We start from the raw sequence: 72,089 nt of genomic DNA on the forward strand, positions 1-72,089 counted from the left end.
CGGTAACAGTAGTTGGACGAGCCCAGTTGGTGACTACTTCTACATTGGTAGGATCAACTAACACCTCTTCCGTGGATATCACATGCCCTAGGAAAGAGACTTCACGTAACCAAAACTCACACTTTGAGAACTTGACATACAATTTATTTTCTTTTAGAACTGTCATAGCATTCCTCAGGTGCATTTGGTGTTCCTGATCCGTCTTTTAGTATACCAAGATATCGTCTGTGAATACAATGACAAAGGTATCCAGATATTCCTTGAACACCCTATTCATCAGCTCCATGAACACTACAGGGGCATTCGTGAGTCCAAAATACCACAAACTCGTAATGACCATACCTTGTTCTAAAAGCTATTTTTGATACGTCCTCATCTTTTATCTTGATTTGATGGTCACCTGAACGAAGATCCATCTTTGAAAACACTGTGGCCTCTCTGAGCTGGTCGAACAAGTCCTCGGTGTGTAGGAGGGGATACCTATTCTTCACCGTTCTCTTATTAAGCTCCTTGTAATCGATGCACAGGCGCATGGAACCATCCTTTTTCTTGACGAATATACCAGTGCACCGCAAGGCGACATGCTAGGTCTAATAAATCCTTTGTCCAACAGCTCTTGTAGTTGCGTCTTGAGTTCTTTCAGCTCAGCTGGTGCCATACGGTACAGGGCCTTGGATATAAGACCAGTACCTGGTTCCAGCTCTATTGCAAAATCGACATCTCGGGATGGAGGAATTTCTGGCAAGTCCTCTGGGAACACGTCCGGGAACTCATCACTACAGGCAACGTTGTTAGGGAGACTCCTTTTTTCTTGTTTTTCGCCACACTAGCTAGTATCACCGAAGCTCTGTGCTAGACCAGCTTCTTTCCCTTCATCATCGATATCACCTTGGGCATGGTAACCAGACTCATGCCCTTGAATTTGAATCTGGGCTTGAACGGTGGCGTAAAAATAACCTCTTTCTTGTGACAGTCTATGCTAACATGGTTTTCCGCTAACCAATCCATGCCCAGAATTATATCATACACGGTCATATCAACTACCATTAAGTCTACGTCTAAACTAACCCCTGATACTACTATGTGACCATTCCTTACCCTATAAGCAGCAACCATATCCACCCCTGTCGAGGTGCCCACTAAGAAATCATGTAACAAGGGTTCTAACACAATCTTTGCTTGACTAACAAAAGTAGTGGAAATAAAGGAGTGCGTAGACCCCGCAAACAATGTCAAAGCAAAGTGGCCAAGAACGGATAATGTACCTGTCACCGCCGCATCAGGGTTTTCAGTGTCCTTGCTGGTGGAGACATAAGCTCTCGCTGGAGAGCGGTTCTGGGTGGGGGCATCTGCTATGCGTAATGGTCTCTACTGACCCCCGACATTATTGGAGCGTCCTTCGTGACAGTCCCTAGCCAAGTAACCTTCCTTCCCACATCGAAAGTAGGCCCTAGAGCGAGCCAAGCGCTGACCCCAATGGTTCTTCCACACTCGTTGCACTTGGGTCTATCGTCTCATCTACTTTCCCTTCCTGCTGGCCCCGCCTGGAATTGCAACGCCATTTATCTGGTCGTCTCGGTGGCGGTGATGGTGATGAATCACAACGATGATCCCGATAACGACAATGTTTCTATCTCTCTATCGACAAACGGGATTCTCAGTGGTCCTCTCGATCACGACGTCGTTTCTGTTTCTCTGTCTATGAGTGAGATTTGTTCGATCCATCGATTCCCTCCATGGCCCTTGCTACCCTCAGGGCATCAGCATTAGGCGTTATTGCCTTAATAACGTTACAAATCTTCCTGTCCAACCCCAACACAAACCGGCGAGCCGTCCTGTAATCAGTGTCTACCAAATCAGGGGCGAAGCATTTCAACTTGGCAAACTCCCTAGCGTAAGCAGTAACCGAACGCCCTCTCTGCCTCAGGTGGGTGAACTCTTGATGTTTGCAGATCTGGACGTCCTCTGGGTAGTACGCCTCCGCAAAGGCCTCTTTAAATTCTATTCACGAGACTCCCCCCCTAGGTCTGATAATTTCTCGGGTGGATCGCCAACACACTTGAGCATCGGCATGCAGCATGAACACTGCGCACTCCACCTTTTAATCTTTAGGACAATTTGTCAGCCTGAACATGGTCTCTATGGAACTCAGCCACAACTGTGCCTCCGTCAGTCATCAAAAGTTCTGTTAAGATACGATATTTTAAAGATATATTTTAATAATTAGTTAGGAGTATATCTGAGATATTTTGGGAGTTGTTAGGATATTTTATATTAGATTTGATTAACCGTATATTTTATTTATTTACCAGATTTAGTTAGTTATATATTTTTTCTATTTTTAGGTATTATTTGATAGTTTGTATCCTATTTAAACGTGATAAACATGAATGAAGATCATACTTTCGATCCCAATTCTATTTCTATTTCTCATTCTTAACATGGTATCAGAGCACCGATCTTGGTGTTCTTAAATATCAAAATTTCCTTTATGGCGGAATCAGCCAAATCCACCTTCAAAATTTCGGATGTTGATTTAACACACCCTTACTATATTCATCACTCTGATGAGCCAGGATATTCACTTGTTCCAATCAAATTAAATGGAGCAAATTACCAATCCTGGAGTAAATCAGTTATGCATGCTCTTATTGCCAAGAAGAAAATTGGCTTCATTGATGGCACAATTGAAGAACCGTCCCAAGATGCAAATTCAACCGAATTTGAACTCTGGAATCAGTGCAACAGTATGATAATATCTTGGTTAACTCATTCCGTTGAAGCAGATATCGCTAAAGGCATTATTCACGCCAAGACAGCTCATCAAGTGTGGGTTGATCTTCACGATCAATTCTCACAAAAGAATGCTCTAGCAATTTTTCAGATACAAAACTCGATAGCAACGATGTCACAAGGAACCATGACACTGTCAACATATTTCACCAAGCTCAAAGCACTCTGGGATGAATTGGAAGCGTACCGCACACCATTTACCTGTAATCAACGTCAAATACATATTGATCAACGCAAAGAAGACAAGTTGATGCAATTGCTCATGGGGCTCAATGAGTCTTATAAAACGGTGAGATCTAACATATTGATGATGTCTCCATTACCTAATGTGAGGCAAGCCTATTCATTACTTGTACAAGAAGAGATGCAACGTCAGGTAACTTCTGAACCTACTGAGAATTTCTTGATTGCATCAACAGTGCAGAAGAAAACAACATATTCAAAATTCGCCAAGGACAAATCGTGTGAACACTACAATAAAAGTGGTCATATAATCAATGAGTGTCGAATTCTCAAGTTTCACTGTAAGTTTTGTGATAGAAGGGGACATACAGAAGATCGGTGTCGACAGAAAAATAATTCTGGAAGGACAAGACAAGTCAATCAACACAATAATCATGGATATCGATCATCTGCAAATATGGCCGATGTTTCTCAGTTGAATACAGAAGAACAGTCACCTAATTTCATTCCAAATTTTTCTTCTGAGCAATTACGACAGATAGCACAAGCCTTATCTGCAATCAATCATCACCCTTCTGGTAATTCTGACATCACATAAATGTTGCAGGTTTGTTTCTCATATCTACATTATCTATTAACTCTGCGAGTTCTAATTCATGGATTCTCGATAGTGGAGCTACGGATCATATAGTATCAAAATCTTCTAATATGACTGAACCAAAGGCTACCACCATGTCTACAATAAATTTGCCTAACGGAGAGACAGCACGTGTGTCACATACTGGCAATATTTCCCTTGGCCCTAACCTTAAATTAAACAACGTTTTATATGTGCCTTCATTCAATTTAAACCTAATGTCCATCAGCAAACTTACCAATAACTTGAAATGTTATGTCACCTTCTATCCTGATTCTTGTGTTATGCAGGACTTGGCTACGGGGAAGATGATTGGCTCGGGTAAACAATTTGGAGGTCTCTATCATATTTCTTCATCTCCAATCAAATCTTTAACTCATCAAGTATCTCAGTCATCTGATTTGTGGCATTTACGCCTAGGTCATCCTTCTTTTTCTCGTTTTAAATTTCTAGCTGATCAATTGCATCTTAATAATGCGAGTTATTCTCATAATTGTAGTATCTGTCCGTTAGCAAAAGAAACAAGGTTGTCTTTTCCAAGAAGTTCAATAACAACCCATTCTGCCTTTGATCTGATACATTGTGATGTTTGGGGACCACATAAAATTCCTACCCATTCTGGTTTGCATTTTTTTCTCACTATTGTTGATGATTTTACTCGATGTACTTGGGTTTTTTTGGTGCAACATAAGTCAGAAGTACATCATTTGTTAATGAACTTTGTTAAATTCGTTCAAACTCAATTTCATAGTACTATCAAGATAGTTCGATCAGACAATGGGACTGAGTTCCTATCTTTGCAACCATTCTTTACTTCTTGTGGCATTGAATTTTAGCGCACTTGTGTCTATACTCTACAACAAAATGAAGTTGTAGAACGTAAGCATCGCCATATCCTAAATGTAGCTAGGTCTCTTATTTTTCAGTCACAGGTTCCACTTAATTTTTGGGGAGAGTGCATTTTAACGGCTGTTTATCTTATAAATAGAACGTCATTACCATTGTTATCTAACAAGACACCCTTTGAAGCACTCTACAAATGACCACCTACATTTCATCATCTTAAAGTTTTTGGTTGTAAATGTTATGCAACTATAGTACATCCTAAGAAAAAATTTGAACCTCGGGCAATTCCTTGTGTTTTCGTAGGATATCCTTGTGGTCATAAAGGTTACAAGTTGTATGACATGCAATCTCACAAATTCTTTATCAGCCGTGATGTTAAATTTTGTGAAGATGATTTTCCTTTTTCATCAACTTCACAAACTTTGACATTAGCTCCTTCGACTTCTGTTGTACCACTTCATGATCCATCCTACTCAAGCATCCATCCTCCACCTTCTATTCCTTCACCTCCTATTCCTCCTTCACCTCCTATCCCTTCGCCTACTGCTTCTTCGTCTCATCCACCTTCTCCAACTTCGACCACTAATTCTAATCCTATCCCACCTAATACATCAGCTCCACTCCGACGTTCTACTCGTATTAAACAGCCTCCAGCTTGGCATAAGGATTATGATTTGTCTTTTGGAGCCAATCATTTAACCTCTAGCTCAAGTCCCGGCACTGGCACCAGGTATCCCCTTCATCATTACCTTTCATTCTCTCGTTTTTCTCCTACTCAACGTGCTTTTCTAGCTCTTATTACATCCCATACATAACCTAAAACCTATGACGAGGCAGTTGGCGACCCGTTATGGCAGCAGGCTATGAATTATGAAATTGCAGCTTTGGAACGTAATCATACATGATCTCTCGTTCCTCTACCACCTGGTCATAAAGCTATTGGTTGTCGTTGGGTGTATAAAATTAAATACAACTTTGATTGTTCTGTTGAAGGTTATAAAGCTCGACTTGTAGCAAAGGGATACACTCAAGTTGAAGGTATTGATTACACAGAAACATTTTCCCCTACAGCGAAACTTATTACACTTCGTTGCTTACTCATTGTTGCTGCTGCTCGAAAATGGTTCACCCATCAATTGGATGTTCAAAATGCCTTTCTCCATGGTAATCTAGACGAGAAAGTTTATATGTCTTTACCACCAGGTCTTCGCCGACAGGGGGAGAATATAGTATGCCGGCTCCATAAATCTCTTTATGGATTAAAACAAGCTTCTCGCAATTGGTTCTCCATATTTTCTACAACTATACAAAATGCAGGCTACACTCAGTCCAAAGCAGATTACTCTTTATTTACTAAGAGTAAAGGTACTTCTTTCACTGCAGTTCTAATCTATGTTGATGATATTCTATTGATAGGCAATGATCTCAAAGAAATTCAATATCTCAAGACTAGTTTACTCCAGAAATTTCTTATCAAAGATTTAGGAAATTTGAAATATTTTCTAGGCATTGAATTTTCTCAGTCTAGAAAAGGAATTTTTATGTCTCAAAGGAAGTATGCTCTAGACATTCTTCAAGACACAGGTCTTACAGAAGCACGTCCAGACAAATTTCCTATGGAGCAAAATCTGAAACTTTCTTTAACTGAAAGAGAGAAGTTGAATGATCCAAGTAAATACAGACGGTTGATTGGCAGATTAATATATTTGACCGTCACTAGGCCTGACATAGCTTATTTAGTTCGTATGCTTAGCCAATTTATGCATGAACCAAGAAAACCACATTGGGAGGCAGCTCTTCGAGTTCTGAGGTACATCAAAGGCACTCCTGGTCAAGGACTCCTACTGCCATCTGAAAACAATTTAAAATTACAAGCATATTGCGATTCTGATTGGGGCGGTTTTCGAACTTCCAGACGGTCTATTTCTAGGTTCTGCATTTTTCTCGAAAATTCAATTATTTCTTGGAAGTCTAAAAAGCAGACTAATGTGTCCAGATCATCAGCAGAAGCCGAGTATCGAGCTATGGCAAATACTTGTTTAGAGTTAACTTGATTAAGATACATTCTTCAAGACTTGAATGTTCCACTGTCCGAACCAGCATTATTATATTGTGATAATCAAGCAGCATTACATATAGCAGCCAATTCAGTTTTTCACGAACGTACAAAACACATTGAAATAGATTGTCATATAGTTCGAGAAAAATTACAAGCTGGAATCATCAAACCGTGTTCTGTTTCGACCAAAATGCAATTGGCAGATGTTTTTACTAAAGCTTTGGGAAGACATCAGTTTGACTTTTTGAAGGACAAGTTAGGTGTGATTGACATACCCTCTCCAACTTGAGGGGGAGTGTTAAGATACGATATTTTGAAGATATATTTTAATAATTAGTTAGGAGTATATCTAAGATATTTTGGGAGTTGTTAGGATATTTTATATTAGATTTGATTAACCGTATATTTTATTTATTTACCAGATTTAGTTAGTTATATATTTTTTTCTATTTTTAGGTATTAGTTGATAGTCTGTATCCTATTTAAACGTGGTAAACATGAATGAAGATCATACTTTCGATCCCAATTCTATTTCTATTTCTCATTCTTAACAAGTTCCTTTGAAGGTTTGTGGGTTGCTCATCTTGAAATCCTGCAAGCACCTAGCTTCCCTAGTAGAGGCTGAGTCATTAGCTTGTTGATTACCGGATAGGTTTCACATGACGATTTGCAATGCGTCCAGCAATGCAGCCGTCAAGTCTTGGGCGGGTTGAGGTATCGCTGGTGGCGGGAACGTCATAGCTACGTCAAGCTCTTCCATGGAGTCCTCGTGGTCTAGACCTCGTCCTCTTCCACCTCTCCCTCTACCCTAAGAGGGGGTCGTCCCCTAATACCCCCTCCTTGTGTCCTGGGTGGCATATCTAAACATAGCAGTAGCTAATTAGTTACATACTAATGTATCAGATTCCATAAACAATTACAATGACACAAGTCGCACACACATACAACCATACATCAATCATAGTCATCATATATATCATATCACAACCAATCTTGTCACATAATGGAACATACTAACATTTAAGACATGAAAGCATGCAAACCATATCATTCATTACAAAATACACATATACCTTACGGTGCATTTGCTGGAGAACCATTGAAGTACCTTAAGCGTATATCGTAGGCCAGTCTATCAGATCTATGACCTAGCGCTCTGATACCAACTGTAACGCCCTTAATTTTCTTCAACCTAATTAGCAAAGTTACCTTGCATTCATAAGGCAAAAATGCAAAAGTTCATATAAACAAACTTAATAACAAGGACATGTCCGTTGTAAGTAGTTCATAACACTAAGGATCGACCTAACTCGGGAATCAACAACTAACTAAGGGAAACAAATGCAAATAATTATTATTCGAAAGAAATCTTGAATAGAACATCTACTACCCTACAAGCTCTCCCTAAGACTTCCATGGTCTTCGCAGCGTTTATCGTCAACTGTACATGGGAGCCGTGCCTTTACCTGAAAATATAGGTAACATGTGGTTTGATTATTTTATAAAATACCTAGTAAGTTGCCCCACTATTAGAGTTAGGCATATAATACACATTCAGAACACATGTAATTTACCTGAAAACATAGGTAGCACGTGGCTTCAGTATTTTATAAAATACCCAGTAAGTTGCCCCACTATTAGAGTTAGGCATACAATACACATTCAGAACACATGTAATCACGTGCAGCACACATGGACAAACACAAGCATAAAAATGTGAGGGGGACCTGTCTTCCATTCCCTTTACATGGTCTTATGCCCTTGCTTTATCGGGCCAGGGTAGATGTGTGGTACTTCCCCACACACGGCCCACGTACGTAAACGTGGGCCCACCAGATGGATTCGTATACAAATTCCCTGGGCCTGACTTGGTCAGGTACACGTGATACACGTTACCGGACGCCACGGAAAAGGAAAGGCCTGCATGATATCATAGCAGGCATAATATCGAATGTACGCGTCCTTATCATCATAACATAACGGGGAAGTAACCCTATGCACATGACATACAACATGCATGAGGTCCCTAAAGCTTACCTTCATGGCATTATACATACAGCGTTCCATTCCCTTGTCGTGTTACATAGAATGGCTTAGTTAAGCATTATGTACGTGTATCGTGGTTCTCCAGTCACAACATCCATGACATGCAAAGCCCTCAACACATCCATGACATATCAACAAATTTCATGCATGGCAAAACAAAATCACATAAGCGCGACATACATCGACATTTCACAACGAAAACACATGGCATAGTATACATTGATAGCACACAGGGTACATGCGAAGGCCACAAGGCACGCACCATCATACATACAGTAGCTAACTCCAACTCCAAAAGTAAGGTTACTTACCTCTCTGGTCTTGGCTGAAGTCACTCGCGATAAGTCAACTCTAACGCCTAACTACTCCCTATAAAACCACATTATACACTTACAGTCTTTTCATAATGAAACCCAACTAAACCTTATGCCTAACTATCAAGGTACGTTCCTATCTAACCTGTTTTTAGCAAAGTAGAGTTACACTGTTACGTATCATAACCTGTTTTTAGCAAAGTAGAGTTACACTGTTAGATAAATCCCTACCGAGTGAATGTGATCCCTAACTTTTAGTTAACCGTTTTTGTTAGGTAACTATTTTTACGTTAAACCCACACAATTGAAGTAAGTGGAAAGTACACGTTGAGTGGAAGAGCATTAGTTAAGTTGCCATTTACTTTCCCATTTTAGGATAATTTGTTATTTAAATATCACAACTGAATGACAAATGACATCATCAAGTCTTCAGCAAATCTCTCTCTCTCTCCTTTTACTTTCCGTTATTTTTTCTTCGAAGAAATTTTCCTTTAGCCGATTTTTTTTCGTCGACGTTTTCCTCCCAATTGTCAGAAGTCAACAAGATGAGGTACTCCACCGTGAATTGATTTGGGTTTTGATCTGCTTCGGTTACCTTGTTCCACTGCCAAAAGGTGGTCTCGTCAAAGATGACGTCGCGCGACACGTGAGCTCGCCCCTCTGCAGAATCATAGAACCTGTACGCCTTGCTTCCGGGTTCGTAGCCGATGAAGACGACCTTCAGTGTTACAATATCTCACGCTCAAAGGTGTGAATAAATATGAAATTATTATTACTCAAAGAAGATAATACAGGGACAACAGAAATAATGAACTGTTTCTTGTGGCTTGTGTTTTATTAAGCGGAGGGCTCCTATTTAAACAAAAATAAATCCTATAAATAGCTCCTATCAAAACTCTACTGAAATAAACTATTCCTCCTAATAAGGATGAATGGCTTAACAACTTGACTAATTCCATCTAAAATAAGTTGCACTAATTTTGACAGCCTCCCTTAGTGCAAGCTTATTTCTTAATAACTCCGAGAGCGAAAAACTTCAAACTTCACTTTGGCAAGTGCCTTAGTGAATATGTCTGCAACTTGCTCATTAGTATGTATTTTCTGCAATTCAACATCCTGCGGTAATACTCTCTCAAACAAAATGATAATGAGTTTTAATATGTTTCGAACGAGCATGAAACATCGGATTTCCAGCGAGTTTTATTGCACTTTCATTATCACAATTGATTTGAATTGGCTGATTGAGAGTAGTCATCATTTCTTGAATAAGCCTTCTGAGCCACAAACATTCTTGAGAAGCCATTGTAGCAGCTACATATTCTGCTTCACAACTTGACAAAGCAACGGTACTTTGCTTTTTACTGCACCATGAAACTGCGACAGAGTCTGCTGTAAAACAAAAACCTGTTGTGGAGCGTCTGTCGTTCACGTCACCAGCCAAATCAGCATCCACAAAACCACTCAATGAAGATGACTTTGACTTTTCATACATTAATCCATAATTTAGAGTGCCCTTGATGCAACAAAGAATCCTTTTTGCTGCAATTAAATGAGTCTCACGTGGTTGATCCATAAATTGAGACACAACTCCTACTGAAAAGGCAATGTCTGGCCTTGTGATAGTTAAATAGAATAAACTACCAACAAGTTGACGAAAGAATATCGCATCTGCTAATGACTTCCCTTCATTTCTAGCTAATTTTAGATTTGGTTCCATAGGAGTAGTTTTTCTCTTGAATTCTCCATACCAAACCTCTGCAATAAACTTGATGCATATCCTTTTTTAGAAAGAAAATAACCATCATCACATCTCTTAATTTCTAAACTCAGAAAACAATCAGCTTCACCTAATCTTTTCATTTCAAAACGAACAGACAAGGCATCTTGAAGACTACTGATTTCAATACTATCATCACCAGTAATAATCATGTCATCAACCTAAAGTAACAACAAGGTGCATCCAGTTGTTGTTTTCTTAACAAATAAGCTCGGATCAACACAAGAAGACTTAAAACCACGAAAATTAAGATATTGAGCAATCTTACCAAACCAAGCACGAATAATAAATATGAAATTATTATTACTCAAAGAAGATAATACAGGGACAACTGAAATAATGAACTGTTTATTGTGGCTTGTGTTTTACTAAGCGGAGGGCTCCTATTCAAACAAAAATAAATCCTATAAGTAGCTCCTACAAAACTCTACTGAAACAAACTATTCCTCCTAATAAGATGAATGGCTTAACAACTTGACTAATTTCATCTAAAATAAGTTGCACTACTTTTGACACTTCAGCCCCCTGGGATCGAGCTTGTCAAGGTGGGGACACGAGTCCTTCATGTATGCAACGCAGCCGAACACTCGGAGATGACGTACCGCTGGCTTCTTGTTGTACCAGGCCTCGTGTGGCGTCTTCCCGTCGAGGCTTCGCATTGGCGAATGATTGAGGACATAGACTGTCGTCATTACCGCCTCTCCCCAAAATCTCCCAGGCATCCCATCCGTCATCAGCAATGACCTTGCTGTCCCAACGATGATCTGATTTTGGCGTTCTACCACCCCGTTCTGCTGGGGGGAGTAGGGCATCGTTAATTGTCCTGCATGCCGAGCTCGTCACAGTAATTACCGAAGCTCGCTGAGGTGAATTCTTCGCCTTGGTCCTTGCGCAGCACTCGCATCTTCTTCCCGCATTCGACCTCCGCTCGCGCCAAGATGCGCTTAATCGACTCTGCTGCCTCACTTTTCGCTTGTAGCAGGATTAGCCACATGAAGCAGCTTTTGTCATCGACCAACAGGAGGAAGAGGGTCTTGCCGCCTAGGGTCGTCGACTTGATGGGCCCGTAGATATCGTCGTGTACCAGCTCTGACAGCTCACTGGCGTGGAAGGATGTCCGAGACGGAAAGGGGGTGCGCCTCTGTTTGCTGATGAGGCACCCGTTGCATAGCTTGTTCACGCCTTTGATTGTCGGCAAACCGTGCACCATCTCCTCCTTATGTAATTTTTGTAGGGTAGGAAAGTTTAGGTGTTTGTACCTTGCGTGCCACTTCCAAGATACTTCTTCGGTCTTGGCTGAGAGACTGACTGGTTGCTCTATCTCCAACTCTAGGATGTAAAGGCGATTTTTCGTGCACCAAACTTGTGTGAGCAGCCGTCGTCGATCATCGTGGATCTTGAGTAGCCCGCGCTTGATGGAAATGTGGCAGCTGGCCTCATCGAGTTGACCCAAGCTCACAAGGTTAACCTTGAGCCTCGAGATGAAGTAGACGCCAGTCAACTTGTGGTGCTCGCCTCCCTTGCCAATGAACAGGATGGTGTCGCACCCTTCGATCTTGACGACGGAGCCATCACCGAACTTAACCGTCCCGCGAATCCCTGAGTCGAGCTCGAAGAACGCAGACTTGGCCCCAGTCATATGGTTTGTCGCCCTTGTGTCGAGGATCCATTGTCGGTTCTCCTGCTGCTCCTACTGCTCGTCGCTTTTACTTTCCGTTATTTTTTCTTCGAAGAAATTTTCCTTCGGCCGATTTTTTTTCGTCGACGTTTTCCTCCTAATTTCCAGAAGTCAACAAGACGAGGTACTCCACCGTGAATTGATTTGGGTTTTGTTCTGCAGCAGAACGTCATCTCCGAGTGTTCGGTTGCGTCGCATACATGAAGGCACCTCGACAAGCTTAATCCCAGAGGGCTGAAGGTTGTCTTCATCGGCTACGAACCTGAAAGCAAGGCGTACAGGTTCTATGATCCTGTAGACGGGCGAGCTCACGTGTCACGTGACGTCATCTTTGACAAGACCATCTTTTGGCAGTGGAATGACGTAACCGAGACAGATCAAAACTCAAATCAATTCACGGTGGAGTACCTCGTTTTGTTGACTTCTGGCAATTGGGAGGAAAACGTCGATGGAAAAAAAAACCGACCGAAGGAAAATTTCTTTTAAGAAAAAATAACGGAAAGTAAAAGGAGGGAGAGAAAGATTTGCTGAAGACTCGATGATGTCATTTGTCATTCAATTGGGATATTTAAATAACAAATATAATCCTAAAAATGGAAAGTAGTGGGCAAAAACTTGCGCCTAAAGTTGGCCAAAATGACCCGCAAAAATTACGCTCTTCCATTGAACGGGGAGCGTTAATTCAAATTTTTCAAAAGTAAAAAACAATTAACGATATCTAAGGAAACCATAGCTTTTATTTAACATACACTGACCTCAGATGGTTAAAACAACGGCGGAAACAGCTCTAGAAGGGTCGAAAACATAGGAATCGGTATATTATTTGTATACCGAGCCGCTAAGCCGAGCCGTGAGATACAACGAAGCCGAAGTACTGAGCTGGCAAGTCAAGAGGGTCACTGGCGGCGCACAACTTCTGAACGCGGGCTGGTGTCGTTGGTCTTGGGCCGAAATGGGTACGCGGCCCAGAGTCGGTGTCCGAACGCAGACTACAAGGCACAGGCTGTACGTTGGCTGAAGCGAGCTCGCGTGATACCCGAAGAACCTAACCCGCGATCTGCTGCCCTATCTTCCTCACCTGAGAGTCCCGACGAACCCTAATTGCAAAACCCGACTACTATTGCTGATGAGACCACCGTCGTCCGTTCGTCCTTGACGGTGCATCTGTCCCTCTTGTTACGAAGTACCCCGGCATTGGTTCGCTCCTACCTGAGAACTCACAAAGGTCCGAAGCCTCGCGGCGTTATCGATTCCTCACCTCAATCTTTCTGCTCCTCTCTCACGGGTACAACAACTACTCAAATGGAGGATGGCTACTTAGATGCCTTAGGGTTTAATGTGGGGAGTCAAGAAAATAATACGTCCTATTAGCAACCTCGCCGAAAATTGTGAGATTTCACGCGTTTTTTTTTTTTTTTTTTTTTGGAACTCGTATCAATACAACCCATTTCTGGAGTCGCGAGTCTACTGGGCAACGAATCTTATCTTTAGGGTGAACTACTTTTTTATTTTTAGACTTAGGTAACTAGTTTTGCTTACGCAATGGTAAATTGGTGTTAAGGCACTATCTCATAAAACTTTTTCTCTGATGGAGACAATATGGTTTGTGCTAGCCTACTCGTCATTCATTGGAGGTTAGCTAGTGAACCCTTCCAGAGGACCATATAGTCACCTAAGCCTGGGGAGTGACGTCGTATACTTACCAGCTACTAAGACTACCCATGTGATTTCATGCTGCCTCTGTCAGAATTGATCTTTTATGTAGGGTAATATATTAAACTATCTGGTCAAACAATACTAACCAGTCTATGCCTGGCTTGATAGTACGACATTGGGGCGAGATCTCGACGGTATGAGTATCGAAGTGAAAAGGGTAGTGGAGGCTCTATTGACACTGGATTCTTAAAGCATTTAGGATGTTTAAGTCTCATCTCTCGTTTCTTAAAGCATTTAGGCGGTTTAAGTCTCATCTCTCGTTTCTAGGATGTCTAAGACTAATTCCTAAAGTTAATCCATTCTTGGATGCACACGGGTTTAAACCATTGATAGCCCCTCACAATCCTAGGGTGCTCGGTCTACTAAAAACATATTGATCTAGGTTAATTCGAGACTTCTCTAGCTCCCTAGTTTTAACTTGGTTCTCTAGTATGTTTTGCTAGGGAGATAAATCTATCGATCACCTGGAGCATGATGTACATAAACGAAATACTCATGCAAGTTTATTAAGGAAATATCATTCACCTAAATCACTAAAAATATAAACTAAAACATTCATTTAGTGTTCTTGACTTGAGATATTCAATCAACATGACTAATTTAATGATATACCAAAAGTACAAAAAAATTATTATGCGTATTCATATGACTCGATTACTTGACCAACATAACCCAAACCTAAAAGTTGGATTGGGTTGACAAAAAATTCGGGTAGATTCACGGGTTGACATTTTTTTAGTCAAATCAACTCGACCAACCCGAAAATAACGTTACAATCCAACTCAACCCTACCATACTTTTAAGATTATTATGAACATTAAGAATACCTGACGTTTTTTTTTATCGATATTAGTGATATGTCATGATTTATAAATGTTTGATATTTGAGGTTTATGACATTTTTATTTATTAACGTAACATATACTGTGAATAAGTATGATTCTATAAAAAACTAATTAAAAAAAAACCCGACAACTCAACCGAAGAAATAAACCAACTCTATTCCGCTAATTTAAGCAATTTTTTATTATTATTATTATTATTTTTTTTTTTTTTGGGAGGAATAATGTCTCCCATCTTTTCAAGCAAGGCATATTTAGAGAGCATATACCTTCTCCCTCTCTCAAGCAAAATATCTCTTTTTAATATATTTCAACTACTAAATAATTTTATTTTTGATAAAAAAAATATTTTAGCCCTTCGAGATTTTTTTAGGGTTGAATTGATGACGTTTTTTTTCGTCGAGACAACCCAACCAACTCGAAACCGATCCAATCCAACTTAACTCAACTCTTCCCTACTTTTAAGACGATTACGAGATTAAGAATATTTAACATTTATAATCAATGTTAGTGATATGTTGTGACTCGTAATGATATTGTCCAGTTTGCTTAGAATTTTACTTTTGATTTCCGTAAAAGACAGTAGATAGTATCTCTTATTTATATGTTCATGAACTGCCTCTTCATTAGCCAATTTGGAGCTCCAACCATCCTCGACAAAAATTAGGTTAAATTATACAAGATACTGATGAATTTTGTGATGAGTTTTAATTATGCTCTTATACTTAATTATTGTTTATACAGATGAGGGTGTTCGTGAGGTGCATGACACTATGGTATTCCGTTGACCTTAGGGCGATGCTACAGATTAGCTTGACCAGAGGGTCCAGGAAGTGTGCGAGTACCCTGGGATTCACACTCACACGTGTGAGTCGTGTGTAGGGAAGTACTACACATCCAATTTGTCTGAGACTGGAGATCATCCTTATGATGTTTAGAGATAGGTCCCTAATTCATGATTGCATGTGTTTGCATTAGTATGACCCCTACAGTGGAGTCACTTACTGAATATTTCTTCAAAATACTCAGGCTCACCCTTATGATGTTTAGAGCTAGGTCCCTAATTCATGATTACATGTGTTTGCATTAGCATGACTCCTATAGTGGGGTCACTTACTGAGTATTTCTTCAAAATACTCAGGTCGTGTGTCATATTGTTGTTTAGGCAAAGGTAAGGCGTCCATATACGGTTGACAACAACATCGTAATTAGAGACTGGCACGTGTATAAGATAGTTTCATATTTAAAATTTCAATTCATGATTACATGTGTTTGCATTAGCACGACCCCTATAGTGGGGTTACTTACCGAGTATTTCTTCAAAATACTCAAGCCGTGTGCCATATTGTTTTTCAGATAAAGGCAAGACGCCCATGTACGGTTGACAATAGCATCGTAATCAGAGACTGTAGCCTGTGCGTAGGATAATTTCATATTTAAAATTCCTAGTCTTGGGTTAGAACACGATGTTTGCATTTCATTTATTTAAATTATTTAATTTGTAATCGTTTTTATCTTATTTTGAACTCCAGCATGATGTTTTGAAACACGTAAGTCCCTCATTGTTTTCTAGTGGTTTAATTATTGTGAAGTTTGAACACGATCTATTTTTTTTTTAAAGATATTTTTATTAATTTAAGATCAAAATTATTACCAATTTTAAAATTAGAAAAAAAAAATTATACGATCCGTAATTTTAGCTGCGTCGTATTTTTTTAATTTAAAAAAAATTAAAAAAGAAAATTCAAGATGCAGTCTCTTCGGGCCTCCGTGTCTCCGAAAAACACTTCTCCGTCTTCTTCCCCGCGATTTACAGCCTCTCTTTCTCTGTGTATTTTTAACTCAGCTTCTTCTGTTGGGCTCTCAAATGTGCAGATTAATTCTCCTTTAGGTCTTCTTTCAGGCAAGTTTCTCTCTCTCTCTCTCTCTCTCTCTCGCTCGCTCTGTAAGTTCCCTGTTTCTGCATTGAAAAAATGGTTCAAAATGCGGAAAAGGGTGGAGGATGCTGTGATTCTTTTGAAATCCGAATGTAAATAGGTTGAAGTTGCTAGAGAATTTAATGGGTCGATTGCGGTTTCTTTCCACTGTAATCCCTTTTTTCAATCTGATGCAGCTGTGCTTAATTTGGAAAATTTTGAGTATGAGCGATTAAGTGGTTTCCGTTGTTTGATTTTGTGTTTTCTTGATTTTTTTTGTGATGAAGGATTGGGTTTCTCTATTTGGAGATTTGGGGAGGGATTGGACATGGCGGGGGTTGGGAGTGTTCTTGGCCAAATGGATTTGCTTACAAGGTGTTTGTGAAAATGCCTGAATGAGTTCATGAAAGAATTTCTAATTTCTTTGTCTTCACGTAATTGTATTTGTTCTTCTAAGATCATTTGGGGCTTTGAACTCTGTTATTTCGTTCCTTATTTGATAATCAATCCGGTCTTTTACCTTCTTTGTTACCCGATTATCTACAGGTTGAAGACAACTGCTTCCAATGCTGGGGTTTTCTGTGTAGTTTTCCTCTTGTTGTGTTGTGATTTCAAATGATAACAGCTCCGATGTGCTTCTCAATCTTGCGAGTTCCCAAATTTGGAGTCCCCACTTTAGCTAATTTATGGAGGGAAAACTTCCATCCCTTGAACAGGAATTATGGTCATAGTTCTTGGTATGATCAGCTTGGTTTTAGGACCTATAACCTTGAAGGAGGGCAGGACAAGAGATGGACCAGAAAATCTATGTCCACAAAAGCAGGGAGGAAAGCAAAAACCGACCCGAGCAGTAAACCGAGCAATATCAGGAATGAAATCTTAGAGGAATCGGTTTCAACAAGCTGTACAGTTAGCATCAATAAGTCTGAGAAAAATGGAACTCAGAAGCTTCAATGTTGTAATATTCAAGAAACGATTGTTAAGGACAAGGAATTGGCTCGCCCGGTGACGGTTATAACCTTCGACATCGAAACAACAGGTTTTAGTCGAGAGCTCGACAGAATAGTGGAAATTGCACTTCAAGATCTCTCAGGAGGAGAAAATAGCACCTTCCAAACATTAATAAACCCAGAATGCTATATTCCAAATGCAGTTGTACATGGCATTACAAGCCGTATGGTCAGTCGACCCGACGTTCCAAGGTATCGACACGTTTGTTGTAATCTCATTTCTCAAACATTACCATTCAGCTCAGTGCTAGTTAAATATATAGACATATCTAAACATTTCTTGTTTATGTTCATATAGGATGAAGGAACTTATTCCAATCTTATTACAGTTTATCAAAAGCCGTCAGAAACCTGATGGATATGTATTATTGGTAGCTCATAATGCTCGTACATTCGACGTGCCCTTTTTACTCAAGGAGTTCAGCCGTTGCTCGGTCGACATTCCTCTAAATTGGCTATTTTTCGATAACATTCTTTTAGCCCGTCAGTTGATGAAATCCACAGGTTAGTTTTCGCTTTGCACATGTTATCTTGCTTTAGTTTCTCTATGGATAAAACGAACAATGTGACGTAATGTAATATCGTGATCAGATTCGAAGATTACGAAAATTTCGTTGCAAGCTCTTCGTGAGTATTACAATATTCCATTGGTGGGTTCAGCTCACCGTGCAATGTCGGACGTGAGGACATTGTCGCTGATTCTTCAGCGGCTTACTTTCGACCTCAAGCTAGGTATTCCTGATCTCATTGAAAGATCTTTCACTACTTCTGATCTGATTAATAAGAAGAAGAACTAGTGGGTTAAGTTATATGCAGAAATGAATCATAAGTTAGTGATGAAGCTGTGCTTTTGTTGTAATGTTATTTACTAATTGTAACTTCAGTTCATTCTTATTACCAAAATGTTGGGCCATTTTTATTTATGGTCAACAGATTTGTCTTGATCTCCATGTTCTTCAAGAACTAATGCCTGAATTGGATTATCATGACAAATAAAATCTAGTTTTGTTTTAGGAGTTGTCTATGATGAACAGATGAAAAGAGGATCCTTGTTTTGTCTTGATGTTGTTGGGAATGGCTGAATTGAACTACTTTTTAAGGTTGTTGTGTCCCGGAATTATCTTAGGCCGTGTTTTTTTATAACGACCCAGATCCACCGCTAGTAGATATTGTTCTCTTTGGGCTTTTCCTTTTGGGCTTCCCCTCAAGGCTTTAAAACGAGTCACCTTTAGAAAGGGTGTTTTATTCTCCTCTCCAACCAACGTGGGACCCCCCTTCAGGGCCCACCGCTAGCAGATATTGTTCTCTTTGGGCTTTTCCTTTCGAGCTTCCTCTAAAGGCTTTAAAACGTGTCACCCTTATAAAGGATATTTTGTTCTCCTCTCCAACCAATATGGGACCCCCCTTCAGGGCCCAGCGTCCTTGCTGGCACTCTTTCCTTCCTTCAATCGATGTGGAACTCCCGCCAAATCCACCATCTTTCGGGCCCAGCGTCCTCACTGGCATATTGCCTCGTGTCTACCCCTTTCGGGGATAGCCTCTTCGCTAGCACATGGTCCGGTGTCTAGCTCTGATATCATTAGTAATGACCCAGATCCACCGCTAGCAGATATTGTCCTCTTTGAGGTTTCCCTTTCGGGCTTCCCCTTAAGGCTAATGATCAATTTAATTACTTCTTCATGTGGTTGTTGAATCAATAAAGCTTATAAATTGTACAATGACAAAGTGCGTAGATGATGGAAAAATCTTTTGAACCACGTGACTCGAGCAATTTGGATAGAATTTCTATAAATTGGTATAAATTGGGTTAATGTCAAACATTCACAAGTTACCATGTATCCTCCACATTGATTATAAACGTTAAATATTCTTAATTTTTATAATAATATTAAAAGTATGATATAGTTGAGTTAGGTTGTAATCCTATTTTCGAGTTAGTTGGCTTGACTCAGTCTTAAAAATGTCAACTTACGAACTGACCCAAATTTTTCAACTAATTTTCAAGTCATATAAACGCCCCTGATAATGATTTTAATTGGTTAGAGTTGGGCATTTGAAGCTCTGAGTTGTTCAAATCATTTATTCAAATCTTTATTGTTCGTTTATTTATTTTCAAATATTGAATTAAAATTTACAACTTAATTTTAATAAATATTGGAAAAAAAATCGTCTTTATTAAAAATTATTTTTAAAAATGGTCGGAAATTAATATAATTATAAAATAAATAAATAAATAAATAAATAAATAAATATATATATATATATATATATATATATATATATATATATATATAATTGTATAAGAAGAAAAATGTATTATCTTTTAATAGTTTTATGCTTGAAAATGAAAAAATTGATTTATTTTCCAAAAAAAAAAAGGACAGTTGAAATTAGGAGAAAAATCAATTTAAAACCAATAAAAAAATGCTTTCATTGAGAGTCGAACTCAAGACCTCCCGCTTACTAAACGGGTGCTCTAACCAACTGAGCTACGAAAGCTTCCATGAGATTTTTATTATTTATTTTAAATTATTATATTGATGTGTACAAATATGTCCTTCATTATTTAATATATATATCTATTTGAATTTTAATAATTTTATTTTTATTTAAATTATAATAAAATTAGTTTTTATCTTATAATTAATGAATTGAAATTTTTCCAACAATTTAGAAGAGGGTAAAAGATTTTTAAAAGGTCACAAAAAAATAATTACAAAAATAAATAGTTATTAATAGTTTATTTTAAATTATTGTCAAAGTAAAAATCACTTTATAATTAATAAATTACAAATTTTAAACTATGTTAGATAGATTTTAGAAAAGTCACAAAATTTTAATTATTTAAAATAAAATAAAAATTGAAAATATAATTATAAATAACTAATTACCCTTTTAAATAAAAATTTAGGATTAAAATACATTTTCAATACAATTTAAAATCAAGAATTGAGACATTTAAGAGTCAAATTTAGTTTGCTACAATAATTTGTGCCCAATGTTTTGTCTATGTCATGTCCCACATTGGGTTGGGAGGAGAATAAAACGGGGGCGGAAACCTTTCCCTAGTAGACACGTTTTAAAGCTTTAAGGGGAAGCTCGAAAGGGAAAGTTCAAAGAAGACAATATCTGCTAGCAGTGGGCTTGGGCCGTTACAAATGGTGTCAGAGCTAGACATCGGACAATGTGTCAGCCTTCTCGCTGTTTCCCAAAGGGAGTTGACACGAGGTGGTTTGCCAATAAGGACATTGCTTGGACCATTACAAAATGGTATCATGAGCTAGACACCGGATGATGTGTCAGCCTTCTTGCTGTTTCCCGAAGGGGATAGACACGAGACGGTGTGCCAGTAAAGATGCTGCTTGGGTCGTTACAAAATGGTATCAGAGCTAGAAACCAGACGATGTGTATATCAGCCTTATTGCTGTTCCCCAAAGGGGGTTGACACAAGGCGGTGCGCCAGTAAGAGCGCTGTTTGGGCCGTTACAAAATGGTATCAAAGCTAAACACTAGACGATGTGTCAACTTTCTCGCTGTTCCCTAAAGGGGGTAGACATGAGGCGGTGTGCCAGTAAAGATGCTATTTGGGCCATTACAAAATGGTATCAGAGCTAGACACTGGACGATGTGTTAGCCTTCTCGTTGTTCCCCGAAGGGGGTAGACACAAGGCGGTGTGCCAGTAAGGACGCTACTTGGGCCGTTAGAGAGCTAGAAATCGGACGATGTGTCAGCCTTCTTGTTGTTCCCCGAAGGGGGTTGACACAAGGTGGTGTGCCAGTAAAAGCGCTGTTTGGACCGTTACAAAATGGTATCAAAGCTAAACACTAGACGATGTGTCAACTTTCTCGCTGTTCCCTAAAGGGGGTAGACATGAGGCGGTGTGCCAGTAAAGATGCTATTTGGGCCATTACAAAATGGTATCAGAGCTAGACACTGGACGATGTGTTAGCCTTCTCGTTGTTCCCCGAAGGGGGTAGACACAAGGCGGTGTGCCAGTAAGGACGCTACTTGGGCCGTTAGAGAGCTAGAAATCGGACGATGTGTCAGCCTTCTTGTTGTTCCCCGAAGGGGGTTGACACAAGGTGGTGTGCCAGTAAAAGCGCTGTTTGGGCCGTTACAAAATGGTATCAAAGCTAAACACTAGACGATGTGTCAACTTTCTCGCTGTTCCCTAAAGGGGGTAGACATGAGGCGGTGTGCCAGTAAAGATGCTATTTGGGCCATTACAAAATGGTATCAGAGCTAGACACTGGACGATGTGTTAGCCTTCTCGTTGTTCCCCGAAGGGGGTAGACACAAGGCGGTGTGCCAGTAAGGACGCTACTTGGGCCGTTAGAGAGCTAGAAATCGGACGATGTGTCAGCCTTCTTGTTGTTCCCCGAAGGGGGTTGACACAAGGTGGTGTGCCAGTAAAAGCGCTGTTTGGGCCGTTACAAAATGGTATCAAAGCTAAACACTAGACGATGTGTCAACTTTCTCGCTGTTCCCTAAAGGGGGTAGACATGAGGCGGTGTGCCAGTAAAGATGCTATTTGGGCCATTACAAAATGGTATCAGAGCTAGACACTGGACGATGTGTTAGCCTTCTCGTTGTTCCCCGAAGGGGGTAGACACAAGGCGGTGTGCCAGTAAGGACGCTACTTGGGCCGTTAGAGAGCTAGAAATCGGACGATGTGTCAGCCTTCTTGTTGTTCCCCGAAGGGGGTTGACACAAGGTGGTGTGCCAGTAAAAGCGCTGTTTGGACCGTTACAAAATGGTATCAAAGCTAAACACTAGACGATGTGTCAACTTTCTCGCTGTTCCCTAAAGGGGGTAGACATGAGGCGGTGTGCCAGTAAAGATGCTATTTGGGCCGTTACAAAATGGTATCAAAGCTAAACACTAGACGATGTGTCAACTTTCTCGCTGTTCCCTAAAGGGGGTAGACATGAGGCGGTGTGCCAGTAAAGATGCTATTTGGGCCGTTACAAAATGGTATCAAAGCTAAACACTAGACGATGTGTCAACTTTCTCGCTGTTCCCTAAAGGGGGTAGACATGAGGCGGTGTGCCAGTAAAGATGCTATTTGGGCCGTTACAAAATGGTATCAAAGCTAAACACTAGACGATGTGTCAACTTTCTCGCTGTTCCCTAAAGGGGGTAGACATGAGGCGGTGTGCCAGTAAAGATGCTATTTGGGCCGTTACAAAATGGTATCAAAGCTAAACACTAGACGATGTGTCAACTTTCTCGCTGTTCCCTAAAGGGGGTAGACATGAGGCGGTGTGCCAGTAAAGATGCTATTTGGGCCGTTACAAAATGGTATCAAAGCTAAACACTAGACGATGTGTCAACTTTCTCGCTGTTCCCTAAAGGGGGTAGACATGAGGCGGTGTGCCAGTAAAGATGCTATTTGGGCCGTTACAAAATGGTATCAAAGCTAAACACTAGACGATGTGTCAACTTTCTCGCTGTTCCCTAAAGGGGGTAGACATGAGGCGGTGTGCCAGTAAAGATGCTATTTGGGCCGTTACAAAATGGTATCAAAGCTAAACACTAGACGATGTGTCAACTTTCTCGCTGTTCCCTAAAGGGGGTAGACATGAGGCGGTGTGCCAGTAAAGATGCTATTTGGGCCGTTACAAAATGGTATCAAAGCTAAACACTAGACGATGTGTCAACTTTCTCGCTGTTCCCTAAAGGGGGTAGACATGAGGCGGTGTGCCAGTAAAGATGCTATTTGGGCCGTTACAAAATGGTATCAAAGCTAAACACTAGACGATGTGTCAACTTTCTCGCTGTTCCCTAAAGGGGGTAGACATGAGGCGGTGTGCCAGTAAAGATGCTATTTGGGCCGTTACAAAATGGTATCAAAGCTAAACACTAGACGATGTGTCAACTTTCTCGCTGTTCCCTAAAGGGGGTAGACATGAGGCGGTGTGCCAGTAAAGATGCTATTTGGGCCGTTACAAAATGGTATCAAAGCTAAACACTAGACGATGTGTCAACTTTCTCGCTGTTCCCTAAAGGGGGTAGACATGAGGCGGTGTGCCAGTAAAGATGCTATTTGGGCCGTTACAAAATGGTATCAAAGCTAAACACTAGACGATGTGTCAACTTTCTCGCTGTTCCCTAAAGGGGGTAGACATGAGGCGGTGTGCCAGTAAAGATGCTATTTGGGCCGTTACAAAATGGTATCAAAGCTAAACACTAGACGATGTGTCAACTTTCTCGCTGTTCCCTAAAGGGGGTAGACATGAGGCGGTGTGCCAGTAAAGATGCTATTTGGGCCGTTACAAAATGGTATCAAAGCTAAACACTAGACGATGTGTCAACTTTCTCGCTGTTCCCTAAAGGGGGTAGACATGAGGCGGTGTGCCAGTAAAGATGCTATTTGGGCCGTTACAAAATGGTATCAAAGCTAAACACTAGACGATGTGTCAACTTTCTCGCTGTTCCCTAAAGGGGGTAGACATGAGGCGGTGTGCCAGTAAAGATGCTATTTGGGCCGTTACAAAATGGTATCAAAGCTAAACACTAGACGATGTGTCAACTTTCTCGCTGTTCCCTAAAGGGGGTAGACATGAGGCGGTGTGCCAGTAAAGATGCTATTTGGGCCGTTACAAAATGGTATCAAAGCTAAACACTAGACGATGTGTCAACTTTCTCGCTGTTCCCTAAAGGGGGTAGACATGAGGCGGTGTGCCAGTAAAGATGCTATTTGGGCCGTTACAAAATGGTATCAAAGCTAAACACTAGACGATGTGTCAACTTTCTCGCTGTTCCCTAAAGGGGGTAGACATGAGGCGGTGTGCCAGTAAAGATGCTATTTGGGCCGTTACAAAATGGTATCAAAGCTAAACACTAGACGATGTGTCAACTTTCTCGCTGTTCCCTAAAGGGGGTAGACATGAGGCGGTGTGCCAGTAAAGATGCTATTTGGGCCGTTACAAAATGGTATCAAAGCTAAACACTAGACGATGTGTCAACTTTCTCGCTGTTCCCTAAAGGGGGTAGACATGAGGCGGTGTGCCAGTAAAGATGCTATTTGGGCCGTTACAAAATGGTATCAAAGCTAAACACTAGACGATGTGTCAACTTTCTCGCTGTTCCCTAAAGGGGGTAGACATGAGGCGGTGTGCCAGTAAAGATGCTATTTGGGCCGTTACAAAATGGTATCAAAGCTAAACACTAGACGATGTGTCAACTTTCTCGCTGTTCCCTAAAGGGGGTAGACATGAGGCGGTGTGCCAGTAAAGATGCTATTTGGGCCGTTACAAAATGGTATCAAAGCTAAACACTAGACGATGTGTCAACTTTCTCGCTGTTCCCTAAAGGGGGTAGACATGAGGCGGTGTGCCAGTAAAGATGCTATTTGGGCCGTTACAAAATGGTATCAAAGCTAAACACTAGACGATGTGTCAACTTTCTCGCTGTTCCCTAAAGGGGGTAGACATGAGGCGGTGTGCCAGTAAAGATGCTATTTGGGCCGTTACAAAATGGTATCAAAGCTAAACACTAGACGATGTGTCAACTTTCTCGCTGTTCCCTAAAGGGGGTAGACATGAGGCGGTGTGCCAGTAAAGATGCTATTTGGGCCGTTACAAAATGGTATCAAAGCTAAACACTAGACGATGTGTCAACTTTCTCGCTGTTCCCTAAAGGGGGTAGACATGAGGCGGTGTGCCAGTAAAGATGCTATTTGGGCCGTTACAAAATGGTATCAAAGCTAAACACTAGACGATGTGTCAACTTTCTCGCTGTTCCCTAAAGGGGGTAGACATGAGGCGGTGTGCCAGTAAAGATGCTATTTGGGCCGTTACAAAATGGTATCAAAGCTAAACACTAGACGATGTGTCAACTTTCTCGCTGTTCCCTAAAGGGGGTAGACATGAGGCGGTGTGCCAGTAAAGATGCTATTTGGGCCGTTACAAAATGGTATCAAAGCTAAACACTAGACGATGTGTCAACTTTCTCGCTGTTCCCTAAAGGGGGTAGACATGAGGCGGTGTGCCAGTAAAGATGCTATTTGGGCCGTTACAAAATGGTATCAAAGCTAAACACTAGACGATGTGTCAACTTTCTCGCTGTTCCCTAAAGGGGGTAGACATGAGGCGGTGTGCCAGTAAAGATGCTATTTGGGCCGTTACAAAATGGTATCAAAGCTAAACACTAGACGATGTGTCAACTTTCTCGCTGTTCCCTAAAGGGGGTAGACATGAGGCGGTGTGCCAGTAAAGATGCTATTTGGGCCGTTACAAAATGGTATCAAAGCTAAACACTAGACGATGTGTCAACTTTCTCGCTGTTCCCTAAAGGGGGTAGACATGAGGCGGTGTGCCAGTAAAGATGCTATTTGGGCCGTTACAAAATGGTATCAAAGCTAAACACTAGACGATGTGTCAACTTTCTCGCTGTTCCCTAAAGGGGGTAGACATGAGGCGGTGTGCCAGTAAAGATGCTATTTGGGCCGTTACAAAATGGTATCAAAGCTAGACACTGGACGATGTGTTAGCCTTCTCGTTGTTCCCCGAAGGGGGTAGACACAAGGCGGTGTGCCAGTAAGGACGCTACTTGGGCCGTTAGAGAGCTAGAAATCGGACGATGTGTCAGCCTTCTTGTTGTTCCCCGAAGGGGGTTGACACAAGGTGGTGTGCCAGTAAAAGCGCTGTTTGGACCGTTACAAAATGGTATCAAAGCTAAACACTAGACGATGTGTCAACTTTCTCGCTGTTCCCTAAAGGGGGTAGACATGAGGCGGTGTGCCAGTAAAGATGCTATTTGGGCCATTACAAAATGGTATCCTAAAGGGGGTAGACATGAGGCGGTGTGCCAGTAAAGATGCTATTTGGGCCATTACAAAATGGTATCAGAGCTAGACACTGGACGATGTGTTAGCCTTCTCGTTGTTCCCCGAAGGGGGTAGACACAAGGCGGTGTGCCAGTAAGGACGCTACTTGGGCCGTTAGAGAGCTAGAAATCGGACGATGTGTCAGCCTTCTTGTTGTTCCCCGAAGGGGGTTGACACAAGGTGGTGTGCCAGTAAAAGCGCTGTTTGGTCAGCCTTCTTGTTGTTCCCCGAAGGGGGTTGACACAAGGTGGTGTGCCAGTAAAAGCGCTGTTTGGGCCGTTACAAAATGGTATCAAAGCTAAACACTAGACGATGTGTCAACTTTCTCGAAGCGCTGTTTGGGCCGTTACAAAATGGTATCAAAGCTAAACACTAGACGATGTGTCAACTTTCTCGTTGTTCCCTAAAGGGGGTAGACATGAGGCGGTGTGCCAGTAAAGATGCTATTTGGGCCGTTACAAAATGGTATCAGAGCTAGACACTGGACGATGTGTTAGCCTTCTCGTTGTTCCCCGAAGGGGGTAGACACAAGGCGGTGTGCCAGTAAGGACGCTACTTGGGCCGTTACAAAATGGTATCAGAGCTAGAAACCGGACGATGTGTCAGCCTTCTTGCTGTTCCCCGAAGGGGGTTGACACAAGGTGGTGTGCCAGTAAGAGCGCTGTTTGGGCCGTTACAAAATGGTATCAGAGCTAGACACTTGATGGTGTGTCAGCCTTCTTGCTATTCCCCGAAGGGGGTACACACAAGACAGTGTGCCAGTAAAAACGTTGCTTGGGCCATTACAAAATGGTATCAGAGCTAGACACCAGAAGATGTGTCAGCCTTCTTGCTGTTCCCGGAAGGGGATAGACACGAGGCGGTGTGCCAGTAAAGACGCTGCTTGAGCTGTTACAAAATGGTATCAAAGCTAGACACTGGACGATGTGTCAACCTTCTCGCTGTTCTCCGAAGGGGGTAGACACGAGGCGGTGTGCCAATAAGGACGTTGCTTGGGCCGTTACAAAATGGTATCAGAGCTAGACACTAGACGATGTGTCAACCTTCTCGTTGTTCCCCGAAGGGGGGGGGGGAGGTTAGACACGAGGCGGTGTGCTAGTAACGACGCTGCTTGGACCGTTACAAAATGGTATTAGAGCTAGACATCGAACGATGTGTCAGCTTTCTCGCTGTTCCCCGAAGGGGGGTAGACACGAGGTAATGTGCCAATAACGACGCTATACTCAAAAGGGGGTGGATTTGGAGGGGGTCCCACATCGATTAAAGGAAGGAACGAGTGTCGGCAAGGACCTTCTCACTCTTCCCCGAAAGGGTAGACACAAGGCGGTGTGTCAACAAAGGACGCTGACAATTAATTCTTTTATTCTAAAAATTAAAATTATTTTTTATTTTATTTTTTGTGTTTGAAATATTAAGCATTAAAATAATGAATTTTAGTAATTAAGAATAATGTTGAGAAAAAGTGTAGGGAGAATAAATTCAAAGATTGTTTCAAAGATTTTTCAATCATAAAATTAAAATTTTGGTACGTGAGATTTTATTCTTATAATTCTCATTTATTCGTTATTACTCTTCAAAAATATATTTTTTTCTTTTTTCTTTTTTTTTTTAATCGAAAAATACTTTGAAATAGCCGATCTCGAAAGTATTTTTCCTTTAAATTATGCAGATATAATTTCACTGAAAAGAAAGGTCGTCACCTTAAAGTCGTCATTGTAAGTCTTCTCACTAGTGATCTGCAGCCTCACCTGCATGTCTTCGAACCAGTTCTCGTAGCCCGTCTCTGTTTCTGTCAGCTAGCCTACTAGACGTCTCAGCCCAGCTTGTCTTTGTTTGGTTGGATGAATCGTATGAAGTTTGAATGATACGTGCTCTAAAGCCTCTCCACATACCATACTTTGTTATACCATGAGACGTTTATGTTATGTTTGTATATTTTTTTGTGACTTCAATGATGTATGATGCACATGACATGGGCATGGGATAGTCAATGTCTCGATAAAACCTAAATTGAGAGATGTTTGGGATGTTCTTATGTTATAAATGACACGAGCCTGTTCTCAATGACATGATCAGTTAGAGCTGTGATGGTCGATGACACCCCATGACTTGGGATGATGTCAAGATATAAGAGGCATGTTAATTGGGAACCGAGATGATGTTGGATGTCATGTTGCATGCTAGAGACCTTGGTCTTGAGTAAAGATAATGTCAAGTCGGTTGTGTCGTAGAGGATTAAACATGTACTATAGGCTGCGTACGTGGTCGAACAATCTTGGAGTTCGCACAAGTGATGTTTGATTGGCAAAAACAGGTCTCGCCTATGATAAGGCAACTCTAATCCTCAGTCCAACGATTCAACATTTTGTTGAAGCAAGAACCCTTGAATCAAAGAAATTAAATCTTCTTATACAAAATTCGGATCAACCGAGAGATAAAACAAATTGAGTTACTCTACCATTAAACTTGATCAAGGTTTGATTGAATGACTCACATGCAATCTACCACGAGAATGACATGAAACTTAGAATTGACAAAAATGATGCTCGAATTTCTAAGTCAAAATCTGACTTTTACCTATTATTTTACCCTAATGAAGTTACTGGTCACGCCGTCTTTAAATCTAGATGGTAATAAATTCTCACCATTTTTCCACTCTAAGAAATTACCGGATTAAAATAATAAATAAAATTTTCTAACAAATTATCCATTAAGGGCTAGTTATAGCACCATCATATACTACTTCAACCGTGCACATATTCACTTACGAAGCTCCAAATAGTCATTTCTCAATCGAATCAGCTTGTAACACATGAAATAATGATTGAACCAAGTCTATCCAACTTTGTAGACGAAGAATGAATGCTTATTGAATCTTTTTAGCCTTTGATCGTGTAACAGGTCCAGTTGAAACATTTGAAACGTCGTGATCCTTATCAACCTAAGTTTCATCGAAGCCATAAAATTGGGACGTTTGAGTTCCAATATTTTTCTTGAATATTGTATTAATTAATTCTTGTACTTAAAAATGTTACAATAGTTGTAATTGAAACAATAGTTAGTTTCGAATGTTAATGGTTATTTAAAAAAAAAAAAAAAAAAAAAACCCGAAAAAAGCATAATAAAGATATTCTAAATGAACAAATTCCTTTACTATATAAGGACGACACGTCGTTATCTCTCACAATATCGACAAAAAATGAGAGATTTTCCGGAATATTTTCCAACTCATGTCGTTCGTTTCGAGCTCTCTCTCTCTATATATTTTTAATTTATTTTTTAATTTATTTTTAATGATCAGAGGTGTACATGGTTTGGGTTGAGTGAGGTTGAAAGATTTTTTTTGACCCAATGTAAAAGTTCGGGTTGATTGGATAGGTAACCCAACTCAACCCGAAACTTTTCACAACCCAACCCAACCCAACCTTCGTTCGGTCTGAATTGGGTTATCAATTTTGTAGTTTTATTTATCTACCATTTATAATGATTCGAATATAATTTTAGATAAAATATATTAAAAGTTCACAGACAAATACAAATCAATCTATAAAGCAAATTAAAAAAATTAGAAACAAACATTAAAACTTTACGAATTAAAAAAAAAAATTGAGAAAAAATTAACATTGGGAAACAAAATTAAAAAAATAAAAAAAATACAAAATTTCAACAATAATATATATATATATATTTAATTAATTAATTGATTAATTTTTTAAGATGATTTATTCTTCACCAACTCATTGAAATAATTTTTAATTATTTGTTACGTAATTTTTTAGAATATATATTTAAATTAAAAATTTTACTTAAATATTTAAAAAATAAATAAATAGATATTTTATTAAATAACATTTTCCATTTATTAAAAATAAAATTTTAAATACAAATTTTCAACGATAAATTATATAATTAATTAACTAATTAATTAATGGATTGATTTTTTAAGATTATTTATTGTTCACCAACTCATTAAAATAATTTCTAATTATTTGTTACGTAATTTTTAAAAATATATATTTAAATTAAAAAATTTACTTAAATATTTAATAAATAAATATTTTATTAAATAACATTTTCCATTTATTAAAAATAAAATTTTAAATAAGTTCAATTCTTAATTCTAAACAATAAAAAAATATATATCGAATGTTAGAAGGATGAAAGTCCCACATCGATTAATTTAAAGAATGATCATGAATTTATAATCAATGAATACTCTCTTCATTGATATGTGTTCTCTTAGAGAAATCAAAGCAAAATCATCAATAATATCATGTAATTGTGATGTGGAGGGTCGTGTTCATCTAATATATAATTTTGGTAATTATATATTTTGGGAACAGAAATGGAAAATTAGAAAAAGAAAATAGAAATAAAAGAAGAAATATGTATAAATGTTGAGTTAGCAACAAATATTTGTTCTCTTTGGTTGATTTTGGTTTGTGAATTTCACGTTCGAGAGAACCAAAATCGATTTTCAGTTCGCAGTTCATCTCATTTCTCACTCTTCTCTCACTGCTCGAATTCTCTTTCCATTTCCCTCTGCAAATTCTCTTTCTAGGGTTTTCATTTTGCTTTCAATTTGCTGTTCTTGTATTTCGGATCATTTAAAGCTCCTGCAGATTGAAGCTGCTAGTCGGAAACTCTAATTTCCGGCGAGGGAAGAGCTATGGATGCTGAATCGTGGACTGCTCGTCTTTCTTCTGCTTCCAAGCGCTACCAATCTGCTCTTCTATCACGATCTGGTTTAGGTGCATCTTATTCTTCTTTCTTTGTTTCATCGTTTACTGACTTTCCAGTGATTTGGAACTCCCCGTTTTTCCAATTGCTTTTCTGATGATCACGACTGAACTTTTCCCGTACACTTATGTTATTTGTTACCTCAAATCTACCTTTTATCTCTGAAAACGTTGCCATTTGCGGATAAAAGGGAAAAACAGATGATGATGATGATCAAAACAATTAAAGTTATCCAAATTGAGCTTGTGTTGATTTCTTTTTTTTTTTTTTTTTTTTTTTTTTTTGCTAAGTATGGTGTAAGTGTCAAGTGAGATCAAAGACTTGAATTTCGATCCTGCCTTGATTTCTGGGATTCCACGTCCCCTGATTAAGGGGTTAATAAGTAAGGAATATATCTCCATTGGAAGGAGGCATTTTGGGTAACCAAAAGCAAAGCCATGAGAGCTTATGCTCAAAGTGGACAATATGATACCATTGTTGAGGGGTCGTGATCCCTTACGGTGTTGAGATTGTTGGATGATGAAAGTTCCACATCGGCTAATTTAGGGAATGATCATGGGTTTATAAACAAAGAATACACTCTCTATTGGTATGAGGCCGATCATGGGTTTATAAACAAAGAATACTCTCTCCACTGGTATGAGGCCTTTTGGGGAAGCCGAAAGCAAAGCCATGAGAGCTTATGCTCAAAGTGGACAATATCATACCATTGTGGAGAGTCATGTTCGTCTAACATGGTATTAGAGCCATGCCCTAAACTTAGTCATGCCAATAGAATGGTAAATCCTCAAACATCGAACAAAGGACTCTAAAAGAAAAAGGAGTCAAACCTCCTCGAAGGCAGTAAAAAATGACTAAGACTCCAAAGGAGTCGAGCATCGATTAGGGGGAGGCGCACTTTGTTCGAGGGGAGGTGTTAGATGATGAAAGCCCCACGTCGGCTAATTTAGGGAATGATCAAGGGTTTATAAACAAAGAATACTCTCTCCATTGGTATGAGGCTTTTTGGGAAGCCCAAAGCAAAGCCATGAGAGCTTATGCTCAAAGTGGACAATATCATAAAATTGTGGAGGGTCGTGTTCGTCTAACAGAGATATGGATAACATTTCGATCTTTTCATGCCATCTCCTTTTTCCTTACTTTGAGGCTTTATTTTTAACTAGATAATTACGGTTGGACGTTTTGATGTGTTATTTTTCTCGAGAAATTGAGTAGATGTTTAAGATGCATTAGTACAAGAAATACTTCGTAGAGTCTGCTTTGTGTAACTTGAAAAATATGGTCACTGAATTTTGTAAGAAAAGAAGTACGTTGGTTATCTAGATTCTTTGGCTGGCTTCTGAAAATGGCCATCAGTAAGATTACGATGTGTTGAACTTAAGATTTTGTTATTAAGACACAGTGCATCTGACTTTCTGCTGTAAATCATTATAACATTTGCTGCTTCAACTTGTTTTAGATTATCATTTGTATGTGTTGGTGCTTTTATGATCCTTTTGCCTTCACCCTCTGTGTTGGACTCATTCTATAGTAGCTCAACATTCTTCAGGTATGTTCATGGGGTTTGAAGAACTTGAAGGGGATGATGATATAAGGGAGGAGTTCCCATGCCCATTTTGCTCGGAATTTTTTGATATAGTCGGATTGTGCTGTCACATTGATGAAGAGCATCCTATTGAGGCAAGGAATGGGGTATGGATCCTTGCAAAACCGTTTTGTTGCATATTTCCCTTCTGGATGTAGTTAATTTTGATCGAGCTTTTGATATCATTGTCCGACTTAAATACATACGTAACGTTTTTTTTTTTCTTTTTTCGTTCTTTCAACTGTGAAGACATCCCTTTCTTTTCCCTTCATGTAGTCCAATATTCTGTAGTATATGAAGACAGCTTGTCCATCTCCAATGTTTAGGGCCCTCCCCTTCTTTTCCCTTATTTCCCCTGCCACCAACTAGTTGGGACTTAAAAAAATCAAGAAACTGTACTTGTAAACCAGTAATCAGGACAGCTCTGATAGAATTCATAAGAAAAACCCTTTTGCTCGCCGCTGTCGAATTCGTACGGAGGATATAGATCACCTATTCTTGTATTGTCCATTTACTCCCCTTGCTGGTGGCTCTTTAAGATATTTGGAATAAAAGGGTGTTTTGTTGAACCATATCTCGTACAATCGTTCATGGTCCTCTCTTTAGGAATAAAGCAAGCGTATTACAGGGGAATGCACCCTAGGTTATTCGTCGGAAAGCTGGTCTGGAAATTTTCTAGGGGATTGAGAGGATGAGACGAAGTCTATTGAGAGTTATTTATCAAATATGTTCATCATGGAGATATAATTTTGATATCAGTGCTGTTGTCACTCATCTCCTTGTTCAGTATGTCTTCATTTTAGCCAACAGTGAATTCCTTAGTGTTCATGGTGCAGTGTATAATGCTATTCATCATATGTCTCATAAACGATAGCTTCGATAATTTAAGATTGAAATATTATTATCCTGCAGGTGTGTCCAGTCTGTGACATGAGAGTGGGAGTTGACATGGTTGCGCATATATCCCTGCAGCATGGAAATATTTTCAAGATATCCTTCTATTTATCATGTTAAAATTAATTTCCATCTTTTCTTTTTTTAACATTCTATGATTTTTCCCTCATTGAGATTGCTTCACATTCATGCTCTTCATGTAGTTTTGTTCTTTAAAGATCAGGTTGGTGTGTGCACCTAGCTTTGTGTGTTCAACGATTTCAGTTGTACTCCGATCACGTCTTAGATTCACCGAAGATTACTCGATGACTTTTCTCGGGGGGGTTTCTGGACTTGTTTATTTCTGATATTTACCACTGCTTTTTGTTTAATTTTGCTTATTGGATGACATTCTTTAGGTTATTTCTCTGTGAGGGATTTTTTTTCTATGTTTGTTTGAGATCTATATGAAACTCGAGCAGACTGCAAGATTAACCCCATGCTTAGATTCCTTAACTAATGGTTACATGCAGCGTAAGAGAAAATCTCGTAAAGGTGGCTCACACTCGACACTCTCTTTGTTGAGGAAAGAGCTTCAAGAAGGAAATTTGCAGTCTCTCTTTGGGAGTTCTTCATGTTTATTTACCTCGAATGCAGCGCCCGATCCATTGCTGTCATCGTTTATTCTACCGATGGCTGATGACTATGGCAGTGTTCAACCTCACTTGTCGGTTGAATCAAACTCCATGAAGTGTAATTCACAAGACAAATCATTAGAACGGTATGTTACTGACATATTCCTACTATTACATCACAATTTATCTCGCAAGTTCTTTAGTGCACATGGTCATGCCCAAGATAGTATCTCTTTTGTCGGAAAGTTCGAGGAACGAGTTCTTATTACTGTTTAGTGTAGGCTGACATTCATTTTTTTCTTTAAATCCGTGGCATCGTGAATAAATATTCTCTTTGGTCATCTTGTCATTTCGAGTCCAGTTGGTGTGGGACTAGCTTTAGTAGACATGGAAACAGAACATTAAGTACATGTACCAAAATCATGGCCATCATTTGAATACTTCTCCATTAATGGATCTAAAATCATGGTTGTACGTGACAGGAGCATCCCGTCATCGCCTCTGTCCGTGCAGGACGAGGAAGAGAAAAGAAAACGCTGTGCATTTGTGCAAGGGCTGGTAATGTCCACCATCCTTGATGATAGTTTATGAAGAGTTGGCTGGTGCAATAGTGGATGTAGTAAAACTCAGGAAGGCCCTCCTTTCTTTGCTTTGTAGCTCTCAACATACTCTAGTATGCTTCGAATGAGAGTCTCAAAATAAGGTTTAGTGTAATTTATGTTGTTTGTATTACCCCAATTCTTAGGCCCGACAAGACAACACTTCCATTTTGTGTCTTAAATTTATGGTCATGCTTAGGTGGAAGAGGGGGAGAAAAAAAAAAAAAAAAAAAAAGGTTCTAGAAGCTTAAATTTGCAATAAGTAAACTTCTTGATTAGCTTCATTTCAATAATTAATGTAATCAATTTCATGGAGAAGGTAGCAATGGTTTAACCTATGAACTAATGGGATGCAAAAGATAAGCTTGCTTTTGCTAATGAATCCCTATTATTAGAGCTTATTGCATTGCTGTGGTGATGAATTTGCTCACTGTTTGATGGCGAATTCACTCCTGAACTTACACTTTTACTTGTCTTTCTGACTGCTACTGTTCCAATGCTGTGGCTTCTATCTGTTTGGCTTAGAGGTTAGGTGAGGCTAGGTTGATTCGGCTTGTGCGTAACTCATTCAGGAGTTTACCTCGTTTACAGTTCAATCAACTTCTGAATTTGCTCGTTTACAGTTCAATCAACTTCTGAATTTGCCCCTTTCCCTTGGCCGGCTTCTTTCTCTTGCCCCTGTAAAGAGGAAGTTCACTCAATGCTTTGCAAGCTCAATCTTTTTCGTAGTGTTCAGCCTAAATTCCAATTCCGTAGTAACTCTTAGGAAGTCATTCACTGGAAACTGTCATTCTTTACTGGAAACTGTCATTCTTTACTCTGTGCTCTTTCTCCTGCATTGGACTTCTTTCACTCTTTTACTCTCCTTGAACTGTAAACAAAGACTCAAGATTAATGAGAGTTTACGAATTGAACTCAACTCCTAGCCTGGACTTTACTTACGGGGTGGGTGGGTCACAAGGAGTTCGGTCCCATGAATAAGTAGTCGAGTCTTGAAAAGCAGCTAATGAATTTAATATCCCTTCTTGCTTGAACTGTAAAGGATAGTGAGTGTTTCTTCTCCCTGAATTTATTCTCTTCTCTTGTAAAGCTGCTAACCGGTTAAAAACCTAACCACGAGACCAACTCCGGCTTCGAGCAGTCGTAAAAGAGAAATTCCCAGATGCTCTTCCTCAACGTCCCACAGTACAGCGCATTCAATTGAAAACAGAGTACTTCGTTCCTTGACTTCTTTGCTCAGTCAAGCTTCCTTGTTCCTTAGTGTAGTCTCGGTCCATAGTTTTAGACTTTTTCGATTTCCGAAGTTGAAGTATCTGTTTGGCTTGAGGTTAGGTGAGGCTAGGTGTCACAATGTAACCGTGAAGAGAGAAGGTTGTGACTTTCATGTTGCCACAAGAGAAGTAGCGACCCTCAAGTGGTGCCTATCTGGCCATGCGAGGGCTTAGGACGAGTGCCATGATGCGACCATGAAAGTTGGTGCATCATTTAACACACCACATAGAGTGGATATTGAAGACAAGTTAAGGCATGAGAAGATAGAGACATTGAATAGACATTGTGGCAAAGATAGGTTTGTTGAAGGGTTGAGTAGGGCCATGGGCCTTAACTTCGAAAGTCGGGGTTTCAGAAGAAATTCGGGCTTGCGGTTCTGGAGTTAAGTCCATCTATATGGAATATGAATGCTCGCCAAATTTGGTGTCAATCGAACATTGGACGGACGTTCCATAACACCATATGATTGTTCGCCAAATTCACATCTATTTGACTCAAAATGTACTATTGGGTAGACATGGTGTCATCTCTCCACCATCCTTGGCCTTGTGACCTAAGTGAGCTACCCTGTGACACATGTATGTATCACAATGAGGGCGAGCATGTCGAGACGACTGTCTTGGGCGACTTCCTTTTAAATGGATTTTTCAAGGACAATCCTGGGCGGCATGGGTGTGCCAATATTGCATCTCATCCTGCGTGTTGGAGATTGATATATACACCCGCTATCCGGTACGGTATCCATAAATGAAATGACATGGGCACGAGAGGGTCAATGCCTCGATAGAGCTTGAATGGATGGATGTTCGAGATGTCCCGACGACACGTGGGCCTGTTCTTGATGAATAGCCGAATGAGTAGTGATGGCCGACGACACCCCAAGATTTGGGATGACGTTAAGACATATGGGCCATGTCGATTGGGAACCAAGATGATAAGATGAGAAGTGACGTTATTGAGAGTCCTTGGCCCTAACGTTGTCAATTGGGAACCAACTCTTTTTTTGGGAGCTTAACAAAATATTCCTTTAAAAACTAGTATTATATAAGCATAGTGAGTATTCTTACGTGTAATAAAACTTGGGATACTTACAAATCCAACTTAAAATTAGAGTCTTGAAGTCTTGAAACCTTGACCATGGTAATACCTTTGAAATAACTTGACATTACTATGAGCTTCGTTAATCCAACACCTCCCCTCGAACAAAGTACATCTCCCCTTAATCGAGGCTCGACTTGGCTCTGATACCATGTTAGATGAACACGACTCTCCACAATGGTATGATATTGTCCACTTTGAGTATAAGCTCTCGTGGTTTTGCTTTGGGCTCCCCTAAAAGGCCTCACACCAATGGAGATAGTATTCTTTGATTATAAACCCATGATCATTCCCTAAATTAGTCGATGTAGGACTGTCATCCAACAGTTCTCAAACTTGATTAAAGGAACTTGTGTCATTCACGAATTAGTTTAAGTATACAATGTTTTAATTAGATGCTACCACTTTTAATATCAAGAGCAGACTATAAGATATTGTCGTATATCAAGTTTTTTTGGTCATTTTCATTTGAAACTACCTCATCGTCAATATACGTTGGTACATTCCTTTCTATCTCTATGGTCATAGCACTGCTTTAACCATGTTTCTGACGTCGGACTAAAAATTCTAACATAAAAGTATTTTAAAGTACAAAATCAAGTTCTCGGAATCACATCAAAATAATTTACAATATAGCACAAGTTTCAAGATAGCGACATTAAGAGTAATATTAAAATGATATAAGAGGGGAACAACTTGATCTAAATGATATAAGAGGGGAACAACTTGATCTACGCTCTATCTGTAAACAAAGAATAGTAGGGATGAGTATAAAAAATACCCAGTAAGCACCTACGGGAGCGGCTTGATCTACGCTTCATCTGTAAACAAGGGATGAGTATAAAAAATACTCAATAAGCACCTACGGGAACAGCTTGATCTACGCTCCATCTGTAAACAAAGAATAGTAGGGATGAGTATAAAAAATACTCAATAAGCACCTACGGGAACGGCTTGATCTACGCTCCATCTGTAAACAAAGAATAGTAGGGATGAGTATAAAAAATGCCCAGTAAGCACCTACGGGAGTGGCTTGATCTACGCTCCATTTGTAAACAAAGAATAGTAGGGATGACTATAAAAAATTCCATGGCTTGATCTACTCTCTTCTATTCAATATTTTTTAAGCTATATGCTTATTCAGGGTCCTAGAGCGGGTCAATTCCATAGCCCGGGTTCATTTCTAGCCCTCTCAAGCTCATGAGGTTCACATTTCGTACTCACTCTTATTCCAAGGGTGTAGGTCACCCATCGAGGTGTCTTCGAATTAAGGGTGCACTTAACATCTTATCTTTTTACTTTCCGAGGTCCATTAGATTATCATGCTTTTTGTGCACAAGTCGTGAGTGATTATGATTTGTAATTTTGAAATTTAAAATTTGACTTTTATGATTTAATTAGAATCCAACTAGGTTACGTTATTTTTGTCCTGTTCGGGTTGAATTTAAAAAATTCACGTCGGTTTGCAGGTTGACATATTTTTGTCGGGTCAACTTGACCAACGGTTACAACCTAACACAACCCAACCCAACTCTATCGTACTTTTAATTATTATAAAAATCAAGAATATCTTATGTTTGTAATTGATGTTAATAATGCGTCGTGACTCGTAAATCTTTAATATTTGAGTTTTATGGTATTTTAGTAATTAATGTAACATGTATTGTCAATAAATATTATTTTTTAAAAAATAATTAAAAGAAAAAAAAAAACCTAACGACCCAATTCAACCTAATCTAAAAATATAAAATAACTTAACTAAACCAGTTGAGCTATATACAAGTTGAGTCGAGTGGTAAATTTTAGTGGTCGGGTTTATCAAAAATTTAATTTTGTTTCTATAAATAAAAAATATTTATTTATTTTAATTTTAATTAATTAATATAAATAGTAAAAATTATATTAAAAATTTGAGAGGAAACTAACATAAATTTAAAAAAACAGAAAACTAAAAATAAAATTTATTTTTAGGGGTAAAATGGTAATTTCGATATAACAAAAAAATTTAATTTAAAAAGATTAACTAACTCGGACAAATATTTTGAGTAAAAATTATCAATATAACTTTTAACTGAACAATAAAAATATTTATTTATTAATTAATTAATATAAAAAAATAGTGAAAATTGTATTAAAAATTTGAGAGGAAACCAAACATAAATTTTAGAAAACGGAAAACTAAAAATAAAATTATTTTTAGGGGTTAAATGGTAATTTCGATATAACAAAAAAAAAACAAAAATTTAAATTTAAAAAGATTAACTAAGACAAATTTGAGTCATAAAAAGTTTATCAATATTACCTTTAATTGAACAATAAAAATATTTATTTATTTTAATTAATTAATTAATTAATTAATTAATATAAAAAAATAGTAAAAATTCTATTAAAAATTTGACAGGAAACCAACATAAATTTAAAAAAACAGAAAACTAAAAATAAAATTTATTTTTAGGGGTAAAATGGTAATTTGATATAACAAAAAAAAAACAAAAATTTAAATTTAAAAAGATTAACTAACTCGGATAAATATTTTGAGTAAAGTTATCCTTACAATAAAAATATTTATTTATTTTTATTTTTATTAATTAATATAAAAAATAGTAAAATTTATATTAAAAATTTGAGAGGAATCCAAACATCAATTTTAAAAAACGGAAAACTAAAATTAAAATTTATTTTTAATGGTAAAATGGTAATTTCGACATAACAAAAAAAAACAAAATTTAAATTTAAAAGGACTAACTCTGACAATATTTTGAGCAATAAAAAGTAATATTGACTGAACAATAAAAATATTTATTTATTTTAATTTAATTAATTAATTAATTAATATAAACAAATAGTAAAAATTATATTAAGAATTTGAGAGGAAACCAAACATAAATTAAAAAAAAAACAGAAAATTAAAAATAAAATTTATTTTAAAGGGGTAAAATGGTAATTTTGACATAATAAAAAAAACAAAAATTTAAATTTAAAAGGACTAACTCTAACCATATTTTGAGTAATAAAAAGTAATATTGAATGAACTATAAAAATATTTATTAATTTTAATTAATTAATTAATATAAATAAATAGTAAAAATTATATTAAAAATTTGAGAGAAAACCAAACATAAATTTAAAAAAAAAAACAGAAAATAAAACTAAAATTTATTTTTTAAGAGTGAAATGGTAATTTCGACGTAACAAAAAAAAACAAAAATTTTAATTTAAAAAGATGAAGAATTATTTTGAGTCATAAAAAGTTATCAATGTTACGTTTTAACTAAACAATAAAAATATTTATTTATTTTTATTTTAATTAATTAATATAAAAAAAATAGTAAAAATTATATTAAAATTTTGAGAGGAAACGAACATAAATTTTAAAAAACGGAAAACTAAAACTAAAATTTATTTTTAGGGGTAAAATGGTAATTTCCTTAACAAAAAAAACAAAAATTTAAATTTAAAAAGATTTAACTAACTGTAACAAATATTTTGAGTCGGAACAATAAAAATATTTATTTATTTTAATTTTAATTAATTAATTAATTAATCAATATAAATAATAGTAAAAATTATATTAAAATTTTGAGAGGAAACTAACATAAATTTTAAAAACGGAAAACTTAAAAAAAAAATATATATTTTTAAGGGTAAAATGGTAATTTGATATAACAAAAAAAATTAAAAATAAAAATTTAAAAAGATTAACTAATTAAGACAAATATTTTGAGTCATTATCAATATTAATTTTAATTAATATTGAACTATAAAAATATTTATTTATTTTAATTTTAATTAATTAATTAATTAAGTAATATAAATAAATAGTAAAAATTATATTAAAAATTTGAGAGTAAACCAACATAAATTTTAAAAAACGGAAAACTAAACATAAAATTTATTTTTAGGGGTAAAATGGTAATTTCCATAACAAAAAAAAAAACAAAAATTTAAATTTAAAATGATTTAACAAACTCTAACACATATTTTGAGTCATAAAATTTCTCACCCGTTGAACACAAACCGTTAGGCCATTCTTGTTCGCGGGAGGCTCGGGACTACGCTTCGGTTCATTTCTCCAACGAAATTTGGACGAACACATAAAACTGAAAAGACCCATAAAGATTTTTGAGAAACGGAGAGGAAAAAACGAGCAAAAGATTCTCTCCTCTTGCTGTTTTTCTACAATCTTGTCAATGGCCCTTCATCCTGAATCAACAATCCCCTTCTCCTAAGCTCTTGTTTCGATCCTTGTTCTACATCGTTTCTATTCAAACACCCAATTTGTTTTCTGAGAAATTGGGATTGTTTGGAATAGATTTTTGTTTTCTGTGTTGTTCTTGAGCGTTTGTAATGGCGACAGGGCAAGTTTTACCGTTTTCGATCGCTTCTGTGGTTGAAGATCTTCTTCAGCAGCATGGAGTTCATCTGCGTGATATCGAGTTGGCTTCGAAAAAGGCTGAAGAAGACTGTATGTTCTTCGTTATCTTGTTTTCTGGCCTCTGCATTTCGATTATCGATTGTTTTTTTTTTCTCCTTTTGTTTGCGTAATGACTGTTGAATGATACGATTTTTTTTGTTTTTGGAGTAGTTTTTGTAAATTTGTTTTGGTTCTTCTCAATTTGATCGATGTTCTTCGTGTTGGATGATGGAAGTCCCACATCGGCTAATTTAGAGAATGATCATGGGTTTATAAGTGAGGAATACTAACTTCATTGGTACGAGGCCTTTAGGGGAAGCCCAAAGCAAAGCCATGAGAGCTTATGCTCAAAGTGGACAATATCATATCAGTGTGGAGAGTCGTGTTCGTCTAACATGGTATCAGAGCCATGCCCTAAACTTAGTCGTGCCAATAGATTGGTAAATTCTCAAATATCGAACAAAGAACTCCAAAAGGCAGTAAAAAATGACTATGACTCCAAAGGAGTCGAGCCTCGATTAAGGGGAGGTGCACTTTGTTCGAAGGAAAGTGTTGGATGATGGAAGTCCCACATCGGCTAATTTAGAGAATGATCATGGGTTTATAAGTGAGAAATACTAACTCCATTGGTATGAGGCCTTTTGGGGAAGCCCAAAGCAAAGCCATGAGAGCTTATGCTCAAAGTGGACAATATCATACCATTGTGGAGAATCGTGTTCGTCTAACACTTCCCATTTCTGCCGTTGGTAATGTGTTTTGTGAATTAATGAGTCGCGTTTGGTAATGTTCATGTTGGATTTTGAGAGACTCAGATTGATTTTGTTGATGTGAAAAGTAAATTGAATGTTCATCATATGGTTTTGAAGCCTTGAGAAGGTATGAAGCGGCTGGGTGGCTAAGGAAAACTGTTGGAGTCGTTGGTGGTAAAGACTTGCCAGCTGAGCCTTCTGAAGAGGAATTTAGGCTTGGATTAAGAAGCGGAATTATTCTTTGCAATGTTCTCAATAAGGTTCAACCTGGAGCAGTGCCAAAGGTATGTATACTTCATTTACACAAGAAGGAAGGAGAGAATTTCCATGTTGTTTACTTTAGATTAAGAAAAATACATGAAAGAACTTAAGTTATCAAAGTTTCCCTATGAATACCGCCCTCTTAGGTTTCGGTTTCTATAGATAAGTTGGAATATCAATACTTTCCCACCTTATGAAAATTTTCTCGCTCTGCTGAGGATTGTTGGGAGGGAGTTTCACATTGGCTAATTAAGGGAATGATCATGAGTTTATAAGTAAAGGAATACATCTCCATTGGTACGAGGCCTTCTAGGAAAACCAAAAACAAAGCCATGAGAGTTTATACTCAAAGTGGACAATATCATACTATTGTGAAGAGCGTGATTTCTAACATAATATTAGAGCCATGCACTTAAGTTAGCCATGTCAAGAATCCTCAAGTGTCAAACAAAGGGTATACTCGAGGGCTCTAGAGAAGGAGTCAAGCCTCGATTAAGAGGAGGCTATTCGAGAGCTCCATAGGCCTCAGGGGAGGCTCTATGGTGTACTTTGTTCGAGGGGTTGATTGTTAAGGATGGTTGGGAGAGAGCCCCACGTTGGTTAATTAAGGGAATGATCATGTGTTTATAAGTAAGGAATACATCTCCATTGTTATGAGGTCTTTTGGGGAAACCAAAATCAAAGCCATGAGAGCTTATGCTCAAAGTGGATCATATCATACCATTGTGGAGAGTCGTGGTTCCTAACATTAAGTACATATGAACTGATGATCATTCAATTCGTGTTCTTGTATAGATTGTTGAAGGCCCATGTGATTCTGTAATTATTCCTGATGGGGCAGCCTTATCTGCTTACCAATACTTAGAAAATGTGAGAAATTTTCTGGTGGCCATAGAAGAACTGGGGTTGCCAACTTTTGAAGCCTCTGATCTAGAACAGGTAACTTCGGTAGTTTTGGACATCTCTTTGGTAAGTTGAACTAGATTAAAATCTTTCTTCTGGTTGTATTGATCTATTGCAAATCCATGGCTATGTCAGGGAGGAAAATCTACAAGGGTTGTGAACTCTGTTCTGGCACTCAAATCATACAGCACCTGGAAAAAAGGAGGCGGATATGGGGTGTGGAGATTTGGCGGGACGGATAAATCACCAACATCGACTATAGATATGGTGCCAAAAAATTCAGAACCTGCCACGAATTCTTTAACGAGAACTTCATCAACTTGTGATAATTTTTGTCTTGAATTGTCTTCAAGTGATGATCCTAGCAATGAAACAGTTCGTGACGTTTTCATCCTTCTTTTTCTTTACTTTTTGTTCCTTGCTTGATTGAGTTGAATTAAGACATCTTAGGCTTTTTACAATTTCGACTGCAGGGATCCTCCCGTCCTTTACAGTTGCTACTTTCTCAACTTCTTTCTAATAAACAGCTTGACGAAATCCCCAGTGTAAGTGTTGGGTTCTAATTCTGAGTTATATATAGATCTTCTTAGAAACATGAAGATCTTGATCTGAGTTTTTTTTTTTTTTTTTTTTTTTTTTTTCTTTTTCTAATGAATCTGTAGATTGTTGAATGTATGATTTGTAAAGTCATGGGAGAGTTTGAGCATCGATTAACAACTCATAACAATAAGGTATACTTTCTTTTTCCCACAATGTCTTACTTTAGCAATCTATATTTAATGGTTACTGAAATACATGATTTCTCGCTGCACCTCAAGAGTAATTACTGAATGAGTTAGCCTCTGGAATTCTGTTTGGACTGCAATTTTTTATCATCTAATTGTCTTGATCTTGATGGTTAAATCAATAACTCAATGTATCTTCTTAGTGTTGAGGATCGTTGGTAAAGGAGTCCCACATTGGCTAATTAAGGGGTTAATCACGGGTTTATAAGTAATAAATACATTTCCATTAGTATGAGGTCTTTTGGGGAAACAAAAAACAAAGCCATGAGAGTTTATGCTCAAAGTGGACAATATTATACCATTGTGGAGAGTCGTGGTTTCTAACATGGTATGAGAGCCATACCCTTACCTTCGCCATGTCAATAAAATCCTCAAGTGTCGAACAGAGGGTGTACTTTGTTCGAGGGCTCCAGAGAAGGAGTCCAACCTTGATTAAGGGGAAGCTGTTTGAGGGCTCCATAGGCCTTAGGGAGGCTCTATGGTGTATTTTGTTCGAGGGGAGGATTGTTGAGGATGGTTGGGAAAGGAGTCCCAGGAGTTGATCATGGGTTTATAAGCAAGGAATACATTTTCATTGGTATGAGGTCTTTTGGGGACAATATCATACCATTATGGAGAGTCATGGTTTCTAACCGTTGCCCCTCATGTAAATTTTCAAAACTATAACTAAAGAAGAGTGTATAAAATATTGATAAGAGATTAAATTTTTTTCTTGCATAAGAAATAAACTTCATTGATATATGAAATTATTCAATGTAGATTTAGCAATCCCTCCATCACCATTTGTTTCTGTGCTTATGGCATTTCATTCTGCCCATTTGATAGATGAAAACAAGTCAAGAAGATATGGCAGAGTCTATATCTGATAAGTATCCTCCACAAATCACTTCTGCTGATGGAACGGTAAGCTGTGAATTTATGTACGTTATGAAAATATTTTGTTACTAAGTTAATAGAGCTGAATGGAATGCTAATATATTTTATGTTTTGAGAGATTAAGATGGAAGAGGAAACGACTAGTTCTCCTGAAGAAATAAGCAGTCCAGAAGCAACAAGTTGTACTGAAGAAATAAGCAGTCTAGAGGCAACAAGTTGTCCTGAAGTAGAGAGTTGTCATGAAACCGAAAGGTGTTCAGAAGCAGAAAGTTGTCTTGAAACAAAATCCGAAAACCAGGAATCTGATGATCGTCGTGATGAGGAATTAGAACGCAAAATTTTGAGAAGACAGATGCTGCTTGAACAGCAACAGAGAAACATAGAGGTAGCTGGTGATTTAGTGTATTTATAAGTTGCTAATTACTGTTCTGGAATATACAACTTCAAAGCTGGTTTTCTTCTGTAGATGTTGAAGAGTGTTCTTGGTGAAACCAAAGCAGGAATGCAGATTTTGCAAATGAAGTACCAAGAGGAGTTCAATAATATTGGTATAAATTATTAATTAATTAAAATTCTTGGATCATTTTGATCATTTTGTTGAGGATGGTTGGGAAGGAGTCCTACATTGGACAATATTCATATCATTGTAAAGGGTCGTGATTCCTAACATGGTATCAGAGCCATGCTCTTAACTTAGCCATGTCAATAGAATCCTCAAATGTCAAACAAAAAAGTAGTGAGCCTCAAAGGTGTAGTCAAAAGTGACTCAAGTACCGAACAAAGGGTGTACTTTGTTCGAGGACTCCAGAGAAGGAGTCAAGCCTCGATTAAGAAGAGGCTGTTCGAGGGCTCCAAGGCCTCAGGGCAGGCTCTATAGCGTACTTTGTTCGAGAGGAGGATTGTTGGGAGGGAGTCCCACGTTAGCTAATTTAGGGAATGATCATGAGTTTATAAGTAAGGAACACATCTCCATTGGTATGAGGCCTTTCGGGGAAGTCTAAAGCAAAGCCATGAGAGCTTATGCTCAAAGTGGACAATATCATACCATTATGGAGAGTTGTGATTCCTAACACATTTTTCTAGATGGTACCTTCTAATGTATTCTCAGTCTAACTGCTAGCTCCTAACTTAGGTAAGCGCATGCATCGTGTGGCTTATGCAGCTTCAGAATACCGAAGGGTTGTTGAAGAAAATCGGAAACTATATAACCAAGTTCAAGACCTGAAAGGTAGCACTAGCAGTGTGAACTTCCTCGTAAATTTTGGCTCTAATTTGGCTTGGTAATAGCAGTCTTGTAAACAATATAATGTTCATATCAGGAAATATCAGAGTATATTGTAGAGTTCGACCATTCCTTGGTGGACACTCAAACCGACCCTCTATTGTGGATCGCATTGATCAAGGGAATATGAGCATTATGACACCATCGAAAAACGGCAAGGAGGGAAGGAAATCATTCAGTTTTAACAAAGTATTTGGGCCTTCTGCAACCCAAGGTTCAACTTCCTTTTATGATCTCCTTATCATATAAGTTTTCAACACTATGAATATTGAGCATAAACATTCTCTCTATGCAGGGGAAGTATTTTCAGATACTCGACCTCTGATTCGATCCGTGCTCGACGGTTATAATGTCTGCATATTTGCTTATGGTCAAACTGGATCAGGGAAAACTCACACCATGGTATATGAGATTAAGCACCCAATATTAAATTATGTGATTATTTTCACAAGTTTTTTTTGATCCATTATTTGTAAAATCCAGTCAGGACCAGCAGAGCTCACTGAGGAAACTGTAGGTGTAAACTACAGGGCCTTGAGTGATTTGTTTGTTCTTTCACAACAAAGGAGACAGACCATTTCCTATGACATATCTGTTCAGATGCTTGAGATTTATAATGACCAAATTAGAGATCTTCTTGTCACGGATTCCAGTAACAGAAGATATCCTTTTCTTTTTCCCTTCTGTATTTCTTTATATTCTTTCATATAATGAAGCTCTGGCTATAATGATTGTCCTTAACTGGTAATTACATTGGAAGTTCGTAACAGTTCTCAAAATGGGATTAATGTACCGGATGCATGCCTCGTACCTGTGTCATCAACAGAAGATGTTATAAATCTGATGAATCTCGGCCAAAATAATCGTGCCGTGAGCTCTACCGCCATGAATGATCGGAGCAGTCGCTCTCATAGGTACAAACTCTTCTTAAATAAATATAGTACGAAGATTTAGGAATGACACATGTGTTAGGAATCACGACTCTCCACAATGGTATGATATTGTCCATTTTGAACATGAATTCTCATGACTTTACTTTGGGCTTCCTCGAAGGGCCTCATACCAATGGAGATATATTCCTTACTTATAAACTCATCAACCTTCCGTAAATTAGTCAATGTGGGATCTCATAGTATCTAATTATTCATTGCTTTGTCTTTGCATCTTTTTATTTTTTTGCCTCCTAATGTGGTTAAACTATTGTTGCAACAATTGCAGCTGCTTAACTGTTCATGTTCAAGGAAGAGATTTGGCAACCGGTGCGACACTTCGCGGGTGCATGCATCTTGTTGACTTGGCAGGAAGTGAAAGGGTTGATAAGTCTGAGGTAATAGGAGATAGATTGAAAGAGGCACAACATATCAACAAATCTCTTTCTGCATTAGGAGATGTTATTGCCTCTCTTGCTCAAAAGACTGCACATGTCCCTTATAGGAACAGTAAACTCACACAATTGCTTCAAGATTCGCTAGGTATGTGTGGCTTTGAAAACTAATGTGTTTGTCTCCCTTTTGGCTGTTGTAATATTCTGGCTAACCACATTTGCTTCCGCATCCATTCAGGAGGTCAAGCAAAGACACTCATGTTTATTCATATAAGTCCAGAGCCTGAAGCTCTTGGAGAAACATTGAGTACTTTAAAGTTCGCCGAAAGGGTTGCAACCGTTGAGCTCGGTGCTGCTCGGGTTAACAAAGATAGCACCGAGTCTAAAGAGCTCAAGGAACAGGTTTTTAACTTTCATTCCCCATTATTATTTGGTTGATAAATTTTGGAAGACCTTTACGTGAGATCCCACGTTGGTTGGAGAGGAGAACGAAACACTCTTTATAAAGGTGTGGAAACCTCTCCCTAAATCCCAAAGAGGACAATATCCGCTAGCGGTGTGCTTGGGCTGTTACAAATATTGAGGATTATTGGGAGTGAGTCCACGTTGGTTAATTTAGTGGAAGATCATAGGTTTATAAGTGAGGAATACTATCTCCATTGGTATGAGGTCTTTTGAGGAATCCCAAAGCAAAGCCATGAGAGCTTATGCTCAAAGTGGACAATATCATACCATTGTGGAGAGTCGTGATTCCTAACCACAAATGGTATCAGAGTCAAGCACTAAGCGGTGTGCCACCGAGGACGCTGGTCCCCCAAGGGGAGTGTATTGTGAGATCCCACGTTGGTTGGAGAGGAGAACGAAACACTTCTTATAAAGGTGTGAAAATCTCTCCCAAGTGTTTTAAAACCTTGAGTGGAAGTCCAGAGGGGAAAGCGCAAAGAGGACAATATCTGCTAGCGGTAGGCTTGGGCAGTTACACTTTATGAAATTTGGCTCTTGTGTTGTCGCTTTTTCATCTTTGTCACTGCAAATTCTGCTCTAACTCATTTCTTGGCCTTTTTCTTCCAGAAGGCAATTAATAAGTTCTTTATATGCTTTTGATCAGTACAAAGAATAATAGAAATGGTATGCTCTATCTCTCGTGTTCTTACGTGACAACTTTATTTCTTATTATCAGATAGCTAGCCGAAAGGTGGGCTTAGTGAAGAAGGACGGTGAAACGGAGCAAAATTGTCGACCAAGCAGTCCAGAAAAAAGTAGGATGAAAACTTTCTTATCATCCCCTTCACTTCCTAGCTGGAAAAGTGTTGTGGAGATGTCTGTTAATAGAACAAATTCATCGGAAGATGTTCGTAATGCTCCTGAGGTAGGAATTGTATTGAAAATCAATGTGCAAATAAAGCTATATTTGATAACAAAATCCGTAATATTGGAAGTAATACCATATCATACCATTGTGGCGGGTTGTAGTTCCTAACAAAAACTACTTCTACTTTGATATTAGTAAAAGTCTTAGTCGGTCACTGAAACACATCTGCGCTCATGCACGCTTTTTTGCAAACAGGTTCAAAACAAATCGAACTCGAACGTCAAAAGAAGAAGCTTAGATCCCCGAGACATATTGCCGAGTTCTCCATGGCCACCTGTGGGCACAACTGTTGTTAATAGGAGGGAAGAAGAGAAAGAATCTGTTTCAAGTGATGGGGAGGACAAAGTTATGGTAAACAAGAATGAGAACATTAGTAGTGATGAAACTCTTACAGGATGCTGGGATGTAAACACGAAGTTGCCTGAGACATTTGGTCAGAAATTTGTTGTAAATCCATCGAAGGTGTACCCTGAAACCCTGCTCAACAATCCTTCAGTGAACAAGAAGGAAACCCAAGAACCTGATGTGCAGAGGAACCAGGTTGAGATGGTCAGCACTGATGATTCTGATGATCATGATGCTGCAAATAGTGAAACATCAGAGCCAGAAGTCATTTGGCAGTCAAGCCTTCCACTTCCAAGACCTTCAAGCATTCCAAATGGTTTGGGATCAAAGACGAAGAAAACAGCTATTCCTAAGCAAGCAAGGAGCCCAGAAATGAGGTAATTATTCAATCTTTTACTATTCTTCCTGCTCTTTGGTCTGCATAGAAGAGTATTTTTCTCTTTCAATCTGCTCCCGTCTCCCATATGCTGAAAGAACTTTCTGCTCCAAATCATCTTGTTTAGAAGTTTTTGTAGTAACTTTGGAAACATTCAAGCATTCAAAAGTTCTTTGTGTTGAGAAAGCACTTGTAGAATGTGTTTTTATTCAGAGTTCGGAACCACGACCCTCCATAGTAGTATAATATTGTCCACTTTGAGCATTCTGAGTACCGTTGGGGACCACGACCCTTTGTAGTGGTATGATATTGTCCACTTTGAGCATTTTGAGTACTGTTGGGAACCACGACCCTTTGTAGTGGTATGATATTGTCCACTTTGAGCATTTTGAGTACGGTTGGGAACCACGACCCTTTGTAGTGGTATGATATTGTCCACTTTGAACATTTAGAGTACTTTGGGAACCACGACTCTCCATAGTGGTATGATATTGTCCACTTTGAGCATTCTAAGTACTATTGGAAACCACGACTCTCTATAGTAGTATGATATTATCCACTTTGAGCATACACGAGTACAGGGTAGAATCAAACATCAAAGTTGTTTGTCATCACCACTTTATAATGCACACTTTATCCCCATGCCTGCTACACCAGATTGATTATGTTCGAATGTTCTTAAAACCAGGAGCTTCATTCCATCATTGATCCCTTCGCCATCACGAAAATCGCAAGCCGGAGTCGCCCAGCCCGTGCCCAAGACAAGCAAACCGGTGGGCGTTTCAGTTGAGGGGGGGAAGAGGAGGGGTGGCTATACAAAATGAGTATTGGGGAATGGAGACTGTTGTTGAATTGATTCTTCCTCATTTTTGCTTTCCCTCTCTTTGTATTTATTGTATATAGAAAGAGCGAGAGAAAGAGAAAAACAGAAAGACAGATATATTGTCCGTTGAATAGGCAATAGCTCAAGTTGCCTAAGTTTCTTGCCTAAGTTTCTCTTTCTCTTCATTGATGTATAATATTAAAATTTAAATTTGTAGAACCTACATTGTATTGTTTGTGAAATATTATTGATTTTTTTTAGGATGGTTGCACAAAAATTATATTGGAAAAATGGAAACTATCTTTTGGTTCTTTACTCGAAGTGAATTTTAAAATAAAAACAATAAAAAGTGCAACTCGGAGAGAATAGACTTGGAGTTGCTTTGAACTCGGAGTTGGCCAACGCTTTCAATCGATCTTTCTTTTCTTTCGTCTGGATGATATTTCAGTTAGGATTGTACAACACAAACTCAATCTAGATGAACACACAAAATAGGAGAGAGAAAATGCAAAGAATAATATTGGGTGATCACGTCTTTAGGGGCCTAATGAGCCCAACTGTCAATAAGTCAATAACTGTCACGTGTTAAAATATCATTAGCCCAGTAGGGTAAGCACATTGTATGAGTTAAAATTTAAGAAAATGATTTACGGATTTTAGGAATAAAGTTAGGTAAATGATTTAGATACTTTATAAAAACTTTGAGAAATTTCAGAAATTGATTGAGAAATTTTAGGAATTGATTACATATCATCCAGTATAAATATCCCTCCACTAGAAATCTCAAGCAATATAAAGTAGCAGTATTCTACCAAGTGTTTTGTAAATCTCTCCTCGATTGGTCTTAATAAAGTGTGCGAGTGTTTCCCACGGAGATTTGTATTCAACAATCTGATATTAGAGCGAGGTTAGTGTAGGTTATCTGATCTCTTGGAATTCGTAGTATGCTCTGTGGTTACAGCTCTGTCTGATCTTCCACATCATAAACGATTTCTTGAGATTATTAATGTGTGAGTTTCCTTTGGGTCGTGAGTAGTCTTTGATTCTGCAAGTCTTGTCAAAAGAGCTTGTTTGGTATTACTGAGGTATAGCCAACACGATGGGTGATTTCCAAATTGTTGGAGGAATCAAGAAACTCAAGAACAACAACTACAATACGTGAGCAACATGCATGATGTCCTATTTACAAGGACATGATCTTTGGGAGATCGTTGGCGGGTGCGAAACCACGCCGCCAGAGGAGGATTTTAACAGCGCCTTGCACAAATGGAGAATCAAACCAGGAAAAGCAATGTTTGCCTTGAAGACCACAATCGGAGAAGAGATGTTAGACCATATTTGGGATGACAAGACACCGAAAAAAGCATGAGACACGTTCATGATGTTGTTCTCAAAGAAGAACGATATGAGGCTACAACTTCTGGACAATGAGTTATTGTCAATTTCAAAACGTGACATGACGATTGTTCAGTACTTCCACAAGATCAAGTCGATCTGTCGGGAGATTACTGAACTAGACCCAAAGTCCGCAATTGGAGAAGATCGAATAAAGAGGATCATAATCCACGGATTGCAACCAAACTATAAAAGCTTTATTATTGCAGGATGGCCCACTCAACCATCACTTGTAGTAGAGTTCGAAAAGTTGTTGGCCAGCCAAGAAGCCATGGCTAAACAAATAGGAGACATCATATTGAAGGGTGAAGAAGAAGCACTCTACACAAGTGAAAGCCGGAGCAATAATAGGTCGTCTACCAAACGTGGATACAACGGTGACAAAAGAAGAAGTCACCAAGGAACTATACAACCATGGAGAGCTCAGAAGAACGATAACAATAACTTTCCAGGGAAGATATTTGAAGGCATCTGCTACAATTGCGGGAAAAAGAGCCACATGTCCAGGGATTGTTGGTCTAAGAAAATTTTTGTTGAAAACAATGTGGCAACATCCAAAAAGGAGATGGAGGAGGAATGGGATGCAGAGGTACAGTATGCCATAGAAGAAGATGAGCTAGCATTCATGGCGATGATGAGAGACCGTATCGATTATGAGAATGATTGGATTATTGATTCAAGATACTCAAACCACATGATTGATGATCAAAGTGGTGCAATGAAAGAGGGGTGGTCCTCAGAGAAGGAAGTATTATCGGGCCTTGAGCAAATTGAAGAAATTCTTTTGACGGGAGAGCAAACTGAAGAGATGTTTCCACAAAAGACGGAGGATCAAATTGTACACATTTGCTTAAGTGATGAAATGCCTAAAGATTCAAGTGACACTAGTGTTGGTGAGCAAGAAGTGACTCAACCAGGCGAACTTGGTGAAAAACAAAGGGCACCTCAACAACTAAGACAGTTAGAAATAATCTAAAAGCCAAGTCTAGAGTATGCCAACACAACTATTGTAGAAGACGGAGTTAATAAGACAGAGATATATGAGGATGTATCACAAAACTCGGTTTGGCAGAAAGCGATGGAGGAAGAAATTATAGCTCTGAATCAAAATCAAACTTGGGAATTGATGCCAAGATCAAGAGATGTTAAATCTATCTTTTGCAAGTGGATTTACAAAATAAAGTGTACCCTGGATGGATCAATCATGAGATACAGAACTCAGACTGTAGATCTAGGGTTCTCTCGACAATATGGACTAGACTATGATGAAACGTTTAGTTTAGTGGAAAAGATCATTCGTACAAGTTCCTCCAGTACTTGTGGTAAATAAAGATTGGAAATTATGGCAAATGGATATGAATAATGCTTTCTTGCATGGAGAGTTGTACCGGGAGATCTGCACGAACCAACCAAACGGATTTGAGAATGAAGTTGGAGTTATTAGTCAATATATGCGAAGTCCGAAGAAGCCTCATTTGCATGCGGCTCGACGGATCTTGAGATATGTCAAAGGAACAATCAATTACGATCGTTTGTACAAAAGAAGCGAAGACTGGAAGCTAGCTTAATATAGTGATGTCGACTAGGCAGGAGATCACGATACTCGAAGGTCAAGCACCGGGTATGTGTTCAAGCTCAATTCGAGAACAATTTTTTGGTGTAACAAAAGACAACCAACGAGATTATTGTTAACTAGAGAAGCAGAGTACAGAGTAGCGACGAGAGCAGCTCAGGAATGTACATGGCTGAAACTTCTGATGAAAGATTGGCACCAAAAAGTTGACTATTCGATACTACTTCAATGCGACAACCAATTTGTGATTCGTCTAGTAGAAAATTTGATGTTTCATGGCCGAACAAAGCATGTGGAGGTGCACTGCCATTTTATTAGAGACAAAGTTTTGAAGAAAGAATACGAATGACCAAGTGGTAGACTTGTCTACAAAAGAGCTGAATACTTGCACACATGAGAGCTTTCGCTGTGGTGCAGCAAACAAGAACTAGTGTTGAGAGGGGAGTGTTAAAATATCATCACTGACCCAATAGGGTTAAGCCCAACCATGGTATGAATTACTATATTTATGTTAAGAAAATGATTTAGGATTTTAGGAATAAATTTAGGTAAATGATTCAGATATTTTTAGAAAAACGTTGAGAAATTTTAGGAACTGATTACTTATCATCTAGTATAAATACCCTCCACTCTACTTAGTTTATCATAAAAAAAATCTCAAGTAATACAAGGTAGTAGTATTCTACTGATTGTTTTGTAAATCTCTTCGATTGGTCTTAATAAAGTCTACAAGTAAAGCTGCTAAATTGATGGCCTTCATCTTTACTGTATCTCGATGCCAAAGGATGTTCAAGCGTTTTGCTTCGGTTTCCAGCATGAAGTTGTGGGAGGCTCCAGAGTCAACAATGGTGCTCCTGGCCACCTTGTGATTAACCCAGACTTCACATACATAAGACTGCATTCCACTGTCTTCTCCATTTCTTTCACTATCTTTTGGAAAGCAGGCAAGTATTTTAGTGCCCATATGCGAGAGTGTTCAATATTCTCAACTAGCAGTATTTCTGTTTCTACCATCTCATACTCGGCTTTTGAGTTCATTCCAAATTTTGCTTGGAAGGCATAAAGTGCCGCCTTTTGTCGGCACTCGGTTTCTTGGTGGGCCCATGCATATGAAACAAGACAAGGAGCCTTGACTTTGACTTTGACTATGACTGTTCTTACTATGAGATCTCTGCCATGGAGTTCTACCTCTTTGTTGGGAGGACTCGCATTTCCTCCTCCGCGTTCGAGTCTGTCATTTCCCCCACCTTTAGGGGAGTTGGGTCGATAACTTTTATTTCCACCATTTGCAAATGCTTGGTTCCATCCTATCTCTTGAGGTTACTGATATTAAGAACAAATAGCGTTCAGCTGTAGCATAGGTCACAGAAAGGTCTAGAATTCTTAACTCGTAAAACTTTGTATTCACCCACGTCTTTAGTCCCTCAAATTAGCTAAAGACCTTGTCTTTCTCCAACCTATCCTAAAAAACAAACTTTTGAAAAGTAATTACATAATTATTTTTTATATTTATTTTTCAACAATTCTTTAAATAATTTTTAACAGTTCCTTTACAAATGAATTACAAATTTTAATTAAATGTTTGAAAATAAATAAATAAATAGATATTCAATATTTTTTTTAACGAAAATAAAAATTTGAATAAATGACCCGAAATAATTAAACTATCTAACCAAAAAAAGAGAAGAACACGTGTCAGATGGAGAGGTGAGGTGTACAGACTGGCAGGTGAGGTTAGCAAAAAAAAGAACAGCAAAGGTCCACTTGGCTTTGAGCGGACAAATTGAGGTTTCCAGCTGGCGGAGGAACGTAGGCCGACCCCTTCTAATTAAGTGGCCAAAACACCCAATTGGGTCCCACCTTAACACGTGGCCACGTCATCTTTTTAATTTTTTTTTCCTTTTCTTTTTTATATTAAAGTGACAGCATAGCATCAACAACAGCATTTTTTGCCCCTCCAAAAATATTAAAAATGAAATGACCAACCTTTGAGGGACCACAAATACTTCAACCACGAGCCAAAAACGGGTCGGGTTAGAGAAATCTATTAGACTAACTCGAAATTTCAAGTTGGTTCAATTTGTGATTGAACAACCCAACCGAACCCTCTATTTTTATATTGGATTGGGTTAGGTTCTCGAGTTGTTTTTTAATTAATTATTTAAAAAAATCATACTTATCCATCATACACGGTACATTAATAACTTAAATCTTATAAAATTCAAATATCAAACATTTACGAGTCAGACACATTACTAACATGAGTTACAAAGTTACAATTGTCAATTATTCTTAATTTTTATAATAATTTTAAGAGTAAGGTAGGATCGGGTTGAGTTGTAACCCTAATTTCAGGTTGGTCAAGTTAACCCAATTAAAAAATATTAACCCGCAAATCGACCTGTATGGTCCTAATTTTGTTACCTATATCAGAGACGTCACTACATGCATGTCTTTAATAACGGAAAAGCCACCCATGAAACTACTAACTGAAAACAATGCATACTATTGTTCTATCTTAGCTTCCATGATCACTCTAGCATTCACCGTCATCCGTGCAGGGGCGCTTTACTTTTACCTGAAAAATAAAGGTAGCACGTAGCATGAGTATTTTAAGAAATACTCCGTAAGTAACCCCACTGTTGAGATAGGTAATGCAAACACACACATACATGATGAGACCTATCCTTTAAAACAATATAGCATGACCTTAAACTCTTTCTAGTTCGGACAGAGTTGGTTGTGTGATACTACCCCACACATGATCCACGCACGTGCACATGGACCCACCAGGCGGGCTCGTATATGTACCACTGGATCTGGCTTCGTTGGGCTAAACGCGCTGACGCGTCGCCGGACGCCCCGAAAGGGAAGGGCTTGCATGATATCATGGTGAACATAAATATCGAAGCTATGCGTCCGTACTAACATAACATAATGGGGAAGCATCCCGATGCACATGACATACATAACTGTATGAGGTTCCCATGGTTTAAAACCATAGCATAAAATAAGAATCACTTTGTTCTTTTCATCCATGTCATAGTACACTATGGGTCATGTATGCAAAGTAATCGATATGGCTTTCATCTTGCAACATGGTTTAATCCATAATATGGTTTCACATGACAAATCATAACATTACACATTGTGGTTTTAGAACATCACATAAATACATAACATGACATCATACATTATCACATAGCATGACATTATGACGCATATAGGGGTCACAGGGCATGCGTCATCATACATCATACAATTCTTCCAACACCAACAGTAAGGTCACTTATATGGTTGACCTAGGTCGGAGTTGCTAATTATTCTTTGTACCCACTTGAATATGCTCCTCAAGGTCCAATATAACCTCAGGTCTATCTTCTTGATGATATCAATTAAAATATCTCGACATATCTACTATAACTTCAAATCAAGTCTACTGTTTCGTATTTAAAATGCTTAAAATTAAAAATCATGTGTAGTTGATTTCCGATCGGATATTTTAAAGTAGTGACTTTATTGGAGTTGTAACTCAAGTTAATTTTTTTATCAAGTATTTAACACATTTTTAATCCTTTATAAGTATGAATTTGATCTCGGGTTTGCTAAGATCGAAGTAGGGTAATAACAAAATATGGGTTGTTGTAGATAGACCGACTTAGACAACTCACTTTGTTCCGATTAAGGCCATATATCAGATAGATCGATGGGCTTAGGTATATGTTAAGAAGATAGTTCGCCTGCATGGAGTGCCAGTCCTGATTGTATCATATCAAAACACTAGGTTCACCTAATAGTTTTGAAAAGGTCTACAAAAGGCGTTGGGAACACAACTCATATTTAGCACTATATTTCATCTGCAGATGATGGACAGACCAAAAGGTTGAATAAAGTTATAGAAGATATGTTGCGGACTTGTGTTATAGATTTCTCAGGTTATTGAGATGAGCATATGCCCCTTATGGAGTTTTCCTACAATAACAGCTACCAAGCAACCATTTAGATGGCCTCGTTTGAGGTTTTGTATGGGTGCAGGTGTCAAACACCGATATTGTGTCAGAGTTAGTGCAGGTTACTAACACAATAATATAGAAGACTAAGCGGAGGATACTTACCGCACAAAGCCGACAAAAGGGCTATGCAAATTCTTGTAGAAGAAACCTCAAGTTTACTGTGGGTGATCATGTCTTCCTGAAGGTGGCACCTATGAGAAGGGTGCTGAGATTCAGGAAGAGAAGCAAGTTAAGCCCGAGGTTCATAAGCCCTTTTGAGATTCTTGAGAGGTGTACAAACTAGCATTACCACCCACCATTGCTGGTGTGCTTATGCGTTCGACATCTCCATGTTGTAAAAATACACACCAGAACCTATTCATATCATACGACACGAGACACTTCCCCTTTTAGAGGACCTAACTTATGAGGAGAAACTTATTAGGATTCTTGCTCGTGACGTAAAACGGTTGTGCATCAAGAAGATTCCTTTAGTCAAGGTCCTATAGGGTACGAAATATCTCAAACTGGGCCCAACATGTAAATAATTTTATTAACTTTTCTCTTTTAATTACGAACTTATGTGATTTTATTGATGGCTTTAGAAGCTAAATTTAAATTAGGTGTAGAAAAAAAATGCTCGATATAAATTTAAGACGGGAAAAATATAAAAAATATATGTCTAAAATCGAAAATCGAAAATTTGTTTAATTATGAGCCCTATTTTCTGAATTTACTACCTTTAGGACTATTTTTGCAAATTACCTCTTTGTTAAGGTTGCTTATGCTTTTGCAAATTTTGACCCCTAAATGAAAATTGCCTTAGGGTTATTTTTTCAAATTCCTCGTAACTTATACATAATTTGAACTTTCACGTAACCGTTCATATTTATTTATATTGCTTATACAGATAGTGGGTGTTATGCATCGGGTTTTTTGAACATCCCTAAACTTGCCGACTAAAAAAGTCTCTTCATCAAGCTTCCTTGACTAATTGGGTAGATCAAGAAAATAGTAGTAGTGTAACATGTTACAACAATCCAAATACGCATACCCATACGGAAGCTAAGCTCCCACTCTCGACCCATGCAACATGCTACGCCAAGTAAGAAGTGTAGAACAATTAGCTCATAAGGACCACCATTGTATAACCATTCATCAACGGAAGCAGCTTCCCAAATTGGGTAAAAGTGCAACCGGCAGCGGCAGAAGTAGGGATAATGGCACCAAAAATAATATTGTTTCCTTAAAGTAGAGATCCAGAAAGAGGTTCACGAATACCCTTAATATCTACTATAGGAGCAGCAACGAAGACAATAATAAATACAGAAATGGTTGTTAATTAGATAGGGATCATCAAAACACCAAACCTACTAAAATAGAATAAATTATTTAATGAAGCTGAGACGATATAGTTGACAATTTACATCGTTGGATGTAAGAAAGAAAAAAAAAATGTAACTTCAAGAGGAAATAATCGAAAGTCAACCGCTGCACGTGTTTTTTTTTTTTTTTCTTCTGTAAATTAGTGCTAGGATTATGATTATTTTATCAAAAGTGATTGTAATTAAGACATTAATGTGAATTTTTTTTAATTAATTGTGTTTAGGTTTACTAATATATCTTGTGAGAGTCTTACGTTGGTTTGAGAGGAGAATGAAACACCCTTTATAAGGGTGTGGAAATCTTCCCCTAGCAGACGCGTTTTAAAGTCTTGAGGGAAAGTCTAAAGAGGACAATATCTGCTAGCGGTGGATCTAGGTCGTTACAAATGCTATCAGAGCCAGACACCAAACTATGTGCCAACTAGGAGGTTGTTCCCCAAAGAGGGTAGACACGAGACGGTGTGCCAGTAAGGATGCTGGCCCAGAAGGGGGTGGATTGTGAGAGTCCCACATTGGTTGGGGAAGAGAACGAAATACCCTTTATCCCGAAAGGAGGTAGACACGAGACGGTGTGTCAATAAAGACGCTAGGCACTAAAGGGAGGTGACCCTTTACCCGAAAGGGGGTAGACACGAGACGTGTCTCAGTAAGGACGCTGGGTCCCAAAGGGAGAGTAGACACGAGACAGTGTGCCAGTAAAGACACTGGGCACTGAAAAGGGGTGACCCTTTACCCCAAAGAGGGTAGACATGAGACGGTGTGCCAGTAAGGACGCTGAGATCCAAAGGAGGTGGATTGTAAGAGTCCCACGTTGGTTAGGAGGAGAACGAAACACCCTTACATGGAAACCTTGAACTGGGTCGTTACATATCTAATTTTAGTTTTATTTAATCTCATTTCTTACCTTTTTCCACCTAATCTTTCCCTACTAACATCTTTTTCAATATGAACAATTAATTAAAAGTCAAATGACATGGAAAACTAAATCACGAAGAAAATACAAAATTCCTTCAATCAAGCAATTGATTTTCATTTTTTTTTAAATAATAATATTATTACTTTTCTACAAAAATATTTAAATGTAACTTTTTAAATTTTCTTCGAGTTTTAAAAAAATACCCTTGTGGTTTGAAATTTTTGCACATAACCCCCTACGACGATTCATGTGTTTGCAGAATCCGTAAAAATATCTGGTTAAAACAACATTCTTTTACGTCTTTTTAGGTTAAATAACAAATATGGTCGTAAAAATGAGGTTGCTACAGTTATGAGGCTTCAACACGATCAATGGCAATACTGATATATTTTAACATCGAGGACCTCCTTTGATCCACCTCCATGTCAATTGCCATTGATCGTGTTGAAGCCTCGTAACTGTAACAACCTCATTTTTTTCTTTTAGAATAAGGTCGTCACTTCATGCATGACATGTCTAACACGTGTAGAAGATCTTTTAAAACATTTTAGTATAAATGATGTCATGGACTTAAACGTTCACGAAATTCATTTGAAAATAAAAGAAATGCAGCGGCTACAACTGAAACGTAGAATACGACTATCTTGACTTTATTTTCATGCAACAACGCTGTCATCTATACATAGGTGTCTTACTCTTACTTACAAAAGAAGAAGTATATAGTTTATTTAAAAATATTCTGTAAGTAGCCTCACTGTTTATCACACTCCAAATTTCGAGGCATTGAAAGATCAGATGTGACTAACAAACTACGCAATGCAGGAAGTATGTATGAGAAAATAATGAAAGAAAACGGTAAAGTTTTGCACGTATTTAAAAATTATGACTTCGTTTGTAATACTCAAGTAAAATCAAAGGCATGCATGTATGTACGAATGACTGTTCAAAGAGCGTATGGAAAACGAGAAACAAACATATACTAAAATGGTGATTACACAATGTGTGAACTAGATAGATGCCTCGGGTTAACATTCTTTTGTGCCTACTGAGCTCCCAAGCACCCTCTAGCCTCGACCAGCATCGTCATGGACTTGAAAAAGAAAATGTAGAAAGAAATAAGTATATAAACATACTCCGTAAGCAACCTACTTATAGGTTGAACTAGTAAGAGACTCCAAGCTATCTCTAAGATTTAGGTGTGTCGTTCTTACTGTACGCATTCTTAGGTAGTTAACTAACTATGTGGCGATAATCGGTGTCCAGAGTTGAGGCGCTGCCGTAAAGAACACTCTTACTTAGAGGTGATGATAGTATGGTGAGTGCTAGCCTGCTCTTCATCCATGGGAGGTAGCTAGAAAACCAATCACACATGTTGTAATAACCCAATATTTGACTATGAGTCGTGACTTAAAACGACAACATGAATGCAAAGAAAACAATTGAAAATGCATTAAGGCGAAATCATTTATTCCAAATAAAAAAAAATTGTAATACAAAGGTTCAAACAATTAAAAGTTTTGGAAACAAAATATGAGAATTCAAATGCATTCCTCTGTGACGGTCCACATCACTGATCACGCCCTACCTTGACCCGACGCCTCATCTACCTAAAAAAAAAGATATAGCAAGGATGAGTATAAAAATTATATCTAGTATGCCACCTACTTGTAGGCTCTCGTCGCATCCTAAGCTTAATAGACAAACACGAGCTTCTCATTGGCTCTAAGACGTTTGATTCTAATCTTAGCCCCTTGGAACTTCTATGGTTCTCCGTCCTTTCATTTGATACTTAAGAGTTTCTTATGCCGAGTTGTATTGATCGATGTCTCTCTATGAGGCGCTACATCTGCATGGCTAACTGTGACTACATGGTATCTTGCCTAAGGGTGTGCTGAGTACCTCCTAATCCAATAATAGTCCCCCTATGGGGACATGACCCAACTCTTTCCCATGCAGCTAATGAGTTGTACGACATGGGGCATTTCCCATACTAAATGGCTAGGAGAAGTAAGGACTGATTAGGAATCCCTGGTCCTCCCACGAAGCTATAGATATCGTTCACACAACTAGCAGCCTAAGAACACTCTTAAGGTACTTCATTTGTCGTGGTGATCTACTAGGCTCCTGGGGAAGGGATAAATCTAACCATGGATCCCTAGGCTTATTATTATAAAGATTCCTAAACATTATCATAGTGGTGCAAACATCAAGAACTAGATACATTATACACCATTCATGCAAAATAGGCAAACATGCTCAATGGGACGATAACATCCATCAGCACCCGGAACACAGAGTTCACAATTTTCTCATCATTCTTTCAGCATGCATAGGCAGATACATACTAAGTGGAAGCATAAACCATGGTTAACTTTTCATAGTACATAGATTTTGCCACCTAAGATCATAACATGGAAAAATCTAGTCAACTAAGGTAATTAATCTAGCATGCATGCATACTGAAGCAATTCCTACAAATATTTCTTCCGGATGCTGATGCTTTTCTATTAGCTTGGTTGGATGAATTGTATGTATGATGATGCGTACCTTGTGGCCCTCGCACGTCTCATAATTATGATCGTTATGTTGTGTTATGCCATATTTATAAGCTATCTCACAGCGTGGTCATGTTGTGTTGTAGAATTATGCTAATGATGTTGTTAATCTATGATGCATAAACCTCCATACACCACGCTATGTAAGCTATTTTATGTACGAAAGATTTGACAGGAATTATGCATACATGATTCATAGACTCTTATGTGAACACACATCATAAACTCTAAAATCAATGGCAAAAACAAATCAACTTGGTTGGGGTCAAGTCTTACAAACTAATGAATTTAGCAAACATAAGAATAGTAAGCTCTAAAAATAAAAATTAACAACTGAATAAATGATTAGGTGGTTCTGGTACTATCATCTTTAACAATTTCTCCCCTCAACGGATGGCAGGATACTTTTAGTTTAATGGTGGTACTACACACATACCCATTGACCCACGTAGTCTTATGAACACATTGAGCTTCAGAGTTAAAACACATTGCTTAGTTGTTTTATGAACACGTTCAGTTTCAGTGGTTTTGTCATAATATTTGTAACTTGTTCTTGTGTGATACAATACTTCAGCTCAATAACTCTATATCTGGTCAAATCATGCAAGAAATGGAACCTCACATCAAGTGTTTGCTGCATCCATGCATGATTGGATTCTTGGATGGCTTAATAGTGGAACAGTTGTCACATAATAATCTCTACACCGAGAAAATATTTCATTTTTTCCACATCAATCATTTCAAGTTCAAGTTTCATAAAATTCTTGAATTTAACAAACATTACCAGTAAAAATTAGATCGTCAACATATAGACTAACAATCAAAATTTTACCTCAATCTCCTTTTTGAATGAATGAAATATGATCATAGTTGCACCTCTCAAATCCTTCCTTAACAAAATGTGCTTCCATTTGACTGTACCATGCACGTGGGGCTTGTTTAAGGTCATATAGTGTCTTCTTCAATTTGTATACCTTGTATTCTTGACCTTTTTCTCATAACCTTGTGGTTGCTCAACAAACACTGCTTCTTTTAACTCTCTATATAAGAAAGCACTTTTCACGTCAAGCTGATACACGTTTCGACTATTTCGAGCTGCTAAAGCAATTATCATTCGAATAGTATCCCACCTATCCATAGGTGGAAACACCTCGGTGTAGTCTTTACCATGTTGTTGTGCATAATCTTTTGCTACCAACCTAGCCTTATACTTTTCAACTTCACCATTTTCGTTGAGTTTGGTTTTGAAAACCCACTTTACTCCAATCTTCTTCATTTAATCTGTCAACTCCCAAGTTTCATTTCGTTCGATGGCTTCTATCTCCAAGTCCATTGCAGCTCTCGATTTTGAAGTTTGAACAACTTCTTCAAAGGTAGTTGGATCTGTAGTTGAGGTTAATAGAACTAAATTGTTGTGCTCAGGTTCTTAAAAAATTTCTCCCCCGCTCACATAATCTTCCATCATTATAATGATGTTCTTCTATTCCTCACTTCGGATGTGCTTTCTTCAGATGTTGAAGAATTTGATTCAGATGACTCACTGGAAGATACACTAATTTCCCCTTCTTCTACTACTGCCTCCTCTTCAGAATCTTCCTCACTTTGGTCATGTTCGCTTCCTTCTATAACTATCTTCCCATTCGAGAGTATCAAGTCTAGCTTCTTCATTACTTTTCCCCCAATTCCAACACTTATTTTCTTCAAAAATCACGTCTCCGCTTACAACTATCTTCTTGGACACTAGATCATAGAGTCTACATGCTTTAGACTCTTCACTCATCCCTAGCAACACACGCTGAAAACTTTTATCATCTAACTTCTTTCTCATACCGTCTGATACATGAACATGACCAATGCATCCAAAAACTTGAAAGTAATCAACATTAGGTTTACGCCACTCCAAGCCTCCTCAGGAGTCATATCTTTCACTACCACTGTAGAACTTCTGTTTAGCATGTGCACTCCAGTTTACTACTTCTGGCCATAAATTTTTTGGAACTTGCTTCTCTGATAATATACTTCTAACCATGTTCATGATTGTTCTGTTCTTGTGCTCAACTACACCATTTTGTGGGGGAGTGTAGGTTGTAGTAATTTGTCTACTGATACCATTAATTTTGCAAAAAATATTGAACTCGTGAGAAGTGAACTCTCCACCTCTATCTGTGTGTAGACAACGAATAAAATCTCCAGTTTCTTTCTCAATAAGATTTTTGTAATTCTTGAAGATAGTAAAGGCTTCAGATTTTTTCAGCCAGAAAATATATCCATACCTTGCGACTGTAATCATCAATAAACCTTATAAAATATCTCTTCTTACTATTGGAAAAAGGTTTGATGAGTCCACAGATGTTTGCATGTACCAGTTGCAGCCATTGTGTTGCTCTCCATAAACTTCTCTTTGGAAATGCATCCCTAGGTTGCTTTTCCACCATGCAATCAGTGCATATTTTAGACGCTTCTTTCAATTGGGGTACCCTCTCACCATTTGTTTATGTTGCAATGTTCTCAAACCTTTGAAACCTAGATACCCATATCTGAGGTGCCAAAAATGAGTGTTGTCTTCTATAATTGAGTGGAAACAAGTGTCAGTTTGTGACATGATTTTTGCAAGTAATATGAACATCCTATAAGCCTCTTCTTGGGATGATAGATTTTGCATTCTCCATGTTGTATCAAAATAGATACACCTCTTTCGCAATTGTCCAAGACTTAATAGGCTGTTTTTCGACTCAGGTATATAGAAAACATCAGTGATTATCTGAGTGACTCCAGCAACTTGCAACATAATGTTAACCTTTTCCCAATATCGTCATATCGAAATTAATTCCAAGCTTCACAAATTGTTGGAATTCCTCATCAAGATCTGAGAATCGTTCCTCGTTTGCACACATATGATTGCTACACCTTGAATCAAGGAACCAAACATCTTCCCTCGATTGATTGATCGCCACATATGACATCAACAACATTAATCTGCAACATTAATCAGCAACATTTCTTCTTCCTCCTCAAACTCGGCATAATTTGCTTCCTTCTTCCATTGAGAACACTCATATCTAAAGTGTCCTATCTAATGACACTTATAACACTCAACTGTAGTTTTTGTTGAATGGATGTCCACCACTTCCTCTTCCTCGAAAAACTTCACAAGCTCAATCACCTCCTCTTCCACCGATTCTGTTATCATATGTCACATTTAGTGCTTGTTCATCACCTACACGTCCATTCAATCTTTGCTCATGTAGTATCCAGTTGCTTTGCAATTCATCGACAGTTAAAGTGTCTAAGTTATTAGACTCTTCAATCAAACATATAATATAGTCAAATCTTGAGTTCATTGATCTCAAGATTTTTTTAATAATCACCACTGGTTTCATGTTTTTGGCATGAATTTTCATCTTGTTTGCAATGGTGAAAGTTCGAGCAAAATATGCATCAACACTCTCACCCTCTTTCATCGGTAGGATTTCAAACTCTTTTCTAAGAGCTTGGAGTTGTGCTCTTTTGACTCTTGTGGAACCCTCCTACTTTTGATTCATAGAGTCCTAAATTTGTTTGGCAGTATCTCTATTAAGGAGCTCGATCAATGGCTTAGAACAAATAATTATTGACCTTCAAGTCTTTCAGCTTTTGGTCTGCAATTGTATTTTGTTAGTACTTTGGTAATCTTCACTCCTGTTGCGGTAGGGATTCCAAAACCAATATTCGTTTGAGCGAAGAAAATTTTCCATAAGCATAGACCAATTATCATAATGGTCATCAAACTTAGTAATTTCCAATGGAACGAAATTGGTTTCCGTTGCCATATTTTGAATCTCTTTCATCTCACGTTTGTGCAACTTCTTTTCTCACAATCAGGTTTTGTAATGTGGCTATGATACCAAATGTTGAACACACACAAACTAACTCAAAATGAGACTCTGAAATCAATTGTACTAAAAAATCAAGTTGACCTTACAAACAAACTCCAAAAATAAAAATAAACAACCAGTCCTAACATTCCTAAACAAATGGACATCCTTCGTCTAAGCTAGCCGTATCAACTCTAAAGAAATGGTCTAATATGACCATCTTTAACAGACTCATTATGTTATACCGGCTTGACTAACATCATAATTTATTCCATGATTTTAAGCTAAGGGGACCTTATACATTCTTGAGTATCATGTGCATTAGGATACTTCCCCATTAGGATTAGTACGGATGCATACCTTACGACATTTATGTTTGTCATCATGTTATGCGGGCTCTTTCCCTCCGTGGTGTCCAACAACCCATTATCGAGTGCTAACTCGACGAGCAAGGCCCAAGGGGTATACAAGTCTGCATAGTGGGTCCACGTGCACATGTGTGGACGTGTGTAGGGAAGTACTGCACATCCACCTGGAAAGTTGCCTAATGTTTTGTCATGTTTTTTTTTTCAAAAGGATAGGTCTCATCATATCGCATGTGTTTGCATTTCTCAACCCCAACAGCCGGGTTATTTACAGACTATTTCTTAAAATACATGATGTGCTACTCTTATTTTTATTATTATTTTTTTTGTAAAGGTAAAACATCCATATACGGATGACGGGGTTGTGATGAAGGCCATGGAACTAGTGTTAGGATAGTCGCGTTCATTTTTGTTTAGTAGTCCTTAGATTAGTTCAAAACTTTGTCTATTTTATTTCATTTATGAAATTTATTTTGTGCTTAGCTATTTAGGGTATTTATTTTGAATGTTAAGTCCATGACACTTTTATGAAGTATTTTAAAGGAATTCTTCTGTATATGCCAGACACATCATGTATGTAATGACCTAACTAAAAATTTTCAAAGGATGCACGTGAGTGAGGACAAAGCATGCTGGAAGGACTTGTATTGATCTGTGGGGATAATTTTCACTCTTAAAATCTACGAATTTGTATGCATCATCCTACAAAAACATGATTTTTATGCGAGACCTCCTGCATGTTGTATGTACATTGAGCATAAATTACTTCTTCTCGTGTATTTGTACTGATGCTGATGCTGAATATAAGAAAGATTTTGGATCCTTTTTTTCTTGAGGTTCAACCGTGCGAGAGTCTGTAAGCTTATATGTAGGCTTGAGATTTATGAAAACGAGGATGCCTATGGACTGTGCATGAACCATGTACATAGAAATACTATGCATCCAAACTCCCTTGGGGATAAAATTTGAACCTAAGACCATAAACATGAATTTATGTCTCGCTTAACAGTGTCGATTGAAGAGACGGTGAAGTCATAAACAAAATTTCTAATTTTAAATTTCAAAACCTTATTTTTACGTAACAATTCCAATTACAATTCCAATTGGCACGTGTACAAAAAGTCGAGACATTTGTAACACGTAATAAATAATATAACGTTCCATAAGGGTATAATTGGTAATCCTTAAAATTATAGGAATGTTAAAAAAAATAAAAAAAAATAAAAACTTGGGAGGACTAAATGAATAATTTAAATATTGAAGTAGGGATGAAAATGGAAATATTCACAAAGGAAGGACTATTTTGCAAATAGCAAAAAGTAGGATAGAGTCAAAAGGACGCAAATGTCAAAAGAAGGATTGTTGAAGGGTATTTTAGTCATTTAGAAAAATAATATTATAAGGGACCTTGCCCGAAAATCCCATCTCCAACCCCACCTTTCCGCGTCTCTTTTCTACTTCTTCTCTCTCTCTCTCTATCTCTCTCTCTCTCTCTCTCCCAATCAAATCACTGAGAGAAACTGTGGGTTTCTCTCTCTCTCTCTAGAAATTCTAGCTGAGAATTTTCCCCGCCATCCGATCGACCTTGTTAGCAGTAGATAATTTCAAGGAAATTGAAGATTTTGTGAAATGGAGTTGCAGAACTGTCCACTGTCCGATCCCCTTTGCTCGATCTGCTACTGACATTGAATGCACCACCTGTGAGCTCTGTGGTCCCTTAATTTTCCTAATTTTTATCGTCATTTTTGGTTTTGTTTGAAATTGCTCTCAATTTGTGGTACGATAGGTTTGTAATAGAGCGAATTTGAGAGGCGTTTGGTTCTGCTTTTTCCCTAATTTTGTTTCAATTGATTCTGTGAGTTCTTGCATTTCATGGCGCTAATTGGTTTCTGAGTTGGATTCGGTGTTGTGCATTTCTTTCATTTTTGGTTAGATTTTTCTTGTTTGTTCTTGTGTATCTGTAAATTATGCTGCTGAATCGGCTTCTCAAAGTTTAGATCAGCCAGTGGGAATTGTTCTATAGTTTGTGTTTTGGTCAAGATGTTGGTTGATACTCATTTAATTGATTTCAATGACCAGGAATTTTGGCTGCGCTGCGCTCATGCAAATGCCGAAACATAGGATGTAATGAGTCAGACAGAAGTATCAAGGATTAAGCCCCCTCTCGTTCCGCTCGCTACTTTGATCGGTCGCGAGCTGAGGAACGAGAAGGTTGAGAAACCTTTTGTGAAGTATGGACAGGCTGCTTTGGCAAAGAAAGGGGAGGACTACTTTCTGATCAAATTAGATTGCCAGCGTATTCCTGGGAACACTTCCACCACGTTTTCTGTCTTTGCGGTATCCTTTCAAACATTATTGTGCTCTTTGTTATCTAATACTTCAGATACTTCTCCTAAGACATGAATTCTGTGATTGAGAACTGGGAAAATAGTGTGATTATGAGTCTTAGAAGTGATAAATTTCTTTCTCAAATGGGATTACTGAGGATAGGATGATACTGAGATTGATTGAACCTTCTATTTGCAGATTTTTGATGGACATAATGGCATTTCAGCGGCTATTTTTGCTAAGGAACATTTATTGGGTAATGTCCTAAGTGCAATTCCTCAAGGGGTCAGTCGAGAAAAATGGCTTCAAGCCCTTCCTCGAGCACTAGTTGCTGGTTTTGTTAAAACCGACATAGAGTTTCAGCAGAAAGGTATTCTATCAGCGATTTTCTTCTTGTACTTCTTCCTAAATACTCGATGCGTAGTCCACCATGTCCTTATGCTCTGTTTAATCTTAATTGCAGGGGAAACTTCTGGGACTACTGTTACATTTGTTGTGATTGATGGGTGGACTGTTACCGTTGCATCCGTGGGAGATTCACGGTGCATATTAGACACCCAAGGAGGTGTGGTTTCTCTATTGACAGTTGATCATAGGCTGGAGGAAAACGAGGAAGAGAGGGAACGTGTAACTGCAAGTGGTGGCGAGGTTGGGAGGCTCAATGTTTTTGGCGGGAATGAGGTATAGTTGTATACATCTCCACTGTTTCTAGTCTTACATGATGACACATTTAAGTATATCCCTTTTTATGACTACCGTTTGCAGGTCGGTCCTCTCCGCTGCTGGCCCGGTGGCTTATGTCTGTCTAGGTCCATTGGTGATACAGATGTAGGAGAATATATTGTCCCAATACCGCATGTTAAGCAAGTGAAGGTGACTTCTCAATCTTTCAGTAATTGTTTAACTACTAATAGAATGTACCTTGACTATTCTGCTATCTTTTTATTCTGGATTATACAGCTTTCTAATGCTGGTGGAAGGCTGATTATTGCTTCTGATGGTATTTGGGACACATTATCGTCTGATATGGCTGCAAAGTCGTGTCGAGGTTTACCTGCAGAGCTCGCTGCCAAGCTGGTTGTGAAGGTGGGTTTTGAACTTACGCCTTGAGGCTAGACTACAAAGTTTATGTCCTTGATCTTACACCTTTGGGTCATAAGGGGCATAGATCTCTAAGAAGAAGCTTAGGCCTCCATGAAAATGCTCTTTAGCTTAATTGTCTTTACTCCTTGTTAAATGACTATAAAATCAATACCAATTTTGTGAACTTCAAATAACAAGTTAGCTTGCAAACCTTATCTTCATGCCCAAGAACCATAGGAAGTTGCTTCTTAGAATGCCGTCCTCTCGGATTGCCCATTCATGAAATAAGGTGTAGGAGTTAGTCTGTAATTTGTATCTCATTACTACTTCTACCCACTAAGGCTTGGGAAAACGGTTAGATCCCACATTGATTGGAGAGGTGAACAAAAAAGGTGTAGGAACCTTTTCCTAGATGAGTTTTAAAATCGTAAGGCTGACGGCGAATATTTGCTATGGGTGGTTTTGAGCTGCTACAAATGGTATCAAAGCCAAATTTCGAGGACACTAAACCCCAAAGGGGGGGTGTGGACACCAGGCAGTGTGCCCGTTGGGCTTCGAAGGGGGGTGGATTGTAAGATCCCATATTGGTTGGAGAGAAGAACGAAGCATTCTTTATAAGGATGTAGAAACATCTCCCTAGCCTTGAGGGGAAGCCCGAAAGGAAAAACCCAAAGAGGACAACATCTGCTAGCGGTGGCTTAGGCCGTTACAAAAATATTGTTAATAGTTATGATTTTGAATCTTATTTTAATCTGTTCATATTGTAGGAGGCTTTACGGTCAAGGGGGTTGAAGGATGATACAACTTGCTTAGTTGTTGATATTATCCCATCCGAGCAACCTATGTTATTACCATCAACTCCAAGGAAGAAGCAGAATGTGCTCACTTCTCTCTTTGGTAAATCTGCCAACAAACTTTCTGCTGTTGGAGTTGTGGAGGAATTGTTTGAAGAAGGCTCTGCTATGCTTTCTGAAAGGTATGATCGGTGCTTTCTTTGGGAAATTGAAGTAATCTTGTCTTTTAATCAATGTTTTTTTCTTTCTTGTGTTGCCATTTTATCTATTTTTGTTCTTGAAGCATGAAATGATGATGTCTGAACACATTTTTCTAGGATTATTCTCATCATCTGTTATACATCAGAGTTCAATTAATCATAACAACTGTGTCTAACCGCCCAAGCCCACCGCTAGCAGATATTGTTTTTTTTTAACTTTTCCTGTCAAGCTTCCCTTCAAAGTTTTTAATACGCGTCTACCAAGGAGAGATTTTCACACTCTTATAAAGAATGTTTTGTTCTCCTCTTCAACCGACATGGGATCTCACAATCCACCCCCATTGGGGCCCAACATCCTCCCTGGCACTCATTCTCTCTCCAACCAATGTGGGATCTCACAATCCACCCTCCTCAAGGCCCAGCGCCCTTGTTTGTTGGCACTCGTTCCTCTTTCAAATCAATGTGAGATCTCACAATCCATCCTCCTTTGGGGCCCAGCTCTGGCACATCACTTGGTGTCTGGCTCTGATACCATTTATAACAGTCCAAGTCCTCCGTTAGCAAATATTGTCCTCTTTGGCCTTTCCTTTCAAGCTTCCCTTCAAGGTTTTTAAAACATGTCTACTAGATAGAGGTTTCCACACCCTTATAAAGAATATTTCGTTTCCTCTCCAACCGATGTGAGATCT

At 38.3% G+C, this 72,089-nt stretch overlaps 3 protein-coding genes, 1 non-coding gene and 1 pseudogene across 7 annotated transcripts in view; 4 read left to right on the plus strand and 1 right to left on the minus strand.

Annotated features, from left to right (window-relative positions):
- The first annotated feature begins 16,649 nt into the window (after positions 1–16,649).
- LOC111461962 (exonuclease DPD1, chloroplastic/mitochondrial) lies at positions 16,650–18,878 on the plus strand. Of its 2 annotated transcripts, none has more exons than XM_023105605.1 (4): positions 16,650–16,794; positions 17,354–18,009; positions 18,116–18,321; positions 18,409–18,878. In XM_023105605.1, exons 2-4 carry the CDS (start codon positions 17,423–17,425, stop codon positions 18,612–18,614), a joined length of 999 nt encoding a protein of 332 aa, XP_022961373.1. In that variant the 5' UTR covers positions 16,650–16,794; positions 17,354–17,422; the 3' UTR covers positions 18,615–18,878. The 2 variants fall into 2 exon arrangements, with proteins under 2 accessions (XP_022961373.1, XP_022961374.1); XM_023105606.1 differs by lacking the exon at positions 16,650–16,794 and adding an exon at positions 17,116–17,247.
- A 1,364-nt stretch (positions 18,879–20,242) lies between these two features.
- Positions 20,243–20,316, minus strand: TRNAT-AGU. The gene has a single exon. It is a non-coding gene; the product is annotated as a tRNA-Thr (tRNA).
- A 10,731-nt stretch (positions 20,317–31,047) lies between these two features.
- LOC111462060 (protein DEHYDRATION-INDUCED 19 homolog 3-like) lies at positions 31,048–35,398 on the plus strand. 2 transcript variants are annotated; one of them, XM_023105736.1, is made up of 5 exons: positions 31,048–31,399; positions 32,938–33,080; positions 33,886–33,963; positions 34,374–34,627; positions 34,964–35,398. In XM_023105736.1, exons 1-5 carry the CDS (start codon positions 31,318–31,320, stop codon positions 35,070–35,072), a joined length of 666 nt encoding a protein of 221 aa, XP_022961504.1. In that variant the 5' UTR covers positions 31,048–31,317; the 3' UTR covers positions 35,073–35,398. The 2 variants fall into 2 exon arrangements, with proteins under 2 accessions (XP_022961504.1, XP_022961503.1); XM_023105735.1 differs by having other exon boundaries at positions 31,051–31,399; positions 32,923–33,080.
- Positions 35,399–41,618: 6,220 nt separating this feature from the next.
- On the plus strand, positions 41,619–51,171 carry LOC111462055 (annotated as a pseudogene).
- A 17,261-nt stretch (positions 51,172–68,432) lies between these two features.
- The window catches only part of LOC111462057 (probable protein phosphatase 2C 5), a 4,297-nt gene continuing 640 nt past the window's right edge, over positions 68,433–72,089 (plus strand). The window contains exons 1-7 of one of the 2 annotated variants that reach the window (XM_023105730.1): positions 68,433–68,695; positions 69,075–69,332; positions 69,522–69,693; positions 69,787–70,004; positions 70,089–70,196; positions 70,284–70,409; positions 71,174–71,382. In XM_023105730.1, the coding sequence (XP_022961498.1) occupies positions 69,123–69,332; positions 69,522–69,693; positions 69,787–70,004; positions 70,089–70,196; positions 70,284–70,409; positions 71,174–71,382 (1,043 nt within the window). In that variant the 5' untranslated portion in view covers positions 68,433–68,695; positions 69,075–69,122. Of the gene's footprint in view, positions 68,696–68,762; positions 68,851–69,074; positions 69,333–69,521; positions 69,694–69,786; positions 70,005–70,088; positions 70,197–70,283; positions 70,410–71,173; positions 71,383–72,089 lie in introns of those variants that run through there. The other variant, XM_023105731.1, reaches the window with a different exon arrangement.

This window comes from Cucurbita moschata, unplaced genomic scaffold (assembly GCF_002738365.1).
Source record: "Cucurbita moschata cultivar Rifu unplaced genomic scaffold, Cmos_1.0 Cmo_Scf00026, whole genome shotgun sequence".
Taxonomy (NCBI): Eukaryota; Viridiplantae; Streptophyta; class Magnoliopsida; order Cucurbitales; family Cucurbitaceae; genus Cucurbita; species Cucurbita moschata.

Coding starts and splice junctions, on each gene's coding strand:
- LOC111461962 (XM_023105605.1), top strand. CDS start 17,423: ATGATAACAGCTCCGATGTGCTTCTCAATCTTGCGAGTTCCCAAATTT. Junction 18,010..18,115: donor AGTCGACCCGACGTTCCAAG/GTATCGACACGT, acceptor ATGTTCATATAG/GATGAAGGAACTTATTCCAA. Junction 18,322..18,408: donor TCAGTTGATGAAATCCACAG/GTTAGTTTTCGC, acceptor TATCGTGATCAG/ATTCGAAGATTACGAAAATT.
- LOC111462060 (XM_023105735.1), top strand. CDS start 31,318: ATGGATGCTGAATCGTGGACTGCTCGTCTTTCTTCTGCTTCCAAGCGC. Junction 33,964..34,373: donor AGCATGGAAATATTTTCAAG/ATATCCTTCTAT, acceptor ACTAATGGTTAC/ATGCAGCGTAAGAGAAAATC. Junction 34,628..34,963: donor CAAGACAAATCATTAGAACG/GTATGTTACTGA, acceptor TGTACGTGACAG/GAGCATCCCGTCATCGCCTC.